This window comes from Python bivittatus, unplaced genomic scaffold (genome assembly GCF_059951505.1).
Source record: "Python bivittatus isolate LINGU-HERP-01145 unplaced genomic scaffold, Pbiv_v1 ctg000020_np1212, whole genome shotgun sequence".
Taxonomy (NCBI): domain Eukaryota; kingdom Metazoa; phylum Chordata; class Lepidosauria; order Squamata; family Pythonidae; genus Python; species Python bivittatus.
The window spans coordinates 24,658,021-24,730,109 of NW_028277030.1; positions in this window are offsets into that span (position 1 = coordinate 24,658,021).

The window sequence follows — 72,089 nt, forward strand, 5'->3', positions numbered from 1 at the left end:
TTTTATTAATAAGCACTATTATTAAATAGACACTGGGAATCAATATTTATTTATCACATTTATATAGCTGTCCATCTCACATAGTAACCCTGGGCCTTGTACATAATAAAACAGTCCAAATACCCTTTTTTTGTGCGTATATGCCTTCAAGTCAGTGTTGACTCCTGGCAACTGCCTGGATAAGTCCCTGCAATTTTCTTAGCAAGATTTTGGATGTGGTTTGCCATTGCCTACTTCCCAGAGCCAAGAAGGAGTGACTGACCCAAGGTTGCCTAGCTGGCTTTGTGCCCAAAGTGGGACTAGAACTCACAGTCTCACGGTTTCTAGCCTGGTGCCTTAATCGCTACACCAAATTGCCTCTCCCAAGTACATAAAAAACAATTAAAATGCAACAAAATTACAGGTATCCTCGCTTAATACGGGTAATTGGAACCAGAATTTCCATTGCTAAGTGATGCGGTTGTAAAGCACAATGTCGCATCACCACACCACTTAACGACAGCAGTTCTGGCACTTCTGGTTGCCATCGTTAAGTGAATTCTGCAACATCATTAAGTGCAACATCACGTGGTCGCCATTTGCAACCTCCTGCCGGCTTCTCCATTGGCTTTGCTTGTTGGAAGCTGGCAGTAAAGGTCACAAATGGCGATCATTTGACAGTGGGGTGCTGCAACGTCATAATTGCAAGCAAGTCACCTAGTGCCTGGATCATAATCACAGGACCACGGGATGCTGCAACAGCCGCCACTACAAGGATTGCTCATAAATACCACTTGTTCAGTGCTGTGGTATTTATGTGGTATTCACATTAAATGTGAATGGTCACTGAATGAATGGTCATTAAGTGAGAACTACCTGCACATTAAAAGGATAAAAACAAAATGGCGAAAAAGCATACAAGAGAGTGCATTCCAATTAACTATTGTATAATTATCTAGCAAGCTCCATGAGATCCCCAGGCCAGTTAACAAAACCATGTTTTAGGAGCCTGCCAGAAGGCCAACAGAATTGGGGCCAGGCTCACCTTGTGGGGAATGATGTTTCACAAGGCAAGGGCCATGACACAAAAGGCTTTCCTCCTAGGTCCTATCCAACAAAATTCCCTGGCTGACAGGACTCACATCATGCCTCTCCTGCTGGACCTGGTGGGGCAAGTAGATGCAACTGGGGAGAGGCGACCCCTCAAATAACCTGGTCCCATGCCATTAAGGGCTTTAAAGGTCATAACCAGCACCTTGAATATGCCTGATCATTGGATCAATTATTATATTTTAGGGCAAAACTAAGTGGTAAGCTGTGGCCATAAATTCAACTGCAAGTCAGAATCTCTGTCTAACTCTACTTCCCCTTGCCTGAGCATCATTCTAGTACCCTCTTCCTCTCTTGTGTCAACAGAAGCAGCCAGCAATGTTAAGCATTTAGAGGCAAATATGCTACAGATTCAGGAAATAGCAAGCATCATCTCACATCCAGAGAACCTACTGTATAAGGGGGGACTGTGCCTGCTAGCTATCCCCCCGATGAATCCATAAACCATGCAGCCACATGATTAATGACAGGATGAAAAGAAAGGAACCCCATACAACTGCAGACACATATGGCTTCTCCAAGACTAGCAGATCAGCATAGCCCTTTTCAGGCTGAGGACAACACTTGGCCTCTGGGTGACGGTACTCTAAAATGCAGGCAGGGCTAGGACAAAGAAGTAGGTAGAACCAGGGCAAAAACCAAATGCAACTCCATTTAAATGGAATTAGCAATACTTTCCGTTAATGAAACACAACTAATCGGGTTGCTCCCACTATATTTCATACTCCCCCTCCACATGCACTTTTGTCAGATTCAAAATACTCATTTGGGGACAACTTAGGGAGTGGCTCTAGCTGGAGGGCAGTGTCCAAGGCCCTTGGGGGCCAAGTGCAGTCCCCATGCCCTTCCAACATACCCTGGGGTATAGGTTCCCTTTCATACTACATACAAATAAATGGCTGCTGAGGAGTATGACTAATGGGGACATCCACATTTAAGGTTGTGAGTCCCACATTATTCTCTTATGTGAAAGGATCCTTTTGGTCGCTGAAAGATGGGGTAGCATTTATGGAAAGCAGATTCAGCAATTGAGATTGGGTTGCCAGTGTGGCTCAGGGGCTGGCAGCTTTGCCATCTTCCGTTCTCCACACAGTCTTTTCCTTGTAGCTCCTTGTTGGCAAAGTGACAGATTGATGTTTAGACCACAAACGGCCACAAAGGCTTATTTTGTTCTTTGGCAGCTGCGGCTTCTGCAACTATCATTCTTCATATAAGATTTTAAGGGGGTAAAACAAACACACCTGTTTTGCACCTGGATTACCAGGTTAGCTAGATGCTAAGGAGGCAGGATTCTAGTTCTCTAGAAGGGGGACTTTCCACCTGGGTATTGTGGAGTGAAAAAAACTGTCCCTGAGCAAACACCCCTAGGTACAAAGAAATTCAGCAGATAAGGATGCTGTATTTTTATCCAATTCTCTCACCAATTAAACCATGTTTAATTTCTCAAAGGTCATATTTTTAAAAGCAAATAAAAGCAACCCTACATGTGCAATATAAATCTTCATCATTCTTAAGTATATTACTTCATATAAGAAAGGCACCATAATACAATTTCCATCCTGGGTGGTTATTAGACAGGTTACTATTTCATTTTCAGACCTGGAGCTTGAGTTGTTTTTTAACCCTCTTCTCCCCCCCCCCCCCCCATACACATTTATATCCTAAGTGTAAGTCTAGGTAGGAACTTTTCCTATTTTTAATGTAAGGCTCTGTGGGCTTTCTTCTTCTTTTTTTGCAAAAGGCAAGAGTAAAAATTCTTAATAGAAGTAAATATCCTTTAAGATGCTGGTCAAAACTTAATTCAAAATCAGTTCTAGAAGTGTTACAAAGTTTAACACAACCTGGCCTCGAAAATAAATATAAATATTATTATTAATACATATTTATTTATACATAAATAAATATAAATTCATTAAAAAGACTCTTTTTAAAACTTTTTAACTTTTCTAAAAGTTGTTACCTGAGGTCCTAAAGATGAGAAATCTGGGCACCCGATGGGTCATTCCATCATAGCAAATAACATGATTTAGGAAAGCCTGAGTGTGCTCTCCTCAGCCATGGAGAGCAAGTCACGTGAGAACCTGACCCACCTGGGTCAGAGGCAGAAGAGGAAAGCCCTGGGATATCAATCTAACCAATAACGTGAGCTATGCAAAGTAAGTCTTCCAGACAAGGAAAGGGGATTGAAGAGCAAAATCACCCTCCTAACTTCGACTGCTCCTAGTGATTGATGGGTTTGCAGGCGCAGAAAGCCTGGGCCAGCAAAGCTGAATTCCGAAGATCGGGAGGGGCCCAGAATCACTCAGTGGCTAAGGATGCATTTGAATCTATCTGGGCCTCTCTAGCCAGTACCTTTACCAGTATTCTACATTGGCTTGGTAGCTAAATATATATCTCAAGGGCACCCTGTTGAAGAAACCGTGCTAGCTTTTTTCAGAGCCCTGCTCTGCAGTTCTGAGTAGCACACAGATACCACAGCTGGTTGTTGTACGAGCATGGAAACATTATGAGTAAGTGTTTCAGTCTGCCTATTTTCTTCTCCTTTTCCCAGCTCTTTTCTGCCATCACTCTTGCACGGTATAAGCCTCGGGAGCAGGAACTATCTTGCTTTTTATCATTCTAGGAGCCTCAAACGGCCTTTCTGACTAAGGCAGTAATGCAGATTTCCTGATGGATAGTGGAGCACATCGAGCGCAGGCGGAGGCTGTGCATATGCACCTTGTTAAATGAGCCAAGAGGGAAAACGGATGCAGTCAAAGCAGAAAGTGGATATTTTGAACCCCATCCAATATTTTTCATATGTTGATCCTCCATCAACTCTCTCCTATTTTATCCAGTCTTAAAACTACTAAGTTTAATTACTCCCTGAAAATTGGCAGCAGCTGGAGACAGGTCAGAAGGCCTTAGGAGACTCAGATGGTGCAGCCAGAAGATGATTGATAGATAGATGATGTGTGTGTGAGAAAGAGGGGGGCGGGAGGGGAGGGAGATCCAGCTGATTGCCAGCTTACTACCTTGTCTTAGCTTGGAAGTTAAGCAAAGTCTTAACTGTTTGGTGCTTGGATGAGCAACCAAGAGGAAATACCAAGGCTGTTGTAAGTTAGATTAGGAAGTAAAAAAACTAAACCTAGAAGAAGGCAAAAACAAATTGCTTCTGTATTATTGCCAAGAAAATAAATTACACACTCAACTTCAACTTAAATTAAATTCAACTTAAAGGACATTTTACAAAGCAATTGCTATCCAAATCTGTAATAAAATATCTCGCCCTTTTCCCCAATTCAACTCTGTCTCTACACTTAAATATTTATTTCCATGCTTACATTATCATTTACACCAGGGAAATCAGAATTCTTCTCTAACTGTGAAGCTGTTTCTACCACGTTTACAAGGACAACTGATGCTCTCTGGTTACTTCAACCAATTGTAATAAAAATTTTATTTCCCTTTCTGCAGCTTCTCTCCCACTGATATGTAAGGAGTTGTATGTTTTTGTTACCATATAAACTAGGTTGCTGCCAGATTTTGAAACCTGTTATTTTCCTTCAAACAACAGCACAGAATTTTAGTTGGGTTTTAGGTCAGGATTTAGTATAGGGACAACCTTGGTCGCGCTTCTAGATGACCTGTAGTGGAGCTGTGATGGAGATAGGTGCATCCATCCATGTCCTCCTTGATCTATCAGTGGCTTTGGATACCGTCAACCACAGTATACTTCTGGACTGGCTCCAGAATAGGGGGAATAGGGGCCGCCATTTTATGGTGGTTCCCTTCCTTCAGAGCCAGTTCCAGTTGACTGGGGGGCAGAGGTCACTCTATAGGCCCTTCCTCTGTGGGGTGCTACAGGGTTCAACTTTCTCTCCCCTTCTATTCAATTTCTGCATGAAACTCCTGGGTAAGATCATCTGCCAGCTTGGGATATGATATCACTGGTATGCTAATGATACCCCATTATATCTTTAGACTCCCAACCAGCCAAGCGAGCCTTTCATGGTCCTGTCCCAATGCTTGGAGTCTGTGTGGGTCTAGATGAGGAGGAATTGTCTTCCTCTCAATCCTACCAAGTGGCTGTGGGTATTAGGGCTACCTGGTTCTGGGAATGTTCCATCTTTGACCTCACACTTCCCCATTCAAGTGTAGTACACAATCATGGGATCTTCCTGGACTCACAGCTGCTTGTTGAAGAGCAGATGGCAGCTGTAGCCAGGAGAGCCTTGCACAGCTTCATCTGGTGCACCAGTTGTGCCCTTTCCTGGATCGGGAAACCCTTCAGGCAGTCACTCATGCCCTAGTTACCTCTCAGCTCAAATATGAGCTATGCTTTATGTGGGGCTGACCTTGAAGAGCATCCAGAAGCTGCAGCAGGTACAGAATACAACGGCATGGGCAGTTACGTGTTCTCCTCAACCTCTGCAAGCTGAACTGGTTGCCAGTTTGCTTCTGGGTGCAGTTCTAGGTGCTATTTATCACCTATAAACCCCTACATGGTATAGGGCCAAGTTATTTCAGGGGCTGCCTATCTCCTGTGACATCTACCCAATTGATTTTTGCTGACAAGGTTGGCATGCTCCTGGTTCCTTTGATTAAACAATGTCATCTATGAGGACCCAGGAAGTGTACCTTCTTTGTCATGGCGCCAGCCCTCTGGAATGAGACATGCACCTGAAATCCATGTGGCTCCCACCATGGTGGTGTTCCAGAGGACCATAAAGATCTGGCTGTTTTCCCAGGCCTTGGGCTACGGTGGCTGAAGCCCCTTCCACTGGATGTTACATATTGGTGGGATGTAGCATGAAATCAGTTTGCCATTGCCTTCTCTACAGTTCTAAGATTACCTGCTTGTCTCCTATCCAAATAATAACTAGGTCCAAGCCAAGAGTTTCTAGTTGCTATTTTAGAAGAAACAAAGTAGTGTCAGCCCTTCAAAGTAGGCAAGATCAAGAAACAGAAGCAGTGGAGATTCCAGGAATGTTCTTTATTGTTGTAGGGTAGAATAACAGAATCTCGAAACCCTGTGGAAGTATCTCTCTGCCCCATTTTATACCAAACAAAATCAAGAGTTATTTTGAGTTTCTTTCTCATGCTTTCTGCTTCCTCAGGACTGAGTTGCTGTTTCTCCTCCTTAACCATTCACTTCCCAAGGCCACATCTGCACTCTTTCACAAGTATCCATTGTAGGCATCGCATAATCAGAATGGGGAGAATGACACTGTTCAGATGATGGTACTCCCTGCCATCCGTTTTCCATATTATTCGATGGATCAAGTGTTAAAAGAAAAATGCACACAAGATTTCTTTTTGGATATGTGTTTAAATATACTTTTAAATTTGACATTTCTTTCAAATATTTAAAACTATAGTTCTACATTCATTTTCTCTCTAACTGCATTTTTATTTTAATCCATGGTCTGCATTAGTCCATTTAAGCAGAATGAAAGTTACTGGATAATTAAGTTCTACCCACACATTAGTCCAGGAGCTATGGCTCAGGTCAGTTTGCATTTGAATTCACAAATATAAAATCTACAATCATTGTACCCAGTAGTATCTCAAATTTCCTTTTTTTTTTTTGAACTCACAGAAAAAGAATCTGAGAGATCAAGTCTAGAAGAAAGAATGTGGGGTGGCAGGAATTTTGAAGAGGGATGAGTGAATTTCAGCCTGAAGGCTGCCATTGCCAGAGTGATACTGCAAAAAGAAAGTAGGATTCGGGCAAAGAACTAGGCAGAGATGTATTTTAAAAATCTGACTTAATTTAATTTAAATAAGTAAAATAATCCAGTACAGTTCATATGATTACTCAAATGTATTTAACCATTTTTCTGTCTGCCACATTAAAAATGACAACAGAGTAGCAATTGTGGGTGGGATTCAGAGGGCCATACCCCTGGTTTTGAGGGGCCAAAATAATTCTGCCTCCCTGTTCTGAGTTGTTGGAAGATCCCAAGATACTTTGTCCACCAACTGAATCCTCATCTCGAACAATCAGTTTTGTCAGCTAGAGAGCCTAGCTGGAAATTATACTGGATGGGATTATGTATGATGTGAAGCTTCAAAGGGGCTCTTCTTTCTTTGAAGCTTTGATCAAGCCTCCCCTGAGGGATGGAACATTCTGGAAAACTTTGGCATGATCTGTTTTTCCTCTGGACCCCACAACCTCTGGCTGTTTAAGGGGTGGTCTGGCAAAGTAAATCTTCCGAGTGGTCCATTATGCTAGAGGAAACATACTTTGGCTTATTGATGACTTGACTTCTTCTGAACAGGAGGACAAGGAGAGGAAGAAAGAAGCCTCTTTGCCCTGCTCTTCAAAATGACAGATACTACATTCCTTCATAGTAGAACAACAAAGAAGAAAGCATGCTGGAGGAGATTGGAATGCCTTCATATTGAAGTAAGAACTAAATTTAATTACAGCAGTCAAATTTAAGCACACCCATGCTTTCCCTATGCTATCTTTTAATTGTCTGGTTATCTTTTAATTATCTTGGCTCCCTAGCTCTTAACACAGCTTATATTATGCACCATTTTATTTAGTGCTTCTACTTCTACCACTTGAAAGTTGGCATTCTTTCTTCCAAGTGCTGAGCTTGAAGATTTGCAATCTGGAGAGTTGGCTTGTGTCATGCCATTACATCTGCGGATAGAAGAAGTCAATAGGGAACCTATTTTCTTTGTCCCACTGCTGCTTCATTTCTGTGCCCACCTCCCGCTGCTTGCTGGGTATCCTTTCTCTGCTTGTGCTGTCCTTCCCAGGACAGAAAAGACATGGACAAAGCTAGTCACCACAACAAAGAGAGGAATAATTAGGAAAAGCGGGAGTTTCTTCTTTCAGTGCATAGGAAGACAGAATGATGCACAGCAGATTACTAAAGTGTGATTGGATGATCTGACTCCATGCAACATCATTTTTGGGGGGGGGGAATCAATTTGCAGAAATTTAAAAAAGAAAGCACCAGGATAGCTAGGCAGGTAGAGAGATATGCATGTCAGAGTTTAGTAGGAGCTAATGCCATAGGAAGATACTTACAGGAAGCCTTATTTTTACTGGTGGTTGAGCCAATAGCTATCCTAGATGAATAGAATCACTCAATATTTTGAATCTTTTATTTCTTGGGATAAGAATATTGCCTCTAATCTGGAAGAACCACCCTAAGGGAAAAGGTTATAGTATCGGCATGTTTTTTTCTTAGGAAAAAGATAAATATGGTAAAGGAGGCCATAATAAATACAATTACACATATTAAATATGGACAGATTTTTTTCCTAAAAGATTAATAAGACACTTGTGGGACATCAGAATTCTCAAAATAATGTGGAATATAACATCCTATTTTGTCCTAAACTTAGAACATGCACAACCTTATTCTGCAGTAACTTTCATAACTGAACATAGTAATGGTTTACCCAGGATCCACAATTTAAAATGTAGCAGAATACAGTTGAAAGAAGATTCTTTTGTATGTAACTGTTGTATATAATTATTATCAGTTCTAACTATTTGGAGAGTACCTGGAATAGAAAGGCTGGATATAAATCAAGTTACTACTGTATTGGTAACAACAACATAGCAGCAACTGTTGGTATCCTTTTCTTACATGAATTTAAAACCATCTACGCTAGTGGCCATCACCACCCATTTTTGATACTACAAATTACATTTCAAGTTTATTAAGTGTCATATTTAACCTCAATCTACTGCACATCAACTATCTTAGTGGGTGATTCTGAGTTCAGGCACTCACATTTCTGTTTGCTTTGTCTGAGTACTCCATTTTCTATTTCTCTAATGCCAAGTGATAGACATAGACATGGGGGTAGCAGAGAACTGAGGGAAACTTCATATACCAAAGCTGTCAGATAAGAAGAGAATCTCAAGGGATGCTATAAAATGCTTTTTTAAAAAAAGCAATCCAAAGAGTTGGATAGGCCTGATGCCTTCTCAGAATTATACCTTCATATATTTTTTTTTCCATTCACGTCTGATTCTTGGAGACTGCCTGGACAAGTCCCTGCAGTTTTCTTGGCAAGGGTTTTCAGACATGGTTTGCCCTTGCCTCCTCCTTCCTATGGCTGAGAGGAAGTGACTGGCCCAAGGTCACCAGCTGGCTTTGTGCCTAGGCAGGACTAGAACTCACGGTCTCCCGGTTTCTAGCCTGGTGCCTTAACCGCTACACCAAACTGGCTCTCATACCTTCATTAGAGAAGAGTTTTTCACATATCTTACATTGCATGTGTTTTCCTGTCAAAAGCTTTTCTCTAACACTGCTCTAGTAGCATTTTAGAGCTGAATGTATTGTAACACTAAAGTAATTGTTTCTGACACTTACAGTGATAATTACACATGAAATTATTTGTTGTTGCAGCACTGCCTTTGAAAAACAGTCAATAGCAAAATGACTGTTCTTCCAGAATCTTAATCTGCATGAAGCCACGTAGATTTCATAGGATGGATCTAGACTGGTCCACTGAAAATTATGGGGAAGATGGGGAGAAAGATGTTGTTAACATGGAAGTGTTTGATATTGATGTGTTCTGTTGCCAAATGGGACTATTAAAAAAAGCCATCGGCCCAGTGGACTTCATTTCCCATTAGAGACAGTTCTACAAATTCAAACTGCAATTCAGCCTATTAAGTAAGAATTTTAGACTGGGAGGGAAGGAGAGGGTGATTTCAAGTTCTGTGCATCATTCCTTATCTCAGAATTGATTTTTCTTCCCTGTATATGTATTCATCAGTTTCTCAGAAGCTCTTGCTGATTGCTTCTGCTACCGTTCACATTTAAACAAGAGCTTCCTCCTCTCACACCCCATCTTTCCTTTTAATTGGTGTCAAGATGATATTGAATCTATGACACATAATTTTCTGGGGAATAAACCATTGTGATGAAGATAGAGAGACAGCAGGTTGGTTAGATAGACAGACAGACAGACAGCATTAACTGTTCCCATTTTAGGGAATTGTAGATTAAAATGTAAAGACCTAGGTAAGTTTCAAATCCAAGGTTTTGAGTAAGTATTTTGCCGAGTTGCATCTAATTAGTGAAATATACCAATGGAAATGTATATCAGAATGGGACGGTGGGATAAAGGCTGGATGCAAATGGTTCCCTTCCCTCTGTAGCTATCAGCCATAGTGCTAATGAGAGCTCCTGGAGTTAGAGTAGGGCAATTTTGCATTAGGAGTAAGTAAACAGTAAGTTAAAAAATGTATTGCAACCATAGGTCATAACAATGTGACATAGCATAAAATATAATAAAACAAAATCACAATGAAATAAAATAGAATAATAAAAAGAATGCTAGATACAAAAAATAGAGAGCCAATCTGGGGTAGTGGTTAAGTCACTGTTTCTCAGCCCTAGGAAGGACTGACTCAAAGGCACACACACTTCTCTGATAGAGAGAAGTCGAAACAAGAGCAGAGCAATGGAATTAATACTTCTCTGTGCATTCTTGTACCAATCCTTATTTCTCTCTGCTTCACTCCACTGCTGATATTTAAAGTACAAACTCCAAGCAAAATCATGGCTTTCATGCTTTGAACGTCATATCTAAAATGTGGTCTTGGTTGCTGCTTCCTTCTGAAAGTGTGCAGAATATGTATGCTTCCTAAACCATGTGAGGATCTTCTCATGAGAATTATCCTTACATCCTTGATATCAAACAATAGATTTTATGAATAAAATATGACAAACCACTTACATGGAACTACCTGCCCCTAAGCAGAATGTAATATAAAATGAGTTTATGATGAAATATGTATTGACTTTATTTAATTTGGGGAGACACCATGGTTCAAATGAAGTGGAACTGCAGATGAATATCCCTAAAGTCAAAGAATGATTTTTTAAAGGGGACTTTATGGTATCAGTGAGAAATGTCTAATTTTTTGATAAAATGGGGTAAAGGGGGAACACTCAACTGAAGAAGTAAACAGGGGGAAATACTTTTTTTGAAGGGCAAAAAAATCTTCATTACTTGTCATGCATTTTTTTCAGATTTTTTTTTAGAAATGTATATAAAACATTTAGAGTAATATATTTGTAAAATGGTTTTATAAATTTGCATATATTTGTATATATTTGGAAATTATTCCTGTTAAAGGAATTAGGCTAAGTACATTGAGTAACAAGTGGTTAAGATGCTGGCCTAGAAACCAGGAGTCTGTGAATTCTAATTGTCCCTTAGGGATGAAAGCCAGCTGGATGACTTTGGGCCAGTCACTCTCTCTCATCCCAATCTGCCTCACAGGGTTGTTGTGGGGAAAATAGGAAGATGGAGCATTAAGTATGTTTGCGGCCTTGAGTTGGCCAAAATGAAGGTGGGATATAAATCTAATACTAATAATGCTTTTTTTTTTCAGAAATTCTAGGAAAATTAATCTTTTCATACATCAAAATTTTGCAAATCCCACCGTAAAAATAACTTTGTAACAAAAGTAATGCAGCTACTGCTTACTCTACTAAATGTCAGTTTTCTAAAAGTTGATTTTTATATCTATCTATCTGTATTACGTCTTGTACAATTCTATTAAATACGAGATTTAATAGAATAAAAAAATGGAAGCTTTGAAGACCAAACCATCTGTGTCACAAGCGCACAGAAGTCTTAACATAGCAAAAACTTAATGTTTAAACTGTGTATTTCTCTCCTTCTGTCTTTTTTCCCCAGGGAAGCTTAGATTATCCAGTTCATGGGTTCAGTAGATCCCAATTACCCTTCCATGGATTGTTTCTTTTCTAATAGAGCAGTAAACATTATGGTTACAAGACTAATTGCAGTATGTTGCCATACTCATTGAGTAACACTCTATATATTTTACTGAAAGCACAGTGAAAGAAATGCGTACATATTTCAGAAAAGGAATATGCACATAAAGAGGCACATAGGAGCCAAGCAAGACATGATCCGCAGTTTCATACATGTTTTCTCTGATGGCTATTGTTTAGGGCTGGCTAGTTTTGAATTTAAAGCCATTTGGGAAAGTTGTTATTGGAAGCAAAAGAGTGGAAGAGAGAGGATGAGCAAGCTACTTAATTTCCTTCCTATTATTAGTCTGAAATTGACATCCAATTTGCTTTCTTACTAATCGTGGGGAGAAGAGAGATTATGTGCCTATATCTTAAACCTTCCTGAAAGGGAAAACAGTTAGTGCAATAATTTGAAGCAGATGGATAATAAGATAAAAAACAAAACAGCTCAAGGGAGGTTTTTTTTTATATATTTTTTATTTTTGTTAACCCTCTGATTATTGGCGCAAAGTCACAAGTGTGTGTCACATTTCAACTCCAAGCACTTCTGATGCAGTGTTATGTTTGTTCTTTAGACAATCATTTTAAAAAGGCACATCCAAGTAATTATATGAAGAGCTTTGTTCTTGGGTTGACAACAAAAAAATCTCTGTTGTCTCCATTTATTCATCTACAGGCACACTGCTGTTAGAAACAAATGTGCCATCAACTTGCTTTAATCATTTATACATTACATATTATTAACCCATTACTCAAAGTACGCCAATCATTACTCCATATGTAGTTTGCACAGGGCATTATTGAGTTTTCTACTGAGATGGACTAATTTTATTTACAAGATCAGATTCACGTACCTGTGCTCAAAAGAATAATGCTAAACAGCTAAAAACATGTTGCAGCATGCTAAAATATGGGAGTCAAACAGTGTTAAATCCATCAGCTCAAGCAGAGGTCATGAATAAATCATAAAATGAGCTTCTTAGAATGTAAAGGTTTACATCAGATTTTTCATAATTGAACTATAGTGTGTGTTTCACTTGACATTTGACATTCCCTTATGGATCACCCTCTTTTTGAAATATGCAGGATAGCTTTTCTGTTTTCTGGGATGGAAGGGATTTCTAAAGCAGATGCCCCTGTCTGCATCTCTCAGGCCAACATGCTGAAGGTCATGGAGGCCACTATGAATCCATGAGATCATCAAGCTTATTTGAGAGATAATCCAAAGACACATTAACTCATGTTCTTATTGGGTGCCAGAAACAGTTGAATATGCTTCCTACTGTGTACCTTGCAGCTGAGACCACATCTCACCTCCTGTGATGATGGGCTACCCCATGGAACCAAACCAAACCACGACTTCCCCCATGGACCTATGTTAGCAGGCATGGCGTTCCCCATATAAAGATCTCAAAATGATGGTATGTCATCATGTGCTTTCACTTCCAGGATTATTGCAATCTCAGTTGCAGTTGCGGGTTAGAGGTTTACCTTCTTCCAGGCAGGTAACAGCTCCACAAGGAAAAGAAAAGGAACTAGGTCTTTGGATCCTCTGGTTTTTTTAAATGTTTATCTTTCTGCAGCCTTTGTTTATTTGTTTGCTTGTTTCTCCCTTTGTTCATGTGTGGATTTTCCAAGGAAAAAAACCTATACAGAAACAGGATAGACTTACTGACTAAATGCAAAAGCAAGGTACATTTGATTTGGATTAACACTGCTCTGGCCAACTCTGTTTTTAATCTTGCCCCTTCTGGTTTTCCCTGTTCTTGTCAAGTTTAAATAAAAGCCTGTTTATTTGAGATATTGTTAAATTATTGAATTCTTCTTGATTAATAATACTTCTCCTCTGAAAATATATCTAAAGCAAATTCTAAAGCAAATTCTCTTTCATCAAATTGACCAACAAATAGTAGGAAAAAACAATTAGGAAGATTTTTCTGCCCAGCCCTGGTTAATAACTAATGTTTCTTTGTGACTTGTGACTTGCCAATCCTTTGTAATCCAAATATTCAGTTAGTAGGACATCTTTTTATTAACTCTCACAGAGGAAACATCCCTAGTTTAGTTCTGTATAGATGTGCAATGTACCTCTTTCTGCCCCAGGTTACCCTTCCCTCTTTTCACTCCCATATCCACTCCTCAAGCTCTTTCCTCACTGCCCACCCACCTTCCTTTAGGCTGTAAAATGATGTTGAAGAGATAAAGATATGACCTTTCCTCTCTTTCTCCCAGTACTGTCCAGTAACTGGTTTAAACTTTAATTATGAAAAAAAGATGGAGCCAAATATATGTTTCATAAATGAACAGTATATATAACACATGAGAAAGAAGTCTTGAACAAGAGACATTCATAAGCGTTTCTACAAATGTGAATAGCTGTTTTGTAGTTTCTGATGCAAACTTTAAAATCACTGTTTTTCCAGCAAGAAATAACAAAATCTTAAAAGTCAAATAATTTTGCACACATTATCTCTTGAAAAGTGGTTGTTCACATTTCCTTCAGTAATAGAACATGAAAAAAAAATGATGCAGCTGTGAAGATAGATTAATTATGTATAATCATATTGATGTGAATATACTGTCATTAGTATGCAGTGCTAATAATACCATGTTATAGGGATCAGATTTAGCTCTGCACCATGTATTTGACCAAACATGAATGACAGATTTAGTATATCAGACCCGTTGAAAACAGGCCATAATGGAAAAAAAGTTTGATCTGGAACACTTTAGCCTGTGCTGCACCTGGAGAATGACAACCACAAAGAAGATGCAAGATACGGTTCTATCAAGACATACGTTTCCAAAACTGACAAACTGGAGAAGGCAATATCACTCTAATTAAGAAGTATTAAGAAGTGTGAAAAAAGGACCAATGTGGGACTGGCCAATCTTGGTCAAGCCCTTTTGAAGTTAGAAAAGTGGGTGGAAACTTTGTAGTGAAGAGTCCTTTGGAGACATCCCATAGAACCACATAGAACTAGCATTGTATATGGGCGTCTTGCTTCAGTTCTTCTGGAAATCCACCCTAGCCTAGCCATCTAGTCTTTACATGGGGTGGGTGGGTATGCATGAGTCTGTGAGTGAGCAGAGCTATTACTTCAGAAACTGAACAATGCTAGTTGTAAACCTGTGTTTGTTTCTATGAGTCCTGAATCTCTGGAATAATAATTAAAAACAAAAGTGGTAGTGCAGATGTAATAAAGCTTCTCTTTATGACCCTCAGGGAGACCAAGCTGGAAATGTGGTTGTTTATTCAGGTAGACTCTGCAGGCACACAAGACATATTATTGAATTCATAATCAATTTCTATTTCAGCCTAATGGATGAACCTGTGAACCAACTAATTTTGAGTTTCATCCACATCCATACTTATGAATAGCAATGTGCAAAACTAATTTTTCCAGAGAACATTCATCTTTTCTTTTAGAATATACAATTCTATTCTATCTGTTCTGTAGCTTTTCCCAGGTATATAACACGAAATTATTCATGGTGATGGTGTTTTGGACATGGAAATCTGTCCTGAAAGATTTATTCTAGAAAACTACAGAATCATGTACAGAATAGCCAGAAGTTTTCAGTGCTTCTTGAACACATTCTGTCTCTGGAACTGTGAGATTTGCACATAGGGGAAAGGAGAGCTCTGAACTAGGGTTGCTATTGTTTATTAGCAACCTGTGTCAAATATCACATGCATTTCTATCTGATTTGGCTAAAAGTTAAAATTTAGTTTAATTTAATTTAATTTGAGCCTAGGTTCTTATGGGTTCTCTAAGATGGGATTCCATTTGAGATGACAGAACAGAATCTGGCCCTTTTCATACTTTCAGCTGCATTTGATGATTTGGAAGAATGCAGAAAGCCAGTCATTTTTACAAAAAAATTTATTGTTCCATATATGAAGGATTGTGATGGAGGGAAGGAGAGAAGAGTCGAGTAACTTAAGATCCATGGTAGTTTCTGTGTAATGGCCAAAGGTTCATTCTGTCTGTCACGTTTCTCCAAAACCACCACAAGAAATTTACTTATACAACATTTTGTTTGAACTCTCTCTCTCTGCCTTCAGGTGATAATACTACATATCTCTATTATGTAGGTTTATTGTTCCATCCATGTTTCAGTGGGTAGAAGAATCACTTCAAGGAAGGACAAAGATGGAAGGACTCTCTCTCTTTCTTATTGTATTGGGATCATATATGCTTCCAAAAAAATTTCTTCCCCCTGCTAGCAGGAGGATGTAGATTTTGGCTTATTAAAAGATCACCGTTACTTATGAGTAATCTAATTCTACCATTAATATTCTCAAGCAAGTTGGATAGATGTCATCCATTGCCCACATAAGTGGGGGCATGAAGAGAGCCACAAATATATTTTTGGTGATATCTATCACAAAAAGTCTGGGGCTCCCCATTTGTAAATTAGCAGGGAATGCTTGCCAGAGGATTTACATTTGTTATTTAATTAATTGATTCATTTTTTTAAAACGATCACAGTCTTGTGACTCTCAGGGGTTTAAAGAAATAAAAACATTTGCAATTCAACAATATACACTAAAATACTGAAACTATTAAAATAATTAATTTAAAGGTAAGCAAAGTCCCAACAATGATTAAGACTTCAGCGATGCTATGTTAATTAATGAAAAGCCCTCCACAAGAGCTCCATTTTGCTGGCAGGGTCAGGGCAAGTCAAACTTCTATGGAAGGCTATTTCACAAAAATGTAGGCTGCAGTGGAAACCCCACTCCTCCTACCTTTGGTCCCCTGATTTTGTAGTAGTGCAATCCTATCAGCAGTTTTTCCTGTATAGTTCACATTGAACAGATCAATTTCTATTAAAGGAGGCAGTCCTGAAGGTACCTTGGCACCAACACATATTTGTTGTAGCATTTGCACAGCTATGGCCTACCAAATAATGCATATATTTTATCCTCAAACTCCAAAGGCTCCCTTTGTACGATAACAGCTACCTCTATTTGCCTGAAATATGGGAGGCTTTATACTCACAAAAGGAATGATCTACCACCTACAAGTTTCAGCCTGTTCTGTCCCAAAATAAAAAAAGTTATAGGTACTTCCTTTAAAAACAAACAAACAAAGTAGAATTTATATCTACTTGCTTGGATTTGATCAAGATCCATCTCCTTAGAAATACAACTCCAGCTGCAAATCTTATCCAATATTACTTTTAAAAAAACCATAATTATGTATTGATTTCTAGTGATAATTAATGACCAATAGAAGAGAATATGTGTAGCTTAGGGTTGAACTGTGGAGTCCTTGGTGTTCTCTGAGCTTGGATGTTTCCTTGCAAACATTTCATAACCCAGGTAGGTAACATCTTCAGTGCTAGAACGGGATGGGGTTTGCTCTCTGTTTATATACTGTGGCATGCCCTGCCAGTGTTGGTGGGGGTGTGGGTTTTGTTTTATTTATCAGTTCCTTGATTAGGATATTGTTTACTGCTGATTGTATGTCTGGTGATAATCTTGGTGTTAATTCTGCTTATCTGGGTGATGATTGCTGGTGAGGAGATGTTCTGGTCTTTTGTTTTCCTTTTTATTGTCTCTTTTGAATAGTGTGTAGATGTTGTTTATCTCTATGTGCCTGTTGATGGCTGCCTTGTCTGAATACCAAGCTTCCAGGAATTCCCTCGCATTTTTGGATTTCACTTGGTCTAAGATGCTGACAGTTTCCCACTTGAAACTATGGTTAAGTCTGTCTATGTGTTGTGAGATTAAGGAGTTTTCATCGTGTTTTCTGACTGCTAGTTGGTGTTCATGGTCCTATACAACATCTTCCAACAAAATGGATATCCATACAACTTTATCAAAAAGTGTCTGACCACTCAACCTACTACAACACAACCAACACAAGCTATGAAAAGGATAACACTGCCCTACATCAGAAACATCTCAGAAACTACCAACAGACTATTACAACCACATGGCATCTCTGTAGCACACAAACCAGCTAAAGCCCTCCAAAACATCTTAAGCAAACCAAAAGACCCAGTAGCCCAAGAAGAAAAAACAGGAGTTATCTACAACATACACTGTAAGGCCTGTAACATCCACTATGTAGGACAGACAGGCAGAAGACTAGCAGAGCGCATCCAAGAACAGATAAGCAGAGATTAATCCCAAGATTACCACCAGACATACAATCAAGTAAACAATATCCTAATCAAGGAACTACCAGAGGGAAAAAAATAAAACAAAACCCCCACCCCCACCAACACTGGCAGGGCATGCCACAATATATAAACAGAGAGCAAACCCCATTCCATTCTAGCACTGAAGATGTTACCTAGCTGGGTAACGAAATGTTTGCAAGAAAAGAATCAAGCTCAGAGAATACCAAGGACTCCACAGATAATTAATGAGTGGCACAAAGTTTTAGCTTCATGAATTTTGTTTCAGACTCATCCCCACTGAAATATTTCATTCCCCAAAAGAGAACTGAGACAAACTGGGCAGTTTTCTGAAACATTTCATCAGGTTTCAATCAATGTATATCCTTAATTTGTTATGCTTACAATACTTCTCTTACAGCCTCCAAAAAGAAAAGATGGAACCCGTGAAGCCCCATCTACTGCATTTGCATTCATTATAACTCTTAACTCTTGTAACTTACATCTTTGTTTTGCACATATTCTCAAGCTACATGGTCTATTGGCTAATCTCATTAATCACTCCAATTCCTTCAAATATCCTATGGCTCAAAACATTAACTAAAAATCGCCTCAGGACAGAAATAATGTAATGACATCTGTATTGGGGGGAAGAACTAATACAAAATGTCAATAGCCAAAAAGCCATTACTCAAAATTCTCTGGTCACAACTTAAGTAGCTACATCGGATCAGTGACTTCAATTTTCAAAGTAAATCATAAGTAGTGAAATGACACATCGTCCTGTGCAACAATTCCTCCCTGTCCATTCCTGAGAGGTTGTTACCAGTCAGGTACAATAGAAAGGAAGCAAATATCAAATCAGATAACCCAATAATGTGCTTATATATTTCCTCCATGTGTTCACATAACCTGCAGTGGGGGAGTGCAGTCATATGTGCTAGTCCCATCCTAAAAATCCTCCCATCTACTATGCTAGCTTCATGCTTGATTTTTATGCACTGAGAAGGCCCAGTGCAATTTTAGGCTTTAAATGATTACTTGGCAAAAATGCAGATAAACTGAGTGAAGTGAAAAGTGCAGCATTCTGTACGTGCATGGTCTTCTACATAAAATTTGAAGAGGAAGGATCTAAATCCCTGAGGTTAATTTCAGAAGCATCTCTTTCTAAAGGCATGTAGTGTCCAGAGAGAAGTTCTTTTGCATATAGGATTGCAGCCATGCAACTGTAGAAAATATATATGGCTCGGGCTTGAACAGTTCTTGGTGTTCTTGGAGCTTGGTTGTTTTTCTGAACACATTACATTACTAGGTTACCAGCAAACTCCACACTCCTATGTACTGACAAGGTTACCTACCCTGATAATAAAATGTCTGCAGGAAACCAACCAAGCTCAGAGAACCCCCGAGAACCCCCAAATTGCTGCCTTGGTCCAGCTGGATCATGCTGGTTTTTGTTTGTTTGTTTTTAGCAAAGTATTGCAAGATTGGGAAAGGGGATCAGAGAAAGTGAATTAGTGAATTCTGGGGTTCTGCTGGAAATTGCCTATTCATTCCTGGTGAAATATTTCCTTGGTTAATAACATTATAAACACACACTGCACAATGGCTAGGAAATAGCTGTATGCTCCTTTGGAAGATGAATAATTTCAGCAAAGTGGCCTGCTTTTCCCCTCTCCAATTCCCATACCTGAGGATCATGTAATCTAGATCTTATGGGGCTGGGGGGAGCTTTGATTCTGAGACAGAGATGAAGAGAGGCAGAGTAATGAGTTTGGGCTGTGTAAAAACTTTTGGGTGTTGTCTTTCTCCACAGGTATCTGATCTGGAAAGGGTGGATTTAAATTGTCTGTTGGGAGGCTTAAGTGTGATATCTCCACCTATGCTTAGTTGGTATAGTCGTAAATAAATGTGTCTATTACAAAATCCTTTAAGCCTCCAGTGATTTCCTTCCCAAAGAAACCAATAGCTTTGTAACTCTGTAAATTTTCCCTGCTTGGTGAAAGGGGCATGTGCATAACATTATACAGGAGAGTTCAGCTAAAGCAAAGAGCAAAGGGGGGAAAGGCAAAGGAAAATTTCACTAACAGTGAGGCATTTTCAAAAATAACTTCTCAAACTGTTTTAAATTCCAATTTTATTACTAGGAGATGTCGGTTTGTGTGCATGTATCTATGTGTATATGTATATGCGTAAATATATCTCTTTCTCTGCTGTGAGCAGCCCACATGTGAAGCCATGATGCTGAATTGAAGGTAAGTAATGGACTTATCTTTAGGATGAAGTGGGCATTATCAGTGATCAGAAACCACACATATAAGCTATTGCAATGGATGTCTCCTGACAGACAACTAACTATATTTGCAAGTGCGCTGAAGTAGTTAGGGATTTTCTGAGGCATGGATTCACCACTGTAAGGCTTAGTATATTGCCATATAAAATAACACCCGTATTTGCTATACAGATTAAATTCTTGATGAATCCCCCTGTAGCACATGTGGGTAAATTCCACTTCAAGAGGACCAGACACTGAAAGGTTTAGAGCCAAGTTAGCTGACCTGTCATCCAGGTGGAAGCAACTGAAGCCGGGAAAATCAAATGCCTAGGAGCCAACCAGAAGGTAGTTTCTTCCTTTTAAAAAAGGGGAAGGCAGCTTCCATTTTGCCTTTGTCCTGTACAGGTTGTGTTTTTTTTCCTCAGAGGCTGACAGAAAACAAGATATGGTCTAAGCCCCAGCCAGCAGCAAAAGGGGTGGGTCTAGTAATTGCAAGGTAGGATTGATATGCGTTGCAGAATCGATTCTGATTATCTTATGGAAGGAGCTCTGGGCTCTCTAAAGTTATTCTAGTGCATGGGTGTTTGTATGAGATCCTGGGCTGAGGGAGCAGTTCCAATCCCTAAGCTGAAGTGACTGAAGATGTTTCCATAAGGCAGCACTAAAGTATTACTATTGAATGTAGGAGCTAACATAAAACTATGCTGGTTTAAAAAATTGCTAACTACAGAACCCAGCTGGGTCTCACCCCAGTTCTGTCTCTACCACAATTTGGAAGAAGAGAGAGGCCATGAGGGAAGTGCCTCCTTTGGTGTTAGGAACTGGAAGCAAAATACAGTATCTCTGGGTCTTTACCTCTAGTTTTCTGAAATTATGCATTAATATTCTGTGGGACTGGAGAACTGACACCAAACTGTCTTCCCTCCCCTCTCCCCCCTCTCTCTTTTCTCCCACCCATGGCCAGAGAGTTGAGGGAGAGAAGAAACACATTCCATCTCTTTTCTTCCTACTGCTTCTCCTACCTTAGGCACCCATGGCAAGAAAAGTGTGTTGTTAATTCTCTGATCCCCAGAATGATCAGTCCATGGAATTGTGGATGGACAGCAAAGGTGTTCCAGCAAGAACAGATAGGCAGAAGCTGCTTCTGTAGTGGACCAGGGGAAGGTTGAAGAATACTGCACTTGTATGTCTTGTTCTGCCTCCATTGCATGTAAGCAACCCTGCCTAGTAAGATTTCAGATTTCTGGTTTATATTCTGATGAGTTCAAAATACATCTACCAATGGTTAGGTGGGGCTTCTTCACACCAAGGCAAGAAGGCTGTGCAGTTGAGCCCTGAGAACCACTATTCATTCCTTATCCCCTATCTTTTTCTTTTCAACTTCCTTTTAGTTCTTTGACTTTATTATACAAAATAAAGATTTAGAATTCTTAATGAACCACTGGTATGTACTCTGGGAAAAGGATCTAGCCTGAGCACATGCCTTTCTGCCAGATCAGGTTGCTGAGTGAAGAAGATTGTCATTTGCCTCCTTCCTGGTAAATCAGTGGCAGATGGGATTTCTCTGGAGTAAAGTGACTGGTGGCCAAATATCAAGTTGGCTTTCCCTAACAGTTGCAGGAAGAGTCTAAGGGGGTTGTGGGAGCAGGGTTTGGAGACCCTTTGTGGGAATCAGTGGAGGTCCAAACCACCACATCATATGTATTCATGTGCATGCCCCTTTCATACTCCCTCACCTATCTCTAAAAGGGATTCTAACCATTTATTTTCTTTGGGTGGGACATCTAGGTCTGTCTTTGCTCTGGCAACTCAAAACACAAACTAAAAATAATTATTTTAATTGGGCAGAAGCCAAGGGCTTTAATAAGACCAATAGTTAACATTCCAGATTTTACACATCTGGTCTTACATGTTTTGTTATTCTATGTTTTTAAAAATGTCTTTTGTTAAATCACTCCAATTCATTATTCATCAGGAAGTTAGAGAAGTTATCTTTCTGCATAAAATGTCAGTTTGAAGAACAGACTAAGATCTCTTCAATGTAGCTTTGAATACCTCAGCACAGTCCATCAGTCACATATCTTCAGGAATTGTGTTCTTTTAGTGTTTTACAAAGGAGCTATTTTTTAAAGGCATCTCCATGATTTCCTTTTCTCTAACACCGCACCCCCAAACCATGGATTCTACATGTTTATGTCACAGCTGTTTCAGGCAGGAATGATGGCTATTCCTCAGGCATATAGTATTTGTAAATTTAGCTTTGCATTCCCTCCCCAAATCCAATTATTACAACAGCCCTTCTAGGCAATGGTATAGTTAAATGCCTGTCAGTATTTCTATTATAAACTTCTTCCTGCAGGACTTATAACTCTGCCATAGAAATTCATTCTAGGCTAGAATTTGTCTTAGATGGTTTCAGCCCAGAAACATCTTTTTTCATGCAGCAACATTCCCAAACATCTGCTGAACTATTTTTTAATTCTCAGGAGTAAAGGTACACCAGACAAGATGATATAATCTTTTCCACTGCTCAAGAGAGTCAAAAGTCCTCTTGAGTTTATTGTCAGCTACTATAAATCACCTAATACATACCCTGCCTTTTCTGCTGTATCTTAGTCTCTGTACTGATGTGTCTGTAACTTCAGAATGTTTCCAGAACATTACATATTTGCTTATCACATGCCTATCACATGGATCTATTTACATCAAGCTTATTCAGCTAAGTGGCTTAAAATGTAAGGGAAAGAAAACCCTACTGTAACTGAATAAGATCAGTTATTCTATAGTGTTCTTTTGAATATGTATGGGTGATTAGAAATACAGTCCTTTATTGAAATTTCTGTGCAATGTATATATGCACACTCATTCTTTTTCTTTTTCCTCTTTTTCCTCTTTTAAAGAAGAGTTTTAAAAAATAATGTTGATTGGCATAGCTAGTTTGCTATGGTAACAGATCAAAGGAGAACAGGGTATCAGTTGTTATTGGATATGGACCTTCCACAAAAGTTCTTCGAATTATTGGGAAACCAAACCAGATTTTAAACTAAGGAGCTGTATTAGAAACTGGAAACATTTCCAAGAAACGTCAGAAGACAACTGTCTGCTTAACTCTCTGGCAATTTACAACAGGTCAATAATGACGTCATTGCGCAACTGATCAAAGGACATCGTCTGCATCAGTTGCATCATCTTCACAATCACCATGTAAACGATGTAAAAGGCCATAAACAATATTTGCAAAATGACATCATGTAAATGATGTAAAGCACTGTGACAACATAATCTCCAAATTTAACAGACAGCCAGGAATAACGAACCCACCTTCCCCCACATAGGCTGTGGTTTCACTCTATTATAACTCTGTGGTGTGTGTGTGTGCATGCATGTGTGCTTATGTGATGTTTCATTTTATATTCAAATGGGTCTGACCCAATGGAGACAAAACATGGCACACAGCTGAAAGTCTCACAGTAGCCCTGTTTTAGCCTCTTTTGCAATGGGTGCGGCTGCAGCAGAGGTCACATCTGACATTGCCCTGAGCATTTCTCCAAAGCTAGAAAAGCAGCAGAGCTTCCAGCAGAGCCTGGGATGTTCCTGCTAGTTATAGAAACTAAGAGACAGCAGACAGTTGCTTGACAAAGACAGCACCAGCTTGGTAGTTTTGTAAAATGCTCGGGGCAGTATCAGATATTTGGGGTATTCAAGGCAAAATGTTGCCATTTTATCTTTAAATATAACGAAAGCAGCACTAACTTCAAAGGGGGAGGCAGAGAAGCTCTGGGCAAATCAGGGATTCCTCAACATAACAGGCTTCCTTTATCTGGGTTGCAAAAATCCATATGACCACCAGATGGCACTTTGGTGTTTGCCTGATTTTTGCAGACCAGATGCTTGTTATATTGAGAAATTCCCCTGAAGCAAACCAAATAATCTACAGGGAAAAAACTCTCTTAGCCTCTGGGATGAATACTGATGTACACATGAAGGAAATAAGATATCTCAGCAGGGAACAGGTTAGAGCTTCACATGCTAACATTTTTTTGTTGTTGTTGTTCTTACTCCTTTCCTTACAATAACTTCTCCCAAATATAACACTGGGACATATCTAAAAATTATTTTGGTTATTCCCACCCCACCCTCGACCCCACCTCCTATTTCCACTAATAAAATCATGAGCCAGATAAAAACAAGCCCATCAGAAGACTTAACTTAATTAACTTCCAAGGAACGTTTGCAGTACGCTAGGGCTAGAGATGGCATGGTGAAACAGAAGTGATAACAGAGTTCTCTCCCAAGCATGCCAAATAAAAAATTGCAGTCTGCAGCCAAGGTCAGAATCCTACAGCTGATGGGCCTCATGCAGCCCCACCCTCCACATTTGTATCACTAAAATTAGTTGACAAATTTTTAATAGCATAATTTTTTGCAGGTGGAGTAATAAAAACTAAAGTAAATGTGCTAAACATCTGACAGTCTGAATACAGATATTTTTTAATGCCTCCGATTCCCCCCCTCCACACACACACACACACACCCCTTTTAGCCCCATGGCATCTGCCTTGATGATATCACTGTGTCACCAAAACATCATCTAAAGCTCTCGGTAGCTGAGTTAAAGGAAGTGCAAAAAGGTTACCTACCACTAGTTTGCATTATTGACATAATTAAAATAAAAATATGTCTGTTTTCTCCTGATATGCCAACCTATCTCCATAGGAATCTCCACAATTCCTATATTGTAAGTCCAACAAAATGTTAATTATTTCTTTATCCCAGTAGTGGTCAATATACAACTCCACAACTCATTCGGCTCCTGAACAATTTTTAGGAGGGCTGTAAGAGCCTCTTCAGATTTCTGTTGCTGAGAACTGACATTGCTGTTTTCTGCAATTTGCAGTCATGAAACATAAAAACTATGGAGCTAAATCTAAAGCAGGTTTAATATGCTTAAAAGCAAACAAACTTCCAGTCTCTCAAACCAGAGAAAATGCCATTGGTGTCAGCCCTTAAACTTTGCATCATTATCCCATCCATTGTGGCCCTTAGCTCCTCAGACAAGTTAAGTGCAAACCCTGGCCTCTGAAATATTAGTCACTACTGCTTTCCTCCCTGTTTTTTTCCACCATTTGCTACCCTCTTAACTCTACAAAATATAATGTATGATTTGGACCTAGGCTTGTCTCATGTTCCTTTGCAAAGTGAGTCTTCAGCCTGGCACCCAGAGTCTCTAGCAGCTTCCAAGACCACAGCTACTCACAGGGTCCACTGATTTTGATACCTTTTCTAGAAGCCCAGCTAAGGACCAACCTGGAAACAGAAGCAGCAATCGGCAGCATTTAATTTTCCCAGGATCCTGGCCCAATGCTACCTCAGAGTCATTCTAGCTAATCAAAATGACCATCTGCCAATGCCACCTCCAGACAGGTCCACCAGTGGTGGCTCACTGACAAAGAAAGGAGGCCAACCCAGGCACTCTTCAAAGGGTCATCCAAAATGAACTCTACCAGAAGGATCACACTGCGTAGGAACAGGGCTTTCTGTTGAATACTTAGGTGAGGGGGGAAAAGGAAGCAAGATACAGTGGGAACCCATGGAATTGTTATTGTCAGTTTACAGACCTAAGTTCTATGGAACTTCCTTGCATTGTCAAGTTTAACTTTTGGAAAGACTCCCACTGAAAGGCAAGGTCAGGATGCAATTTCAGAACAGAATAGCTTTTTTTCTGAGCTCTTGTCATCACTTCAGTTTTGCTTCTATGCAAAGAAAATTGTATCTTATGTTGTGAGTCACACTACATTTATTCTCAGATAGCTTTCCACTGTCAGCTGCTACCAAGACCTTTTCCTGTCAAAATGTTTACGTCGGTCATGAATTTGCTACAGAAACTAACTATAGTTCCAAGATGGGAAGAAGCCATCTTTTCCTTTTTTTAATCAGATCTTCCTGCAGCTTCTTGGCTTTAGCTACAATAAAATTCAAACATATACTGCATTTTAAATGAACTTCAATGCATGTTCAATACTGTATGAATAAAACCAAAGAATATTTGTTGCCTGAAAGCAGGGGTGGGGGGAGGGTCATCTCTCATGCTTTGACCTTTGGTAATGTTGATTTGGAGCTTTTGAAAATGTTCACCTTTTCCACTAGACTTCAGAGCTGAAATAGCCAATAGCCCCTGAGTAGTACTTATTATCTCACTTTTCTCAAGGGGGAAAAAAAAAGTGGAAAGGTTTCTTAATCTGCCAGCATTGCCTTTTGGTTATCTTGATTTTGAATTAAAGCTCATAGCAGAAATGATAGGCTCAGCAGTAAGTGTTCACTGGGGCAGCTAGTTCTGTATCCTCAAAGAGTAGGGCATGCCTTTCCAAAACCAATGTACTATAGACATCCTCAAAAAAGAAGAAATGCCTTATTAAAAGAAAAACAAAGAAAAGAAATACATTTGCACGATATAGTCACACAGAGAGAAAGATCCAAATTTAAGAGAAATGCATGAAAGACAGATGACTAAGATCTGGGTTGCCTGCTCTAGTTGCTGCCCAGAAGCCTTTAATGAGCAATATCCAGGCTCCTGGTCCCTTTTCCTTGGGTTCTTTATCTTGAAATCAGATGAGATAGCCTGAATAATGCCTTCAAAGAGCATCCAGATGTAGGATCTCACATAGCTTAACCTCCTATGTGCTCGTATGGCAGTATTCTAATATTTTGACTATTTTTTAAAAAGTTAAAAGGGATTGGACAAGTTCATGGAAGATGAATATTACCTCCTGGTGGGAAGGAAGTATGTTTCTATAATCTTGCTGGCCGTCATGAAAAAGAAAATACTGGCCTAATATGGGTCTTGACCTGATTCAGCAAAGTTATTTTAATGTTCCTACATTATCTTCTTATAAGGTATAATCCTCAATTCCATGCATAGGCAACTTGATGGCCTCTTAATGTTTTGGATGACAGTTCCTACAATATTTGTTGGCCCATTAGCCATGTATGGTGTCCAAAACATCTGTAAAGCACCAAGTTGCCACTGATGCTCAATTCACTGTTGAATTTGGTTTAACTCTGAGGACACATATCTAAGCTGCAAATATTCTTCCAACCAGATGTGATACTGTTGAGTTCTCTAATAACGTTAAACCTTGAGCATCTTAACAGACCTAGACGTCAGTCCTTACCCAGAAACACACACATAGAAAAGGTTATTACTGAATGCTTGGAGTAACAAAGTGCCTTTTGCCTAAATGCTTCTCTTTTTGAATAAGAAGTGATTTTGGTGAGATTTTGAGTTTATTTCTATTAAGTTCTTAAAGGCTTTCACCTAAGACTGACTGTTATTGATTTTTCTAGCTTTCATCCACACATTTGGAGATAAGAAATTAGCAAAAGAAACCATTCATTTTTCAGCAGTTCACCATAAAGCTAATCTAAATGTTCATGAGGCTTGAAAGACAACCTCTATTATTTTCTTTATGGATGAATGTGAAAAGAGGCTGCCAAGTTAAAGAAACAGAAGAAAGCAAATTGGATATCAGAACAATCTGTGGAAATTGCCAAGAGAAGACAAGCCAAAGCCAAGAAAGACAAAAATTGCAGGAAGCGACTTAACAAAGAGTTTTAGAGAGCTGTTAGAACAGACAAGAAGCAGAATTACAACAACATCTGTAAAGACATTGAAGATGGAAACAGACATAGAAAAACAAGAAAAATCTATCAAAAGATCTCTGAACTCAGAGGGAGATTCCAAACTCAAATTGGTATGCTAAAGAACAGATAGCAACCAACTCAAAGATACAAAGATACAAAAGATACAAAATACTTTAATGACCAAGTATAAAATATATACAAGGAATTTGTCTTCGGTGACGAACAGCAAGATCAACGGTGCGTTTGGATAGCAACAGAAAAATAATAAACAGTAACAATAACACTGCCCAGTAAAATAACTTATTCAAAGGGAGAAGCCACTGTCCAGTACATATCAAGTCATATATTATTTAACAGAGCAATGGCACAGGGGAAAAAACTATTCCGATGTCTAGATGTTTTAACATATGGTGCTCTGTAGCGCCATCCTGAAGGAAGAAGTTGGAACAGATTATATCCAGGATGGGAAGAGTCTGCAGATATCCTCTCTGCCCTCCTTTTAACCCTCACAGTATATAGTTCTTCTATAGAAGGCAGGCGGGTCGCAATTATCCTTTCTGCAGACTTAACTATCCGTTGGAGTCTGAGTCTGTCCTGTTTGGTTGCGGAATCAAACCAGACAGTTATAGAGGAACAGATAACAGACTCAATGATTCCCCTGTAGAACTGTACCAAGAGCTCCTGGGATAATTTAAACTTCCTAAGTTGCCGCAGGAGGAACATCCTTTGCTGTGCCTTTTTAATGATGGCTGTAATGTTAAGTGTCCATTTCAGGTCTTGGGAAAGTATAGAACCCAGGGACTTGAAGGACTCTACCACTGATACTGGGCTATCGAGTATGGTAAGGGGAGGAGTATTAGAAGGATTCTTCCTAAAGTCCACAATCATCTCCACAGTTTTAAGTGTATTCAATTCCAAGTTATTACAACCACACCACAAGACCAGTTGTTGAACCTCCCGTCTGTATGCTGACTCTTCTCCATTTCGAATTAGACCAATGACAGTTGTATCATCCTCATATTTCAAGATTTTAACAGAAGAGTCTTTTGAAATGCAGTCATTGGTATAAAGGGAGAAAAGCAGAGGGGAAAGCACACATCCCTGAGGGGCACCTATGCTGATTAACCGGGTACTGGATATAGTTTTGCCTCACCTCACGTGCTGTTTCCTATCTGTTAGAAAACTGATTATCCACCCACAGGTATGGTCAGGCACAGTAAGCTGGATCAGTTTGTTGTAAAGAATTTCTGGTATAATAGTATTAAATGCTGAGCTGAAGTCCACAAAAAGAACTCGTGCAAAAGAAAAGTCCACAAAAAGAAGATCAAACAAAGATGGAAGGAGCATATTGAAATACTGTACAGTAGAGATGCCAACATCCAAGATACCTTAGAAGATATTCCCTATTTGCAAGAACCTCTAGTACTGAAGATGAAGTTAAATCAGTACTCTGGTCATTACAAAGTTGGAAGGCTACAAGAATTGTTGGAATGCCCACAGAAATATGGCAAGCAACGGAAGAAGAATCAGTCAAGGTTCTAACAAAACTACGGCATGCCAGTAAATCTGGAGAACAACACAGCAGCCAACAAATTGGAAGAGGTCAATCAGTATTCCAATACCAAAAAAAGGAGCCTTAAAAGAATGTGTAAACTATTTTTTAATAACCTGATTTTCACATTCTAGCAAAATAATGCTTAGGATCATGCAACACAGAGCAGAGCTCTACATTGAAAAAGAAATGTCAGATGTTCAAGATGGCTTTAGAAAGGGCCATGGAGCAAGAGACATTATTGCTGATGCAGGCTGGATAATTGAGAAAGCCAAAGAATACCAAAAATAAGTCAACATGTGCTTAATTGATTATAGAAAGGGCTTTGATTGCATTGATCGTGTCAAGCTGTGGAATATGCTTAGAAAAATGGGAATCCAGAGCATCTCATTGCCCTCATGTGAAACCTATATATAGATCAGGAAGCCACAATGCAGACAGAACATGATGAAATGGACTAGCTCCAGGTTTGCAAAGGAGTGAGACAAGGCTGTAAACTCTACCCTTATTTATTCAATCTATATGCTGAATATATATTAAAGAAAACTGGACTGGAAAAAGATCAACATGGTTTTAAAATTAGAGGAAGAAACATCAATAACCTGCAGTATGATGAATATACTACAACATTGTGATAGCTAAACATGAAAAGGATCTGCAAGCTCTAGTAATAAAAGTCAAGGAGCACAAGTGGAAAAAAAAATGTGACTAAGATTAAATATAAAGGCCAAACTAATGACAAGTACTAGCCTTAAAATTGACAATGAAGATATTGAAGTGGTAGATAGTTGATCCTAAAAGGCAGAAGCTATCAACAGTAAGGGAATAAGCAGTCAAGAAATACTATTGAGTGGGAGTTGAGTGAACAGTTTATCTTTGGGCGCCAGGTGTTATGTTTGTAATCTTGTAAGCCACTCAGAGTCATTGGTGTGAGATGGGTGGCTAAATAAATCATATTAAATAAATAAATAACACTGCAGACTAACATTTGATAGATAGCCATGAAGTCCTTGGAAAAGATATTCAGATGTCATGATGTGTCCATACCTACGAAGATCAGAATAATGCAAGCTATGGTATTCCCTGTGACGCTCTATGGAAGCGAAGGTTGGACTTTGAAGAAGCAGTTCAGGAGGGGTATTGATGCTTTTGACCTTTGGTGTTGCAGAAGACTCCTGAGAATACCGTGGACAGCCAAGAAAACAAACAAATGGATCTTTGAACAAATCTACCCAGAGTTCTCACTCGAGGTATAAATGAGATGGCTCAAATTACCATGCTTTGAATGCATTATGCAAACACTTAGCTCTCTGGAAAAGGCTGTGATGCTGGGAAAGGTAGAAGGAAAGAAAAGAGGAAGACCAGCAGCAAGGTGCATGGACTCACTCACAGTGGCAATGGGTGCACTGCTAGAAGATCTGAAGGACCAGGTTAGGGATAGATCACTAGGTGACCACTAGGTGACCACTAGGGATGTGGTCACTAGGAATTGACGCTGGCTTGATGGCACATGATGAATCTCTTCCTTAAAACTTTCTCTTAGTTATGCCATATTTTGGTTATTCTGATGATATGGATGATGTAGTTCCTTCTGTTAAACAGGAGTTAGTCCAGTGCTTAAGGAACTGCTTCCTAGGGCTCTAAACAGGATTCTTCCAGTTCATATGCAGTTAGCTTTAAATAAGCATGCTGCCAACTCTCAAACTAGTAGGGGGCTTTTAAAATAAGAGAGATTTCCCTCTTCCCTCCATGCAAATCCAGTAAGGAAAATATAAACTTCTAATAATGATCTCACACAAAAAACTTTATTACTTGCATTATATAAATAATAATCAAACAGATATTCAGACAGTGTTGCATGGTGCACTAAAGCAACACTAAACTATTGAATCAATGGGATGAATCTCCCTGTATCTTACAAGAAGACTTGCTTAGACCTAACTGTGCTTTCTCATACACAAAAGACATAGCCCTCTCCTTAAGGGTTCAGTGTGTTTGAAAAGCACAGTACATACTTAAATAAACCAATTCTTCCCCCCTTGCAGAATATAATCAAAGCAACAATTGTCTCTGGTGTTTCACATAGTAGTTCTTACTCAATTTTCTGTGGTCATTTAATCCCGCCTTCTGGCTTGGATCTCCTCCTATCTGGCCCATTTAGCTTCTTGTCATCTCAGCCTGTTAAGTGTGGATTCTTCCCTTGGGCAGTTCAGTTACCAGCCTTTCCTCTTCTCTGTTGGCTAAGTTGACAACTGATCTCCTGCATCTTTTACACATCACAAGACTTTTCTCTCCCCCAGCTGGCTACAGGGAGTAGAATTCCAGCTGGAAAAAGTGCTGCAGGGAGAAAAGCCTCATACATTCCCCTTTTACCTCTTGATTACTCACAATCATCTTTCTTCCTTGCTTAAACGTTTTGTCTTTCATATTTCCTTCCACTGCCCCTTTCTGGGCCAAGCTTTTCTTTTTCTCCTTTTTCCTAGTGATTGCTCTCCAGGCTAAACTTCTACTCTTCTCCTTTCTTCTTCCACATTTGTGTATGCCTGCATGCCTCTCTCTGTGCAACCACAGCTCCACAACTTTTATATATTTCCTGGCTCTAAGTTTAGTTCTTTCTTTCTCTACTATATTGGACAGTCCCCTTCCCTTCTAGAGGTCCCAATTCTGATATCCTTACCAGCTCTATGCTATTTTTAAAAAGCCCCTTGTCTCTACCTCTGTTTTTCTTAGCATCTCAGAGGATCCTATTTCCTCTGCTTCTGACTACTTCCAGTTGTGGATCTGTACAACGATGGTGAAAATATTTAAAACATAGCCTTTATATTTTTGAATACTAGCACAGTATTCAAATGGCATGATCAATATACTCCAAATACTCCCAAGTAAAATACAAATTCAAAATGAAATACAATAAACTAGAACTATAATTAAAATATAGTGTTCCTGACCAGCATCAGCAGGCCCTGCTGGAATGAAGGTTGCTGTCCAAAGATGCTGGGTACTCATGTTAATTCTGGCAATAGAGAGGAATAAACTAAAATTATCTTTGCGTGTATGAACTTTCTTCATGAGCTTTAGGAAAATTCTTGGCTGTTTTTCAAGACCCTCTTGTCTGTCACAGGAAGAGACATGGCGAAGTCATTACGGAATTCAACAACCACTTTCCTAAAGTTCACATGCTCAGGAACACAAGAGAACTTGAGGATGTAGGTGTCAGGTTCAGCCCAAGAACCACAACAAGGTCCTCCAGTTCAGTACAGTTCCTTTATTGACTATTACCTATTAGACAGAATCTCGCCAGACTAAACATATCTACAGCTACTAGAGAATATACTCCGTGAAGCTCTAGGGAGGAGCCAGCCTCATCCTCTTTGCCCCGTCTTGTTGTGGGCTGAGGAGGTGATTGCCCGGGAATGTCTCTCCCCCCTCCTGACAACCTTGAAGCTCCATTCCAGAATCTTCCCCATTCAGGCTATCCATCACAGTAGGTCAGTAAATATTTCCCATCAAAATAATTGATTCAGTTACAAAAGTTGCTCCCCAAATCAAAGGCTCAAGGTAATCTAGCCATGTAGTTAATTTTAATTAATGAGAATTTCATTGCAATTAAAAAGTTAACGTTGAAGGACTTTGGAGACTTTTGTACAAGCTTCTGGAAGTTGGCTTTGGACTCCTAATGTGCTGAACATTGATGGATCATATTCAGAATCTCAGTTGATGTTGTATATTTGAGAAGAATGTAAGGACCATGTATGCTGGATTTGTAATATAGCCAAGCATTTTAAACTGGACAATTTATTATTAATTTGCTTGTATCAAAGTCAGACTGTGTTATGTCAGGTGAAATTGTTGGATGTTTGAGCTTGAAGAGGGATGGAAATATTGGTAGAAAGTTGTGGGAGAAAGCCTTTAGAGGAGAGTAATTTAAGGAAGGAGTTTCACTCTTGTTTTGAAAGCCATATTGCAATAAAGCCTATGGATGTCTTTCTCACACTACTTGTGCACTTTAAATATGATGTAGAAAAATTAACTATAATAATTTTGTACACAAGGAAGGGCTGGAGGACCCATAAAGTTGGTCTGCTCAAGATGTCTTATTGATCTGAATGGTTTCCAAAGGACTCTTGGGGTTTTCCCCAGCAATCTGGAAGGCAGTTCTGCCAAGTGTCTGGTTCAACTCTACAACATTGAGGTGCTGGATGAAATTGCTCCTGAATGGTTCTCCCCGCCTGCCAATCTTGGGCCATAGTTGAGAGAAGCAATGAAGTAATAGAAGGATGCTTAAACCATCAGTGGGAAAAGATGAGAAACAAAGTTTTCCAAGCATGGATGACTCATGGATGAGCTCATGTGTGAGCCCACACTATGATGATAAGGGTGGCGAAATATTTATACATCTCCACTCTTAAACAGTCTTGTTTAGGGTGACTTCCTCCTTTCTAGGGATTGACAATAGGCAAGGTCTGCCAACAAGCTGCTGTGAGAGATTTGGGCATTTTGTCCAAATCCACTCAAATATTAACTCCACATGGACAGAATCTATGGAGATACAGAGGCAGAGTCTTGCAATATTAGTAGGGATTAATTTCATTCTGTGGATTGCAAGAAAGTGGACAGGGTGCTTGGCAGTATGAGGGCCATCATTTATGAACTGGATAGCTGCCCTCCTTGGCACCTTCAGGAGACCAGGGGCAGGATTATTGACTGGATAAGAGAGATTGTTAATGCCTTGTTAGGGGAGATGTTAGTCCCCTCTACTTTGAAAGAAGAAGTGGTGTACCTTCTCTTGTAGAGACCTTCCCTAGATCCCAATGTATTAGACAACTATTGTCCAGTATCCAGCTTTTCCTTTCTGGGGAAGGATGTGGAAAAGTTGGTGTCTCTTAAACTGCAAAATTTCCTAGAGGAAACAGCTTATCTGGATAGGGAGCAGATGTCTCTCCCAGTCCTCTTAGATATCTCAGCAACATTCAGTGACATCAACCATAGTATTGTTCTAAGTTGTCTGCAGGACTGAGAGCACTATTTTCAGCAGTTCCACACCTATCTGAATGGGCAATTCCAGTTGGTAGTAGTGGGAGAGGAGATCTACCCATGCAGCAGCACACTTATTGGCAAGTGAAAACTGTGACTCTACATAATGCCACTGCTACAGGCTTTACATTGGCTACCAATAGGCTTCTGGGTACAATTCAGAGTGCTGATTTTGATCTTTAAAGCCACACATGGCTTGGCACCCAGATACCTACAGGACTATCCAGTGCATACATCACAGGTTGGGATGTTGAAGCTTCCTCCCCATGCAAGATTGAAGGAAAACTATGAACAACTTCAGCAATGGCATCGACCATGTGGAACAGCCTCCCAGCAACTTCATTTTAGAAAAATCTTAAATCCTCTTTTGAACAATTCCATTTTTATTTAATTTCTATCATCAGTACATCTATTATTTCTGGCTATAATAATTTATGAACGTTATTGACAGTTTTAAGGATTGTTATTTGAGTATTACTCTATTTTTTCTGTTATGATCATTTTGGTTTAGTTTTTAATGGTATCACCATGAGTCCACATGGAGAATAGCAGTATATAAATAAATATTCTATTTCTTTCAGTAGAATGAAGAGATTTCTGCATCTGTTCTGTGCATAAACATCTCTTCCTTCCAGTGAGCTGACTGGGGACACTATCTCCATTTTTAAAGGTAGCCGAAATTGTAATATCAGGGCAAGAGCTGATTTCAGACTGAGTATTCTCCTTTTTCAGAATGTGTTTTTCATAACAGATAAACACTTTGCAAGATTTGTAATGTATTAAGGCAGTAATCTTATTTACCAAACAGGGTGCTGCCAGATAGCTGCTTTGAATTATGTCTCCCACATTTCCTTAATATTAACTATACCAAATGTTAAGTAGATAGAGCTGAAGGTCAAAACCTCTGGAGGACAGTAGGTTTTCCCTTCCCCCATCATATCTATTATTCTATTTTACAAGGATCATAATTATCTTTTCTTTTCTGACAGTGGTTTCCTTTCCCTCCCTCTTATACCCCATGGAGTTATGGTGGACCCAGTTTGAATTTCTTTTTAATGCTTTCCTCATTTTCCAGGTTTAAAGTGTGTTTTTGTAACTGTCATTGAATAATTTCTCCAAGGCCATCTCTGTGGCTCTCTACAGTCAGGTAATGCTTGGAATGTCATAACAGAATAAAAGGTTGGCATTTATTTAAGATAAAATGATAACATGCTGGTGAACCAGCCTTGGAGTCTAATCATTAATGGGTGCATAAAATATTTTTGTTCCTTATTACTTGCTTGGATTTTGTGTTGTAGTTTTATTCTGATGCCTTATAATTTATTTTGGGACTATATTTTCTTGTGAATATGCACTTGTACTGGGTCAAAATAATTTGCTTCTTATGTTGTTGGAGAAACACTATTGGATTTATAAGAGCTTTCACTGTTTTTTTCTTTTAATGTTTTTAAATAGCAAAAAAGAAAAAAGAAAACCAAAAAACCCCCCTGAAAAACAAAAAAAAACATGTTCCAAATCTTTAATTATCACATCATTTCACTATTGTACTGCCCATTTTCTTATAAATAAGGAGCATAAGAAAATTCCAGGGAGAATATTATCCTGCTGCCTTTAGCCTCTACCTCTGCCACTGAAAATCACTTCAATTTTCTCCTTCAAATGTGAAAATATTTAAGGTCAGCGCCCCTTTTCCCACCACACTTATGGTGACATGTATGAAAAGACCATTAAATGTACAGATGAGAAATGAACCATTTTAGCTATTGTTACTTTAAAGTTGCTACCAATGCTGAAAGGATCTGTAAACTCTTACAGTTCAATCCATAGAACAGAAGCAAAGACTTCTAACAAGATTTAGAGGAGCCTTCATCTTAATCTTTCAACTTGTGTTGAAAGGAATAGCACTTAGGGCGGTTCACAACTTTGAATGAATCCTTTGAGCAAAGCATCCTCTTGAAATTGTTTTGCAGCCTTGCTTGTAAGAGTGAAGGCAAATGACCATGTTGCTCTGCTTGGCAGCTGCTCTCAGTCCTCTCCTACAAGGGAAGACCAAGAGTGGAGCCTTCTTCAGTGAATGCTATGGGAAAGACCTAAGAGTACTGGGTAAAGTGCATCAAGCGGGGCAGTCCCAGCAAATGTCATGTATTCTCCCCCTTTGCAAATCTCTTAATCAAAGCCAATCTAAGGTGCTGGCTGAATAGCATCAACCTGAAAAACATGCTCATAATCGGGGTCCTTCTGGACTCAGCCTTGATCTTTGATTCTTAATTATCAGTGGTAGAGTCAGGAGCACCTTTGCCAAGCCACAAATTATTTCAGCTCCTGAAGAATGCTGATCTGACCAAGGTGACCTATGTGTTAGTTATATCATGTCTCAGTTACTGAAACAAACTCTACCTACAGTAGCCAGTGCAGATGATTCAGAAAATAAGATCTATTCAGAATACACTACCATATTTCTTAGCAGGGATGAGATATACAAAGTCTGTGTTGCCCTTACTGAAATAGCTGCACTGGCTTCCAATTTATTTTGGAGTACAATTCAAAGTGTTGGTGATAATCTTAGAGCACCGAATGGTTTAATACAAGCCAACTTCTCTCATAACCTATCCATCTACTGAAAGCATCTTTGGAGATCATCCTGAACATCCTGATAGTCTCTGAGATCTAGTTGTTGTTTAGTCATTAAGTCGTGTCCGACTCTTCGTGACCCCATGAACCATATTGCGCCAGGCCTTCCTGTCCTTCACTGCCTCCCTGAGTTTGCTCAGTTTCATGCTCATTGCTTCAGTGATGCTATCTAACCATCTCATCCTCTGCCGTCCTTTTCTCCTTTTGCCTTCAATCTTTCCCAGCATCAGGGTCTTCTCCAAAGAGATCTCTCTTCGCATTAGGTGACCAAAATATCTGAGCTTGAGCTTCATTATCGATCCTTCCAATGAGCAGTCAGGGTTGATTTCCTTTAAGATTGACTGGTTTGACCTCCTAGCAGTCCAGGGGACTCTCAAGAGTCTTCTCCAGCACCACAATTCAAAGGCATCAATTCTTCGGCGCTCGGCCTTTTTTATGGTCCAGCTCTCACAGCCATACATTACTACTGGAAAAACCATAGCTTTGACTATGCGGATCTTTGTCGGCAAGGTGACGTCTCTGCTTTTTAATATGCTATCTAGCTGAGATCTAGTAGGTTAGATCTAAAGAGAAGGCATGTTTGGTCCTGTAACAAGGCCTTGGGAGAGAGATCATTCTTAGCTCCTCCTTAAAAATCTTTGTTAGGAAGGATGTTGTCTCTATTTGCTATTGTCATGAATTACTATTTGTAATAGTTCCAAATATATTTTGAGTGGGTTATATTCCTTTTTTAGAGAAATGTTGGTGGCCCTCAGTCCCCTAAGATTACATCAGATTTGGTGGGAAGCTACTTGCCAATTAACATCTATTCTTGGATTATATTTATTTTCTGTTTATTCAGGACCATTTTACATTGTATTTTTAATTGATTTTAACTTCTCTGTAAACTGCCCAAAGTCAGTTTTTAATGAGATGGGCGGCAATATATTTGATAAATAAATAAATAAATAAATAAAATCTTCAATTTTCAAAAATAATATGTTACTTGATTTTTAGCAAAGTAACATTCAAAACAGGTCGGCATGATGGTCCCATTTTCAGTGAACCCTGAAACCCTATGTAATTGCCATGCTCCCTGTGGCCCTTGGAGGTTGAGTTTTAATAAAGAAAAAAAAATGGCCTTTGGACAAAAGAAGCTACCCACTCCTGATTTAATGGAGAGCCCCCTAGAACTAGGAGAAGCAAGATAGCAACATGTTTCTTCAGTGCTATTTTTTCTGGTTTTGAGCCCTTCCCAGAGATGGCAATTATCCTTTTGGAGGAACAAAGAGCCAGACCTCCTGGCATGTATGGAGGAAGTATAAGGACCTTTTCTCAGGACCAATTCACCAACACAAATTAGCAGACCCCATGCAGCAACTTTAATTAAAAAAGAAAAAGACACAGGTACAGAATACACAGATTTCCCATGCATATTAGTTTTGGATTAAATAATATACATTTTAATGCATTTTAAGTGTTCAAAATATTTCACTGGGTAAATTTCATTGGTTGAATTTCATTGACATTTATAATGATTGTGAAAAGTTTAAAACCTAAACTATAATTAGGATCAATGCTATCTTCTTAAAAAAACAATGAAGTTTAACATAAATGTGTTTATATATTCCTATATTTTCCCTGAAGATTACAAAGAAAACCTTAGGTGGCACATGAAATAAATTCTCTTCTGGCTCATAGTTATATAAAATGCATTCCTCCTGGGAGATTTTTGGCCTTCTTTTTTTTTTAAGTCTTTATTTTTAGATTTACACATCCAAAGAATTAAAACCATCTCCAACATAATTAAAGGCCTTGAGCAATTGTTTCTTGAATTAAGGCTATTGAAATAGATTTCTGAATATTTTATGTATTGAGCTAGATGCTTTAATTATTTAGAAATCCATACAAAAAAGAGTATTTTCTGTTAATGAAAATGGAATTGCCTAAAAGAATTAACCTTCTTGTCTTGTTTTTATAAACTGATTTTCATTTGCTAATTCCTTTCAGACTAAAAACTAGCATACTCATACAAATCTATTAAAATTAAATTTTGCAAAGGCACTGATGCTTATCTCCAACAATTCTGATTCATTATCACAGAATATACACCCTGCCCTTGCTATGTACACACCATGCTCATGTCTTCAACCTTAAGAAGCAATTCTGCAGCATTAGGTTGACCAAACATCATTGTTGTTTACTCATATCTTCCTATAAATGGATATCTGCCATTAAACAAATCCCATAAGCATCTTGTCAACAATACTTCACTGGTGTGCATGTCAGAATAGGCACGGCTTGTTTTTCATTATCATCATATTTCTCACTGTCCTGAGATGCCAGTGATAACCCTGAGTTGTTTATGTTGCTCAAACAAAGTGCCTGTTTTAATAACAGAGGTGGCAACTTCTGGCAATCCTATTTAGTTCTGCTTTGACAAAACAGTTTGTGCCAAGGAGGTAATATGATTCACTAGGCCAGAGGAAAGAGGTGACCTGATTCACCTTGATAAAGCATTTCAGGTGGCCTAAGAACACCCTGGGCCAGTGCTGCAGAAGAGGACTCTTCTCAGCCTTCTCCCCCAGCAATGGACAAACTGGTTTGGCAAGCAATATGGAGGGAGGGGCTGGCAACTTGAGGCAAGGGATGTTTCCTCAGGGCTTGCCAAAAGCTTCTGGCAAGCCCTTCAGAGAAAGTTCCAGGGCAGCCAGGAAGCTTCAGTGCGCATGGCAGGATTCCTTGCAGTTTGCAGCAAAGCCACCCAGCTTGGAAGATTTTCAGCCCATGGCAAAAATACTCCAGGCTGGCTACCTTCACACACACGTTGGACAATCCTGTATCATTTGCTGAAGCCACCCAGCTTGGAAGCACTCCAGCCAGTGCTGCAGTGCTCTACAGGAGAAAATTGAGAGGGCTCCATCAGAGTGAGATAAAGACACACAACCTATTGCTGGGGCTTGAGTGATTTCTTTAACTCACTGTGGAATTGCCTGGCATAGGAGATTTCTCAGCCAGTGCTGCAGAAGAAGGCTCGTCTAAGCCATCTCCCAGCACAAGCTCCAAGGGAGAAATCTGGGTGGGCTTCCAAAGCAGACCAAGGAAAGCAGCATGGATGCTTCAGTTCAGTCTTGGAAGCAAGGGCCCAACTCTTGCTTCATTAAGTTGCTTCAAGGGGGCACATCATTCAAACCTTCCTTTGAAACCCTCCTTCGAAGCTTTGCTAAGTCCTACTATTCAAGTTATGTATTAAATTTGCATTCATGTAACATTTATGTGTGGCCTAGGTCACCATCTATTTTGACCTATCCTGGTTTTCTTCAAGCAGCTCTACAGCTGATATGGAGACAGGCACATAGATGCTCTGATGCAGAGGGATGAAAAGTCTGCATTCACGTTTCCCTTCAAGGATCCATGCATAGATGAGGTCATTTAGGGATAAAGATATCAGAACTACTTTTTTCTGGAACATTTTACTTGAAGAGAAAAAGTATATTTTTAGAGATATTTGAAAGGTTTATTTTTCAGTTACTTAATCTAATCAACATTCAACAACACATACTAATACTCATGGAGCCAGATTTTTGTGTATATTTACTTGGAAATAAACTGTGCATAGAAGTGTGGCCTTGCAGTCCAAATTAATGCATGCTTATTTTACTCAAAAGTAAATCCACTAAGGGCTGCTCCCTCATGTATATGCACAAGCTTGTACTCTTGAGGCCAAATTAGACACATGAGAATGAAATTAAGCTTTCTTTTTAATGTAAATAGTAATTGCAGGAGAGAGGGGGATTAACTGGATGAAGGATATTGGGATGGAGAGTTTAATTCTTTTCTATTTACCACATTTTTTAAATGTTTAAACATCCTTCCTCAGAAGCTGTTATTTTTATTGGGTCTGTTGATGCCAGCTGTGTTCCTTGGTCCATAAACTGCAGCCCTAAGTGTCTAGTAATAATTATATTATTATAATTAAGGCAAGGCATGTGTCATTAAAATAATTTCAAATTCTTCACCTGTTTATCATCTTTTGTTTCACCTTGACTCAAGGGATTGGGATCAGTCAAACTTGAACTTTGTAAAGATCTATGTATATATGAAATAATATAATAATAATTAAAAAAAATTAAATTAGCTGTAGCAATACAGTGTAATTTCCTTCCAAACTAGAATGCATAGGCTCCTATATTGTCCTTGACCCATATATGTAAATCTGGGGGGAAATTGCATTGTTTGGAGAAAATATTTCATAATGGAAAGGGCAACTAATATGGCCTTGGTTTCGAGATATTGCAGATTTTGCTATCTTTTTTTTTCTTTCTCATTCTCACTTTTGTTATATTTTTCTATTAAAACTTGCCTCAATCTACATTTTTAATGTGCAAGCAACTCCAGAAGCCATCATTATCATCAGGCAGGATGATCCAGTGTGCTCATGTGATGGGTGCATTAGATAAAAAATGCCTGAATGAATCTATAGGCTATAGACCCAAATTAATCAAGGTGTATTACAAGTTACCTAAACTTGGCTGCTTTCCTCTCTCATTTCTCAGCAGATTTCAGAGCATAAATTTATACTTCCTTTTGAGGTACTACTTACCCTATTTCATTAGCTGCCTGGATTTCTCCAATAAAGGGGCGGGGGCACGCCGTTATGATCAGACCATCTGCAGAAAGGGTTGTCATGGAAACCCCACCTGGCTTGATTACAGCTGCAATGGACCTATCTGATGCAGAACAGAGCAAGGAAAAGTAAGAAGGATAGAAGGTTAACATTTGATTTGGTGGTGAAAGTACCAGTAAAACAGTAGTGATTTCCTATGGCCAAAGTCCAGCCCCTTGTTGCTGTATTGTTCATGGGGTGTTTAACCATAGTCTGCTAAAAGTTTAAAATAGTTTGAAGACAGAGTTTGGCCATGAAGTATGCCCAGGACTGCTAACTGGCCAAAAAAGCAACATGTAATAGAACAGTTTGGCCTGCATTTATGGCTCTAATAATAAGACTAAAGAAAATCTATCTATGTGGTTGCTAAGAGTTGACACCAACTTGATGGCACATAATCAATCAATCAACGTTCATAAATTAAGAGATGAACCTTTCCTCAGTATAGACATAAACATTTGCACTAAACATCAAATTGATGAATTGTATTTGCCCAGTAACAGGGCATATAATAAACATATAAAAATAATGGAAACAGTAAAAAATAAATAAAATAAATGCTTGATCTATCTTTTGTATTTGTTTAGCTGATTTAAAAAATGGGCAACCCAGTGTTTGGCAAATTTGATAAAGAACATTACTGTTGTTTTTAGGATCATTTTTTAATTTTATTTATTTAAAACATTTTTATAACTGTCCATCTTAAAATCAAACTCTGGGTGGTTTATAATCCAAGAATAAAACAACGTATACAGCAATAAAAGCATAAAACAATAAAACCAAAACCAGAAAACCTGGCACCACAACCACACTTCCTTGATGCAGCCCACAACACTTTCCTCCCATGCTGACCTCACCCTATCCCAACACTTGGGGGAAAAGCCAGTTCTTAAGTGCTATCCGGAAGGTCAACAGAGTGAGGCCTACTAGATCTCAAGGGGGAGAGTGTCCCATACGGCAGGGGCTGCAATGGAAAAGGCCCACTTCCAAGGACCTCCAAAGTGGCAAGGTTTAAGGGAAGGGACCTGGAGTGTGCCTACTCTATGCTCTAGTGGGATGGGCAGATACCCTCAGGGAGAGTGGTCCCACAGATAACCTGGTCCCATGCCATGTAGGCTTTAAAGGTAATAATCAGCACCTTGAATTGTACCCAGAAGAAAACTGGGAGCCAGTGCAGCTCATGCAACAACGGTGCAATATGGGCCAACCCCAAGGGGTACCCAACACTGCATGCACTGCTATATTCTGGACCAGTGTTAACTTCCAGGTGATCTTCAAGGGCTTTCTGTGTAGAGTGATTTGCAGTAATCCAAACAGGAAGTGAGTGACTGTGAGCAAGGCCTCCCTGTCCAAGAAAGGGCACACTTGGTGTACAAGATGAATCTGTGCAAAGGCCTCCCTAGCTATGGCTGCTAATCGAGCAGGGCTCGTGAGTTTAGGAGGACTCCCAAATCGTGTACCAGGTCAGTTCAGGGGAGCACCACCCCATCCAGAATCAACAGCCACTGAGATCCAGGAGGGCCAGGATGGTTGCACCATCCTTGTCCCAAGCCCTCCAGAGGCCATCTACAAGCATGTCCAATACCATCTTGGTTTTGTACCCCTGCTTGAACCCAGACCAAAAAGCATCCAGATAATCTGCTTCATCCAGGGTCCTCAAGCTGAGTGCCAACCTCTGTCTCAACAATGTTCCCCAGAAAAGGAAGTTCTTTTGGATGAAAGTTGTCTAACACAGTTAGCTCTAAGGACGGCCTCTTGAGAAAGGGGTGCACCAGTGTCTCCTTCAAGGCAGGTGGTACCTCCTCCTCCTGCAAAGAGGCATTAACCACCAATTGGACCCAACCACATGCCACTTCCTGGGAGGCCAACCAAGAGGGGCATGAGTCCAGAACACAGGTGGCTGAACTCACAGCCACAAGGATCCTGTCCTCTTCCTCAGGATCTACTGGCTTGAACTCCTCCCAGATAACAGGACTTATATGGGTCTTGGCTATATCCAAAGGATGCTGCCCTTATCGCCACAAGGTAAGTGTGGCAAAAGGCTCTTATCTGGGCTCAGTTCTCTTCACTTTTTGTCTTCCTCCAGGAGCGCCCTAGGCATCTCTTGTGTGGCTTCATCTCTTGGAGCTCCTTGGTAAACCATGGTGTTCTACAAGATCTGCATACACTGAGAGTCCAAACAGGCATGATTCAGTCCAGATCTCCTGTCACATGCTCATTCCAAACTGTGACAAGGGTGTCTGCTGAACCATGTGCCAGAGCTTTGGGAAAAAATCCAAGCTCCCTCTGAAACCTTAGACACATGGGGTAGGCCAATCAACTAGGGCCCCACCTCCCTGCAATGAGGGGCAGCTGCAGAGAACTCTATGGCCAAGAGGGAGTGACCCGTCCATGGCAAGGGAGTAATGATAACATCTCCCAGATCCAGATCCCAATACAACTGTCCCTCTTAATATCTAAGCAAATTAGGGACCTACCATGGAAGACCTCTTGTGGATAGCTTCCCCACTGTAACCTTTGGCTGTATTGAGAATGTAAGTGTTGCAGTCTCAATAAATTGGGAGGACATCATGTTGGGTAAGGCTACCCTAACATAAATACAATCTAACACACAAAAGCGTGGTTACTACTATTGTTACATTTCATTGCTTTTGTATGGTATGCAACTGGATGGAAGGGTTCAACTGGTGAGGTGCTTCATGAGTTTAAACAGATTTGAAGAAAACTGAATATATAAACATCTTCAGAACTAGCTGATATTCACACTCCTATGGGACTGGAAAATTACGTTGTATGGGTAGAATAGTTCAGTTTTCCTAAGAGTTTAGATGCAGAGCAATTGCCAAGGGACAAGCTCATCAGCTTTGGGAGTCAACTTTGGTCATGCATCTTCATGGGATTAAGCTATCTGTCAGGAAACAGACCTTAAAACGATATTGCAGCTCTTCCCGTCATACCATAGGACAGGAAAGCATTATTTGCATTTTCTATTTCACTCCTGAAGAATTTACCTAGTTTGTTTTATGGGCTAGGCACCTCTTCAAAGGCTGTTCTGTATGTAGCATTTCAGAAGATTCCTGTTCTATATCAAAACTTGTATTCAATATGGTCTTGATGTATGAGGTTGATTTTTTTTACTGCAAGCTGCCAAATTTTTACAGGAAGAACAACAGAACTGCTGAAGATGAGAAACATGTCAAGGTCAGTGAAGGATTATCAACCCACTTGAATATTACAGTGCTGCTGGCAACAACAGCACAGCCAGAACAGTGTCAGCATTTCCATTATAATCTTTTCTCAGATATTATAATAGTACACTGACATAAATTTCAAAATAGAAAATTTATAGCACAAAGTATCTTCTTTACCAGGTGGAATTACTGTGCCTTTCCTGTCATTCCTCACAACCTAAACATCACATTTGTTTGGTTTTTTTAAAAAAAAATATTCATAGCAGGGTCTTTTTTAAAATAGTGTACTTTTTTTTTTAAAAAAAACCACACATTTAAAGGAAAAATTGAGTATTAAATAATCTATTTGGACTATTTGATTTTGGACAAAAAAAATTTTTTTTTAGATCATGCTGAGCTAAAAAGATTTATCTCTGATAAAGCATGCTAGTTTTCCAGTATGTAGAATATTTTTTTCTGATTTCTTGGGGTGATGCTTTTGGGTGTAGGACATGGTGGGGAGTGCAGGGCGGGGGGCGGGGGGCACTGCTGCTATTGCTTTTGCTACATATCTTTCTATTACCCTGAAGCCTCCCTGGTTGCTCTCATTTGCCAATCTGAAAAATCTCCCAAAGTGAGGAATTCCATTCAGCTTATATCCCACATTTCTTCCCACTGAAGTCTGAGAGCAGCTCCTCTTTGTATGTACAAGTATTATATATGCCAGAGTAATGCTGAAAGCTCAGCTTTGGGAAGCAGGATAGGGCAGCTATTTAAATACCTGTAACATCTGAGGCATAATTCTTAGTTCAGTGCATGGTATACTTGGCATTATATGTGATGCAGCTGATACTTTCTGTTATCTGTAGAAAGTTGGCACATGATGCAGTCTTGGAAACAGAGCTGATCCATTGTATATGCAGAGCTCTGGAAAAGCTGAAAATTAAAGTATGTGCCTAGGATTCAGCTTGCCTTTGACATAAATAAAATGATACTTCAGCTTAAAGGGGCTGCAATTGGGAAATGTATTTATCTGTTGGGAAAGAATGCCTCTCACAGTCTACAAGTATAGAGGGGTATTAAAAGCAGCCATTAAAAGCCATGGCCACTAGCTGTCAAATGCTGATCTATGAATGAAATCAAGTAGCTGAGGTTTGCAGATTGGAAGTATATTTATATAAACAGGCAACATTTTGTTTGCATTTTAGGCATATCAATCCTTATTAGAGGGAGCCCGTTTGGTGGTGTGGTTAAGTACCAGGCTAGAAACCAGGAGACTGTGAGTTCTAGTCCTGCCTTAGGCACAAAGTCAGCTGGATGACTTTGGGCCAGTCACTCTAGGAAGAAGGCAATGGCAAAATCTTGCCAAGATAACTACAGTTGCCAGGAGTCAGGACTGATCCAAGGGCACTCCTCCTCCCCCAGAAAAGAATCGTTATTGATCCTGGTGATAGGCCACAGCATTATATTCTGGGCGAGGGAGTTTTTGTCAAGATTCAAACTTAATATTCATACTTCTACTCAACAAAGTAGAACCTTCATTGAGTAGAAGTATCTGAAAGAAATATGTTGGCAGCAGTTCCTGCTGTTTTGCTGGAGCAGCAAGAGGGTTTGAATATCAAAATGAAAACATTTGAAATCCTTCAATATTTCAGCATCCTTATACTTTATTTGTGAGAAAATAACATTTCTTCTGCTATGGGCAGAGAGTTGCTATTCCAGATACTGAAGGATTCCCTTGTAGCTATGAGCATGCTTCCTAATGCTTTGATTGTCTGGTCAGAAATGTTGCAACAATTGGTGTGGAGAGTGAAGTTCACCCAGCCAAGGAAAGAATGTGAACAAGACAGTCCACAAGGGTTGACTACAGAGGGAGGGGTCACAGTTAAGAACAGACGTTATTATAGATAAATTCCCTAAAGCTTTTCAGCTGGAATGAGTAAGATCCTTCAGAAGTGAAGTGTTGGTGTTTCATGGTGGAACTGCAGGAAGACATTGACCAGATTTTGGATATCCAGTCTGGATACTGGGGAAAGGTTGCCCACAGTTCGTCTAGCTTTTCCTGGGATGAATGAATGGGTTATTAGAGATTAGTTCTAAACTAGATTAGACTCCATTATATTAGTCTTCTTTAAGGCTGGCTGGCTGTAACAATTGCTGGCTGTATACCAGTTTGAAAGAGTGTAAATCTGATCTTGGGAAAGGGGAAGAGAGCAATGACCCATTGAGGGAGGAGAAATGGCCACTTAGTCCTGAGATAGTGGGAAGCATGAGAAACTCCAAACAACCCTTCCTTGATTTTGTTTGGCATACAAAGGGGCAGAGAGAGACCCTCTCAGGCTTTCAAGATTCTGATCTTCTACTTTATACTTTTTTCAAAAAGCATTCCTGTAATCCCTGCTGCTTCTGTTTCTTGACCTGGCCTCCCTTGAAGGACTGACAACCAGTCCAATGTGCTATCTTTTTTGCAATAGTCTTCCCTTAAATATCTCCTTGGCCATGGGAGGTGCTTCCTTACCTGCCTAGCACACAGGCCCCAGGCCCAGGGGCTGAGAAATAATTGTTTACTGCATGGCACATGGCATATGCAAGGAAAGAAAAGGGTTGGTTTCACCCAGCCAGACAGTCTCCATTGGTCTCCATTGGGACAGACAGACATTGTAGTACTCTTATGTCCCAATAGAAACCAATGGAGACTGTCCGTTAAATTATGCAAAGATAATCATTATCATTTGATTTAAGAAGAACAGGAGTATGTTTTAAAAGCAATTGGGGGCAGGGGTGTGGATTTTACAAATAAGCTCCTTCCCTTTTTCTTTTAATAATTTGGGCACTGTCAGCAGATTGCGAAAAAGACTTGTGTTCTTTCAATTACTGTGGAGACATTTTTCAAGAGTTGCTGCTTTTTTCCCTTTGTCAGGCACCAGGCTTGACACAGATGACAAGGAGCAGAAGTAGATGTTATTAGCATACTGTTCACTCAGGCTTGCATGCAACTTTTACCCTATTTTCTGCCTTATTACACCTCGTGGTCGTTCAAAACCTGGATGATAATGCATCTGTTTGAAGATGAGACTTCCAGTGCCATAACGTTTAGGTTCTGCTTAAAAGAAAAAAGACTTGGATTTCATTCCTAGGACTTTATATCTGAAAATATCTTTAGGTTTAGGACAATATTGTGCAAATAATACAGGGTGATGAGAATACACAGTTTCAGGCTGTTTTTAATTTCATGTTCTAGGAGAGGAGGAATCTCACCTGGGAAAACCCACAGATTGTAACACAAGAGATAGATTTGATCTAAAGCAATTGTTGAGCTCTTGGAGTAAAATATCAGATTATGAAGGTAAACAAAGACTCCTTTTTTGCATATATATTTGTGATTATTTTTAAACCACCAGTCTGGATTAATTAGAATAATTTATAACTTAACATTTATTATAAAAAAAGAGTTATGCCAGAACAAAGAGTTACGCCAGCCCTAAATTACTCCTCAGTATCTCCATAGGCTGAAAGATTCTCATAGGCCTAACTAAAAACTTGAATTTATCAACTTGTTGCACTTTCCCTTTCTTGTAAAATAGATACAGCATGTTACAGCAACAGACTCCTTTTATTATACAGTCTGAGCTATATATACAGAGAAAGATCAGCCTTCACTTATAGAGATCCACCTGACGTGGGCCAATCTGCTCTTTCATTTTCTAATTGCTTTTATTTTAACAGGATTATACTCCAAAGAATATTGTGTTACACACTTTGAATGTACAAGGATTATATTTAAATCATTAGTAAGAACAGGTGCCATAAGGGCAGGGGCAGGTGAGATAAGAATTTAATGACCTCCACAGAAAGTGATGTGGGGCAAGAAAGAAACAGTGAATTCATGACATATACAATGCAAATACTGAATCTGGGGCTGCAGGTAAGAACTGTGGTTATCCTTTACAGTCTGTTTCAATTGGTAGCACAGCACACAGGCCATCCAAAACGAGCAATTTGCCTCAAGGCCATATATTCAGGCCAAGAATTAGGATACTGATATAAAGGTTACCCAGGGGTGGGAATGGGAGATCATGCATTGTTTAGAAAAAAATCATCATTAATAATCCTGGAAAATGAGTTCAGAATACAGCCACTTTTCACTTTGTGGTTACCTCATTTAGCCACCACTCACAAATACAGTGGTAATTAAAAAAATCATTTTCTGACCAATGTGCACATTTACGACCAAATTTTATGTGCCTGACAACAATGCACAACAGAATGAGAGTAACGGTGGCTTAGCTATATGAGAAAACTTTATCTAAATGAGATGGCAGCAACCAGTGATCTTCTCAGCATCTCTCTCTCTCTCTCTCTCTCTCTCTCTCTCTCTCTCATGTGTTTGCTTAGCAACCATTTCGCTTCCAACTTAAGAAACAGACTGCGGTCACTAAATGAGGAGAGGGTGTACTCTCAATTGTGGGTATTTTATAATAAAACACATTCAACACATACCTAATGTGAATGAAGGAGGTAATAAATAAAGGATTGAGAGCAAGCAGATGACCGAAATATCATTTAAGTTAGGCACACATTTGCTGTTCACATGTGTAATTCTAGGTATATACACACACAACTAAAGGCTCTGTTACCTCCTTTAGTTGGCCATAAAGAATCAAAAGTGCATACATCTGTGGCTCAGGGAAAATTTCTTCAGAGGATTGGCAAGCATTCCTGAACAGCATCACAATGAAATGGTAACTGTAAAATTCATGGTAACTGTAAAATGCATCTATTGAAGCTGATTGCTGGATCTTTTTCTTGTCTGAAGTGGTTTATGGCCCATCCCAGTGAATGCCTGCAACAAGTCAAAATTAGGATGTCTTCACCATCCTAGAAGCTCAGAAGCTCTGAGATGGAGACCCAAAGGAATTAGAAGCTCATAAGAAATTAGAGGCTTACTCAATAATTGACCAATGATGCACAGCTGGTCCAGATTCATATAGAATCCCAAATGAATAGATGAATTAGTCTTATATGCTAAACTAAAAAAGATTAAGGAATGGGAAACAAATACATAACCCTGAATAGTGAATTAAAAAAAGAAAACGTGGGATCATATTTTACATTTGCCGTCAATTTTTCACAAATAGTTGAAAACTGAGCTTTTTCAAAGAGTCTTCGCCTGATTTGGTGTTGCTGTCATTATTTTTTATTTCCTATTTTTGTGGTATTATTGTGGTTTTGCTTATGTTGTTTAATGTTATTGTCTCTTATTTATAACTGATGAGTTTTTAGACTGTACCTTAGATGTTTTAACTTTAGTATTTATTCTATGTAAACCATGAAGAGTCTTTCTCTAACTGCAGCAGGGTAGAAATATGTTTAATAAATAAATAAAATTTGAGCACTGATCTATTATTAGATCCAATTCTAGAAGCATCTCCTCCACATGAATGCCATACTACTGAACGCTGGGGATATTAAGAATAGATACTAACAAACAAACAACTCCCTCTTAGTTTTTCTCCTACGTTCTCCTGATTGAAAGAGGGATATTCTAAGGCTCTCCCCTTCAACCTGCTCCACACATGAAGATAGTACAGATAGTCCTTGTTTAGCAACCACAACTGGGACCAGCAACTCATTGTTAAGTGAATCAGTCACTAAGTGAAACTGTGTGCTTATGATCTTACTTCAGCTTTCCTTTGCTTTACAGACCTGCAAAGGTTGTAAATGCAAGGATTGGTTGTGAAGTTACTTTTTCATCACTGTCGTAACTGCAAACAGTTGCTAAATGAGGCAGTCGCTAAACAAGGAGTACCTGTATTTCTTTTCTTCTGTCCTACTGTGAGGGCAGAAAGCTCAGAGCTGCAGGCTTGATAAGAGAACATGGAACTTCCTTTACTACTTGATGTTTTGGACCATAAACATTTATCTCTAGATATTCTTAATGTGCTTGGTTCCACTCACATCCATATGCTCTTGTAAATATGGACTTAGGGAATGAAATGGAGGGTTCTAGTGAGGATTACTTCAAAATGTCCTGTCTTTTGAAATTTTGAAATCCAATCTTATATGGATGTGTCTGCTCTTTCATATTCTTAAAACTCATTTACTTTTCTGATTTTGGTTTAATACAGAAGATAGGAATAGGGTCGGTTTTGTTTTTGTTTTTTAATGATTTCTATGTTAAGTGTAGCCTTAATGGGACAACTAGATCAGAAGTAGAGATCCTGCAGTCACTAGATTTTATTGGATGCCCTCCACCTTCGATCATTATTGTCAAGATAGAGACTATATAACCTAGCTGACCTTGGTTGATTTGAAAAACCAAAGGACAGCCAGATCCGGTTATGTTTTAGGTAGGAGAGCACCAGGGCTGTAGACTAAAGTGGAAAGTTGAAAAGGTTCCTGAAAGGTAGTAGCAAACCACTTCTGTACTGCAGCCAAGAAAACTACACATATGTGCCCAAGAAGGTACCAGGAACTTGAGTCAAAGGAGGCTTTACATTTATATTTAGAAAGTGACAATTTTCTTAATCCTGACTAATGCATTGTTGTCTAGGTGAAGCATGATGCCTCTCCAAAACCTCTTAGGCAGAAGTCTTTCCTGGTCTTGCTGCCTGAGGTCCTTTAAGTCAGGGATGTCTTTCCGGATCCCCCATATCCTCCTCCAGCTGCACTGCTAAATAGTGGTTCCTCCTATTTTGATAGGAAGGAAATAAACAAATCAAAACACTCCTAAACTAACACACACACGGTGATGGAATGGAATTATGAAGGCCAAGCTCAGGGAGACAAACATTTTCTTAGCTCGCCAGAACCGCGTGGGAGGAACAAGAGGATGAGACTGGCACTTCCCTGAGGAATTCACACTGCTGTGGCTGGAGGACTTTGGGAACTGGGGTTTTAGTCTGGGAAGATTCTTGCTAGAGGTTGTAACTAATAAATATAGCTGGACTGAATTGGCATTGTCTCTTGGAGTTCCTTGGGCTAGGCCTGACATCAATCTTCCCAAACTCAAAACCCCAGTTCCCAAAGTCCCACAGTGTGAATTCTTCAGGGAGGTGCCAGTCTCATCCTCTTGTTCCTCCCACGTGGTTCTGGCGAGCTAAGAAAATGTTTGTCTCCCTGAGTTTGGCCTTCATAATTCCATTCCATCACACACACATACAGGAAAAGAAAACAGTGAAACTGGCTCCACATCCATATACAGAGTATAGCCTATCATTTTTGTCCACTGCAATATCAAATTATGTGCTACTCCCACCAGTGCTGGATTTAGGCATAAGCTAAACAAGTTGCAGCTTAGGGCCGCACAATCCACAGTTTTCTGGTTTTGCAAACAAGTTCATTGTAACTTATATTAATAAAAGTGATCCTGATTTACTTATTTTGTCAGCATTTTGTATATTTATCAATGTATCTTAAAATTATTTTAAAAATGACATTTAAGTATTGCTCCCAGGGTATACTAATCTGTAAGAGAGATCAAGCCAGCCAAATGATAAATATGTAATCAGTAAATGCATTCATTTGAAAATAATGTGTATTTTTCACTTTAAATATCTTGCTATTAAATAATTGAAAGGCATATATAAGTCTTCAACTTTTTTGTGGCAACCCAAGGTACGGTTTTGGTATGTACCTTGGTGAGACCTTCTGGTGTAACTTTTTAACAAGGGGCCTCCAAGCTTTAGAGTCACTTTTTGATGAGATGGGCGGCCATATAAATTTGATGAATAAATAAATAAATAAATGTAGCTTAGAACCTCGCCAAGTCTAAATCAAGCACTGCAAAGTTTGCTCAACCTTGGTTTTTGTCAGGGAGTAAAAAATGCAGGCTGGGTCTTACATGTGGTCATTTTATGACCCCAAGAGCAATCCCAGTGTGGATGGGGCTCACATTTGGGGCTTGTTTGTTTGTTTATTTATTATTAAATTAGTTTATATATGTTTGGGAGGCTTAAGGGGTAAAATAAGTGCCTTAAACGTTGCAATTTTTAAATAATTCCTTGTTTGCATTCCCCCCCTAAAAAATCCTGAATGCCCTCCCTAAATGATCTGCGGTTCCACCCTCTTTTGGAGTACAATTCTTGACATGCTACTGTAAACTTGGTGTAGCCTTTGAGTTGACAAAAGATGAATATTCCTGTTTAGAATGAAACTTTGGGGAGATCAATTAAGATCCACTCTATGCTTTTAAGCACTAAGTTATTCTGACCAGATAGGACTACAGCATTTCCAGGGATCTTAGTGAAATACAATATGTGTTCCAAAAAGGATACCTGGATTCCTGGTGCTGTCATGGAGGGATCCAGGGTACAATTATTGCTAGAAACAGTCCTTTCCACACATGCATAAATTCCACTCCCTTATCCCTGAAAAGGCCTAGAATCATAATGACCAGTTTGGAAGGGATCTTGGAGACCATCTAGTCCAACCCCTTGCCCCTCTCCCACAGCCTCTCCAGGGAATCACATAAACTTTCCCATGGTCATCTTTATTGCCACCAGCCAGAAAAATGCTAAAAAGAATAAGCTAATCAGGTTTTCCTTCCTGTGGCCCAAGAGAAGAGCACAAAGCACAGCCCTCTCATTCAGTGGCCCATCCCCCCCCCTTGCCCAGTGATTTCTTGAAAAGAAAACAAAAGAAGAATAATTGCTAGGAGGGAGGCCAAAACAAAGGTATCTGCATAGTGGTGGTAGTGGTGAGAGCGGTGTCAATGCAGTTGAAGCCCTGCCCCTTCAATTACATGTAAGTGCATACATGTAAAAAAGGTCAGGGAATGATGGTTGTGCCCACCATCTTGACTTTTTTGATCCCCCAGGAACCCTTGGGGCAAAGTATGTCTCTGTTACCTTAATATCATCTCTTGCAATGTCTTGGAACATGACTTTATTGCCAATGTTAGAGTAGGCTGCTATTGTTCCATTGCCCTGCAGTCTCTCTCCCTGCCCATGCTGCCCGATCCGTTCCCTCATTTGCCAGTGAGACGTCTCTCCAATGGAAATGGGGCCCTTCCTTTCCCCGCCAGGAAACTACAGGGGGAGAAGCATTGGAAGGCAAGGAGGGTGGCAGGTTCATCCATTCATACCTGCCCCTTTAAGCCCTCCGAGAAAAAGCTTTTCCAACAAATGAACTCTCCTCTGAAACTCTGGCCTGTCAGATTATTAAATCAAACCATGGCAGGAGGATTTTCTGCTCTTTGGTCTTCCTTCCCTGCTTGGCAAGCCTGGAATGGTAGCCTCTGCTGAGCAAGGATAGGCAGCCCCTCTCCTTGATGGTGGCTACCTCCTTTGCTGGTATTCCTTGTGGAGGGAACCATCTTTTCTCCCTCATAGAAGGGAACTATTTCAAGGCTGCACCTCTTTGAAAAGAGGGAGGGGACATTTTTCAGGTCTGAACCTCTGTTTCTTCCTGTGTTTTGCTTTCTCTCTGGTGTCAACTGTGATTTTGCTTGCCTGTGTGTTTTTAAGCTTGTCAGGCAGAGTCAGAAAATAATCCCAAGGAGTCTGGGGGTTTCCCTTCACCACACTGGGCGACTGTCAGAACCCTGCACACATCCACTGAGGGAAACCAAATTTTTCCTTTTAAAAGTTATTCAAAACTTTTAAAAAAGTTATTCCTACCGCCCCCCGCCCCAGCAAACTGGTTAAAAATAAATGGTGAAAACAGTGAGCATCAAACTACTTGGAATGTCACTAGCAATGGGCTCATATTTTGCCCTGAATATGATTTCACAGGGTTTTTTCCATGCACTTGAGTCAGAAGACATGACTATGTATGCCTGTACATACACACACACACACACTCCCAATAAATAATCTGGTAGACACTTTTTTTTCGCAGACAAACTGGCTGTATACTCTGGTAATGAATTTAATTTTGCAGTGAGTAATTTAACCTATTTAAACAACATATTTAAATGTAAGTAATCTCAATTAATTTTCCACTTGAAATATTTAGTCTTAACATGTGACAGTTATATTACTAGATAAAAACCCTAAAGTCCTTTTCCTCATTCCATATATCTAAAGTTAAATAAAAGGTTGACAGAAAATATAATTAGAGTTTATTACGCCATTTAAATCTTGAAACATATGTTTAGGACATATGTGAACTGTATTAGAATTGTTCCTTTACCTCTCTCTCCTCCACTAGGACCAGAACAGACAACTGTGATTCAGTCAGGAGAGAGGAGAACAGGGACAGAGATGCCTCCTTTTTGGCGGTTGGGACTTTCTTTGCAGGGAAATATTCCCAATCAGTTGAAGCCACCAAAGAAACCATTCTAAAAGCCGGGGTCTCCCCAGGTTTGTTCAGCGTCCAGCAGGCCGATGGTGTTGAACTGCCTGATGGATACGGGTGGCTTTCCATGATGCAGCAGCCCTTTGCGCATGCACCTGAGGGTGAGTCCAATTCAGTTCAACCCACAGGATTGTGCTGCACCTGCTTCCCAGTTTACATCTATGTTCCCCTGGGCCAAAGGCTTGTTTCAGGACACTTTACATTATTGTCATGTGCATTCTGTTCAGTGATGACTTAATTTAAATGAGATCAAGCATTATTTGAGAGCCAGTTTGGTGTAGTGGCAAAGATGCTGGCCTAAAAACCAGGAGACTGTGGGTTCTAGGCCTGCCTTAGGCCTGAAGGCCGGCTGGGTGACTTTGGGCCAGTCCCTCTCTCTCAGCCCAACCTGCCTCACAGGGTTGCTGTTGTGGGGAAAAGGGGAGGCAGGAGGATTAGGTATGTTCACTGCCTTGAGTTGACCAAAATATATAAAAACAGGTGGGATAAAAATCTCCTCCCTCTCCTTCTCCTTCCTTTGAGTTTCTCTTGGCCAGCTTTCCCCAACCTGCAATACATATTGCACATTAACTTCCATAATCTGTAATCAATAAGGTACGGAATTCTAGGTGATTAGATTCAGTTAAGGTTAGAAGAAATATGTAGAAGAAATTAGAACAAACAACAATGATATGCATAGAATTTGTGTGTGTGTGTGTGTGTGTGTGTGTGTGTGTAAGTACATTTACCAGAAACCTGCTTTTAAAAGCTAGGCTATTTAATACATGCCACTTTTCTGTGTTCTAGTCCCACCTTAGGCATGAAGCCAGCTGGGTGACATTGGGCCAGTCACTCTCAGCCCATGATGTCAGGCTTGGGTGACAAGCTGGTCAGTCAATTCCTATTGTAACCAATGGATCAACACTTGGCTGATCTGAAAAAAGTGGACCTTGCACCTGTGGGAAAAATGGTAGGAAAAAACCCAAAACTTTCTGTTTTTTTCTAATGCCCTTTTTCTAATCACTGATGAAACACTGAGTCAAATAATTACTCTGACCCAATATTGATTTTGTAGTTTTCATTATTCATGGACTTGCATTCATTTTATTATGAGATTAAATTTCAATTATTTATAATCAACATTCTCTTATAAAAAAGTCTCCTATATCCACTTCCCTCCCCAATGTTCTGTTTACAGAATATACAAATAGGTAAATAGGATCACGTAGACATAACTAAAAAAATGAGGTAAAAGAGAGTTTAGTTGCTTCAACCCTAACTCATAAACCCATGTCTCCCCAACTTGAATATAACTGTCATAAAAGGATGTTGCGTTTTTCATCAGCCCTAACAGAAAAAAGGTATACCATCCCAACTGTCCCCCTCTCTGTTGCTGAGCCGCCCAGAGTTGTTTAGGATGAGCAGCCATATAAATCTTTTAAATAAATAAATAAAACATATGAATATTTACAGGTAGTCCTCGTTTAGCAACTGCTTTGTTTAGCAACTGTTCACAGTTACAACAGTGATGAAGAAGTAACTATATGACCAAACCTCGCATTTACGATCTTCACAGCTCTGTTAAGCAAAGGAAAGCTAAAGTAAGTTTGCAAGCGCAGTCACGGTTTCACTTAGTGACCACTTCACTTAACAACCAAGTTGCCAGTCCCAACTGTGATTGCTAAACAAGGATTACCTGTACTGACTCACATCAGAGGCAGAATGTAGCCAGATTAAGCTCCATTTCAGTCTCTGTCTGTGATGGTTACAGGGAGGAGGAAAGACATTCCAAGCATCTCCTCAGCCCCCAGCCGGAGCATGTGAAAGTGAAGAGAAGGAGACTGGCCCCTCCCTAAGAGTTATAGCTGCTGTAGCTGAGGGTTAGAGTGAGTCTGGCGAGATTGATGTCAGGTTCAGCCCAAGAACCACCATGAGAGTTCAGGAACAGCTCAGTTACTTTATTAGCTTACACCTACTAGACAGAATCTCGAGTAACCCTTTACTTCTGAGGAAGCCTATTCCTCAGTTAAATACGTACTGCTTCCTAAGCCTGCATGATACTCCAGCCTTGTACGTCATCTTATTCAGGGAAACTCGTGAGAATTCCTTATAGAGATGAAGGACACTTCCCCATTTATACGTATAGCAAGAGGATCAGGGCAGTCTTCAGGTTTAAGTCCCAGTTATGCTTCCCCTTATGAAATACCATTAACAAGATGGCCCAGTTTTCACTGTTAAAAATCTCTTGCTGTACTGTAATTAATAATGTTATGGCACTTAGTTTACTTGGCCTCTGTGTATCAAATTATTATTTCTGGATGTGGTCCAACAGATGCCTTAATTTCCGGTACAGTATACAGAATGTCAGAATCTATAACTAATTGATTAACAATTTGTTAGATTTGCAGGGGGAAATCCTTTTATATGCATATACTGCAGCAAATCATTTTCAAAAGTTTGATTCAAGTAGTTTGTCTAGTTCAGCTAGATATCCTTATTGCTGCTGGCAAATAGAAATTCAGTTTTGCTGTTGATTTTTGGATTAAAAACAACCGAAAAAGCAAGAAACAGTTTCCTATATTTGTGTCTTCTCACAAAGCTGCTCAACAAATAGTAGGCTAAATCCACTGTTATATCTACCCGACAAACACAAAAGGTTAACAGAGTTCCTTTAAAAAATAACCATTTTAAGATGGTACAGGAGGTATGTTGCAAACATAAAAGACTTTAGAGCTCTTACAGTAGAACACTTTAGGTCTGTGAAGTGCCTCTCACTGTTAGGATTACCTTAAATTATGCAATACCAAAAGGTACTTTGAGTTTTGAGAGCGCAGCTTCATTTATATCAGCACTTAACTAGGTTTTTGTTTTTTGGCATGGAATGTGAAATTGTTGTCAGATGAGGGTAATTGTTTGTAATATTCTGTACAGCTGCGCACTCTTTGGAAATTATTTGGAAGAAGTGCTTTGGACCTCATGCAGTTATGAATTATGAGTATACAGTAGCACTTTTTGCTGTTCGTTAATTCAACCTGACTGTTTTGGGGAGGTGGTGTCACTACATTTAGGTGTTGACTCATTAATATGCCTCTTAAAGCAGCTGCATATTTTTTTTCAGGTGCTGTGCTTACAAAAGTTCCAAGGCACAGCCCTGCTAGTTAGTTCAGATGTTGTTTGGATAGCTGAGTTAATAGGCCATGAGGGACACCCCTGAGCCTAATGCTGTGCCACTGTGGCCTTCAGGTTTTAAATCCCAACATGGCTTCCAAGGTCCATCTCACCCCAACTGGAGGGAGCTTTGGCTGAAAGAAAAGCAAAGAGAATGAGAGCTAAAATGGAATTAACTGATTCAGTAGCCGCAGCGATGGGTTTGCAGAATGGCCCCTTTCAATATCAATATCGTTATTCTGAGAGTTTATTTCATATACATTTTTAGGGTACTAAAAAAAAATTAGGGCAGGATTAATGGTGACCAAGATCAGTTCCTACTCGGAGAGACAAAAAGTAAGCATATTAGTACCACTATTCTCCTAATAACAAAGAAGGAACTACCACTTTTCTCCTAATACCAAAGCAGGAACTTAGAAGAAATGTTGATTTTTACTCCTTGTACTCATTTTCTGACTCATTCCCCAGATACCTGAGACTTGTAGGCTTCCTAAAATATGGTGCAATAAAGTCTGTATAGAAATGTGAACAGTTCATAATTGAGATATTACACGTACTTATATTTTAATGTGTGTTCAAAGGCCCAGCAAGCTGATTTATTCAGCTAAATGAAAATGGCCCAAGTTTTGTAAATGACAAATATAAAGGTAGACTTCCATATTTTTAACATTTCAAGATTATCTCCAACTCATCTCCCTTTCTGTTATAAAGTGCATTAATTGTTTTTTTATCTAAAAATGCATCTAATTCTGCTTTATTATAAATCTCAAAAGATATATATGTGTGTGTGTGTATATTAGTAAAGCATTAATATAGTAAAATTGGAAGACAACAGACAGCATCAAAAGCAGGCTTATACATTTATAGGAATTAATTTAAGCAGTTTTTCCTACTAACTGCTGAGTTTTCGATGGATTGGTTGATTATTACCATCAGGTCAGTGACAACTGTGAGTGATCTCATAGACAGAACTTCTGCAAGATAATCTGTCCCCAATGTGGCCATTCAGGTCTTCCAGTGGTGCACCCATTGCCTTGCAACTGGATGTCCTCTTCTTCTGTTTCCTTCCACTTTTCCCAGAATTATAGACTTCTCAAGAGAGCTGGTGTCAGCCCTTCAAGGTAGGCCAGGTCATGAAACAGATACCATAAGAACCACTGGAACTCTATTGTTCTCAGGTAAAACACTTGAAAGCCCACCAGGGTTTCTGCCTCCTCTTATACTAGTCTGTCAATTAACTGGTCCCCAAAACCCAGTTTAGGAAATATGTGTGAATACTATATACATTTGCTGAATGTTGAAGCAACCAACAAAGCATACCCCTAGACACAAATAAAATAGGTCATATTATTAAAATCATACTGATGTAACAATATAAGAAAAATCTCTTATGCTCTGAGAAGGATGATAATTACACTCCCTTATTATAAACAATTATAACAAGAAGATGTACAAGTTGCTTAGCTCTGTTTAGAGCTGGACTCTGGCTTTGCAAGTCCTTTGGAATTGACTGAAGCATAGTCTGGCTTGGTTATCTGGGAGGAGTTTGAGCCAGTTCCAAGGAAATGGACAGGGTCCTCAGGGCTCTGAACACAGCCACTTGTATATTAGATCTGTGCCCCTCCTGTTGGACAAGGTCTCCCAGGAGTTGACACATAGTTGGATTGAAGCAGAGGCAAACGCATCCTTGAAGAGGTGGTTCCACCAGCTTTTTAAGAGGAGTAGTCATCCCCCCTCTTCAAGAAACCATCACTGGATTGAATTGTCCTGGGTAATTTTCAATCAGACTCCCACCTTCTCTTTTTAGAGAAGGTCGTTGAGCGGGTGGTTGGTTTGCAGCTGAGTTTGTGATAAATTTAAAAGTAATAATGGACATGATTAACTCTGAACACAGACAGGACAATGATTAAGCTTTCTGATGTATAGAACATACTGACCCAAAGAAGACACTTAGAGAGTTTCATTTCGCACCAATATGCTATAAAAAGAGGAATCACAGAAGTACAAATTCTAAAGGTATTAGTAAATAAAAAATATATGAAGTAAATATATTTATTTAAAATAATTTATTTAAACAATGTATATATTCTTACTTTAGCTGAATAGCCTAGAATCCAAATTTAATACAATCCAAATAGAGCTAGAAGCCCAAGTTTACCTGACAATTTAAGACTGGAATCAGATTTAGAAAGACAGATGTGTCCAAGTTGCCTCCAAAGCACAAGAATATGCTTAGGATATGAACCTTTATCACAAGTAACAGAAGAGGTAAAGAAGAACGAAATCAAAATCGTCTAAAAGAAACAGATAAAATGGACATAGGACAAACCATGGGGAACAAAAGGTCATACCCTTGTGTAGGGGTAAAGGTAGACATACAGTAAAGTGGAACCTCGGTTTACGAACTTAATTCGTTCCATGACTCTGGTCGCAACCCGAATGGGTCGCAACCCGAAGGAAATTTCCCCATAAGGTTCAATGTAATTACCGTTAATCCGTTCTGGCGTGGAGGACAGGGAGGCGGCTATTGCTTGGAGGGAGAGTCCCCCTCCCTATGACCACGTGTCAGGGGCGGAAAAATGGCCGCGGACCACGTGTCAGGGGCGGAAAAATGGCTGCGGACCACGTGTCAGGGGCGGAAAAATGGCCGCGGACCATGTCACAGGAGGGAAAATGGCCGCGTATCCTGTTTGTACCCCGAGGCGGAGTTCGCAAACCGAGGTAAATTTTTGCGGCCGGAGCTGGTCGCAACCCGAAACGTTCGTTAACAGAGGCGTTCGTAACCCGAGGTACCACTGTAGTTTTGGGGGGGGGAAAAGAGAGAAATGAAGGCATTTAGCAAAGACTGGCCAAACAACCCAACAGAACAGTAACAAACTGACCAGCAACAGGATCACCTGGAGATGGAGAATATATTATTGCATAAGGAGAAGACAATGTCAAGGAAAGTGCACAAATGTAGTCATGCTAATCAGAAAGTAGATCGTAATTCAGATCTCTAAAGCCAGAAGTTTCCAAAACTTTCATACTCACATCTTTTTAGGTGTTTTAACATCTTTTGGCAACTATGCTCTTTTGGTGAGATCAATATAATGCTGAATTTAAGTTGCCCCCCCCCCATATTAAAGCTTCTCTGATTTTCAGGTTGCATACAAAAACAATCATGCTTTCAGGGTACCCTGTATATTTTCCCCCTCAAATGTTTCCATAATGATATTGGGCATTTGAAATTTAATATGAAGATGACTGGACTAATGAAAGTGAAATTGTATAACCCCTACAGTGCAAACGGAGGTGAAATAAAATGAAACATACACACACAGAGTTGTCCCCCCCACCCCCACCCCCCGTATAGTAAAATTCTTCCCAGAGGTAGGTGATGTAAGCAGTGACTCATGACTGGTGGTGTGAATTTCCTCCTGATACCCAGGATAGTTCTGTAGGAGCTGGCTGTTGTCATTTTTTACTGTAGAGAGGAAAGAAAATCAAGAGAGGTAAGATGTAATTTTTCTCCTGGATCAAAATCAGTAAAAAGGCTCATGACACCTTATTAATATTATAAACAACATGTTTATTGTTTATAATATTAAATGGAGAGCCAGTTTGGTGTAGTGGTGAAGCACCAGGCTAGAAACCGGGAGGCTGAGAGTTCTAGTCCCATCTTAGGCACAAAGCCAGCTGGGTGACCTTGGGCCAGTCCCTCTCTCTCACCCCCAGGGAGAAGGGAAGGGCAAACTACTTCTGAAAAACCTTGCCAAGAAAACTGCAGGGGCTTGTCCAGGCATTTGCCAAGGGTCAACAATGACTCGAAGGCACAAATAAATAAAAATCTATATGATTTTCCTCACTGTCATATATTTCATATATTGATGAAAAAGGATCATAGTATTATGTAAGGTCCAGGAAGGCTTTCTTCCCAGTTGTTATTTATGTTAATTTTAAAAAGAGAAAAAAGCTAAGGCTCAAGAACTATTTTAGCCCATTTGCCAAGAGGGCTGAGACAATGGCTGGTGTTGCATATCATGCTAAGCTAGGAGCGCATAACCTGTGGTTCCTCAGACATTGCCAAATTATTTCTCCAAGCATACTTTAAGTCCCCTCAGGGCATGAGAGGAATGTGGGGCCAGAAGCACAGAAAAAGTGGTGACCCGTCACTTTGGATCAGTCTATCCCCTGCCAAAGCTCAGACGGACCCCACACTTTTAGGGGTTAGGAAGACAATGACCCTCTCTCCCCTTTTATTCAAAATCTAATGAAACCACCAGATTAGGTCATCTGTTGGTCTGCTGTTCAGTATCATCAATATACAACTGCAGTATATCTTTCAACCCCAGGCTAGCCAAGTGAGACTGCTGAGGTTCTGTCCCAGTGCCTGGAGGCTATGGGGGCCTGGCTGGGGAAGGGCTGTCTCTGACTCAACCCTACCAAGACAGAGTGGCTGTGAATGTTAGAGCCACCTAGATCTGGGGATATTCCATTTTTAACCTTGTATGGGGTAGCCCTTCCCCATGCAAAGGTGGTGTGCAATCTCGGGATCTTCCTGGACTCACAGCTCCTGCTCAATGAGCAGGTGGCAGCTGTGGCCAGGAAGGCCTTTGTACAGGCTCATCTGGAGTACCAGTTGCACCCTTCCCTAGATTGGGAGGCCCTCTGGACAGTCATTCATGCCCTAGTCACCTCATGGTTGGACTGGCCTTGAAGACCACCTGGAAGCTGAAAAATCATCATCATCATCATCTATTTTGTTATACTTTGGGGAGCTGAGGAACCTATCATGGGCTATTGTTTTTATGTTTATTGTTTTAAGTGATTGTTATTTTTTTATGATAGGCATGATATTTTTATATGGAATTGGGCAGGATGTAAATTATGTAACTAAATAATAGGCTAGGAACTGTGGTTCAGTGGCATCTAGAGAATTGCTTACTGTACATCAGTGTGGTGTGCAAGCTGTATAATTCATCTGGCCATGATTGTGAACTCAGCCACGGTTGTACGTAAATCAAAATATATAGCTTAGTGTTACATATGCATGAGAACCCCATCAGTTGTCAACCAATTATAGTTAAAAGGAACCATAGTTTAATCCAATGTGTGAACTCAATCTTGTGTTTCTTCCTACTTTCTGGACATTTTGGTTAGTTACATCATCCTGGTTATATTTAAATGATCTAAAATGGTACTAGGTGCCATAAATCCTCAATGAAGCAAACATCTGGACTCTGTAATGGAAATTGGTGTTCAGCTATAATAGAAAGAAGAATAGAGTGTACATGCTCATTGGTAATTTAATTTGATGTCAGCTGTTTTTCTTCACTAAGGTCTGTTTGCATTAGGGATATTTCTGCATTTATTCTGGAATGCCTTGCAGAGAGAAGTTGTTAAGTTAAAGGGACAGGCATGGGCTAAAGCTTATTTAATTTATACCCCTTTAAACAAAAAAGAATTTATGCATATCAGTTGCAAGAAGAGGAAAAACTGACACCGTCTCCATGATTCATCAAAGCAAACTTTGGCTATAATGAAAACATCTCATTTGTTTAAAACTACTGAAAGGCTTCTGTGTACAGCAGGCTTTTCTTCTCCTCCAAGAATGCAAGCAATTCTCTTGCCAGCATGGCTGGCTGGGGAATTCTGGGAATTGAAGTCCACACATCTTAAAGTTCCCAAGGCTGAGAAACACTGAGCTAGATGGAAGCAAGCAACAAGAATATTTGCTTCCATTGGTCTGAATTGTGAAATGATGAAAGTAGTTGAAAACCTCCAGGATATATCACATTGCTTTAACATTTATAAGACCTAATCAACAGGACATCTTTGACAGGTGGCAATGCATGAAGTATGTTTCTGTTTTACCCTATCAAAGGTCTGAGCAAAAAACAGGAAATAAAATATAAGCCATCAGAATACTAGAAAAGTATCCCCATATATTTTTTCTTTTGCAGAACTTGGGTTATTAGGCTCTGTATAGTCTCTCATTTATGGACAGGTCAGTACAGTGTTGGATGCCATAAATCTTACATAGAACAGAAAAGGGGTAAACAAGTAAAGAATTTGTCATCTAGATCAGTGTGTTGGGGGGAGATTTGAAAAAGCTAGGAATTCATTTGCAATTGCTGCATTCAAAAAAAAAAAGAACAAAGAAATTAGGTGTACTTTGCTCTCTTTCAAAAATCAATGGCACTTAAATTTGCAATTAAACACCTCAATCTCATTGATTTCAGTTGGAATTAAGCATGCCTATCTCTCTGTGTTGGACTGTAGAAATCAAAATAAAGCATTTGGTTTCTAGCAACAAACTCAGCCAAAGTTATAGAGAGAAGTTTTAGTAGCCACACAGCTTTGTAAATGAACCCACCAATGAAATAAGCAGTTTATGAGCTGAGGCCATTTATTTATTAATGTATTTTATTTATTAATCAATGTATTTTATTTATCACATTTCTGAACCTCCACAACCAAATGATTCCAGGCAGTGTACAAAGGTAATAACATATATAAACGTAATGTACCCACAATATAATAATGCAGTTACAAAAATGAAAAACAAGAGTTTAGAGCAATATAAACATATACATGGTGTCCCCTCAATAAATTAAATCTAAAAAGCCCTCCAGAAGTGCTCCATTTCAACCTGTTTCTGGAAGGACAGTAATGCTGGGACTAATCAAGCTTCTCAGGTGAAGCTATTCCACAATACGAGGGCTGAAAATTTCCTCTTGGTCTCACCAACACTAACCAGCAGGTCCTGGGACAAGACTTCAGCTGCATCCTGGAACAACCCCAGGTTGCAATGTTTGGGTGGATGTTTTGGATGTTTTGTTCAAATGGGAGCTTCCAAAATCACTTTGAAAAGTTAGGCAAAATTTCGTGACAATCCTAGACAAAAGGATGGCTAAAATTGAATGGGATGTGTGATTAGCAATCTTAATTAGGAAAATAACAATTAAGAGATGTCACAATAGCTTAGCTTAGTGGCTGAGCAATGCTTTGCACACTGATAGTATTAAAGGACCAGATAACAAATGGTTGGAAAATCTTCTTCCTGAAGCTTTATGGCCGAAAGTGGCAACTAATTGGGAAAGCAAGAAGGTTGGTAGCAAGAAAACAAGCAGAGGTCACAGGGAGCAGATCTGGTTACACAAGGACATTCCCACATAGAGGTTGCATGAGTGCAGTTGCAAACAAACCTCACGTTGAACTGAGCTCAATTCAAGGAAAACTTTAAAAATTGCTGAAATGGAATTACATAAGAAATGTTTTGCTATATTTATCCTAAGATAAACTGACCTTTTGAATGACTGGTAGTTGATTGATTGATTAAATTTATATGCTGCCCATCTCCCCAAGAGGGTGACTCTGGGCAGCTCACAATTAAATTCAAACTTTGTCTCTCTCCCTTTTACTTCTTGGACAGGAATGCACCTCTTTACATGGGATCACACAGATCTTTTTCTCCTTCATGTTTACGCATGCTCATGTGAGGATATTGTCATTGTACCACATTCATAGCACACTTCATGAAGTTACAGATATTCACTGGTTCCTCTATGTTCTTATGTTTCATGTGTAGTAGGAGGAGTGGGAGTGGGTTAGGATACTGACAATGAGGAACAAAGCAGCTAATCTTAATATGCTCCTGATACTGGTGGTCCTTGCTTAACAGCCACTCATTCAGCAACTGTTTGAACTTATGATGGCTATGAATGATTGGTACTTACTTATACTTACAGCTGTCGCAGCATCCCCATGGTCATGTGATCACCATTGGCAACCTTCTTTGCCAGCTTCCTAGAAGCAAAGTCAATAGGGAAGCTGTCAGGAGGTTACAAATGACAACCATGTGATGTCTTCGCTTAACGACCCATGGTGATTTGCTTAATGATGGGAACCAGAAGTGCTGGAATTTCTGTTGCTAAGCAAAGCAATCATGTGATGTCATGCTTTATGACTGTGTCACTTAGTGACAAAAATTCCAGCCCCAGTTACTGTTGTTAAGAGAAGACTACCGGTTGCTTAACGGAGGGAGCTATTGCTTAGCTGGCATAGCAGCAGCATATGTAGAAAAGAAAGGAGAAGGGAAAGGCTTTCAGAAAACTCTCTAAGAATTCTTTCCCACTCATGCATAGTGGCACACGCATCTTCTACTATAGGGGTGTCAATTGTACTGCTTTCCAGCATTTCAGATTCTTTTTGAATTCTTTCTCAGGCAAGATTCAGAAATAAGCAGGATGACCATCCAAAAGGAAAGCAGACAGGTCTATTTCACACCTAACTCTCTGATCAAAAATAAAATAAAATAAAATAAAAGTGTATTGTAATGCCTGCTTGGAGTAAATATAATAGAGAAAAAAATCCAGTCTTTCAACATTTACATATTAAATTTCCCTGGGTTCCACTCAGAAGATTTTGCTGGTATGTAATAAATATATTGTTGTTTTTGATAACATTCAATAGAAGTGAGAGGCAGAAAGGTCAGGTTTTATATTGCAATAATAATGTAATTCTTTTAAAAGTTGTGGAAAATCAGTACCCTGTCCACAGAAATGTTTTGATAAAGAAACTGAAGGTTAGAAGAAATATTTCATTTTTAATAGTAATTTTATTAAAAATTAAAATTAAAAAGATATAAACTAACAGAAACAAAAAATAAAAGAATAAAAAGAAAAAATAGAAAATGCAGAAAAGAAAAAATAGAAAGAAAAATAGAAAAGAAAGAAAAAATAAGAATATAGTAAAGAAAAGAAATATATAAAGAAATGACTTCCCCCTTCATCACAAGTATAAACAATTTTAGTAACTTATCACCTTATCTTAAAGTACAACAAATGATCTCTTCTTCATCATCTCTTATCTATAAACAAATCCTTAAAACCTTATCATTTCAGTCCTAATGTAAGCAAAAATCCATTAAGGGTTACCAGAGATAACAACATATCTATTTTAATCTTGATCAAATGAACCAACTGTATATTCTTTTCTTTTACTTTTAACAATCTTTATCTCTAATCCATTCAAATACTGTCCTAGAACTTGATTTCTTTTCATTTTTTCTTTGTCCCTTCTCACAAAATTCTTCAAAGCTTTAACAAGCCTCTTTTGTATATCCAATGTAGGAAAATTATCTAGGTCACTCTTTTGGTTTGTTATTTGTATATCCCTTCTAATTATTAAGACATCAGCTGGTTTCTTTTGTATGTCTAGTGTAGCATCTTTTTCCATATCATTCTTGCAATCTGTCATTTTTTAAATCCACTTTCAGATCACTCTCAGTCTTGTCTGGTATAACTTGTTCCTCTTCCATAACAACTTTTAAACACAGTCTATCTATAGAGGCACTCTTAAAATTAATTTCTGAGTCCATTTTTCAAAATATCCTTCAATATGTCCAATGTTAAAGTATTTTGCTCCATTCTGTATTAGTAAGTCATATTTAAGTGTTCTTCTCCTTTAATTTTAATTTTTAGTTCCTTCTGGTTCCCTCTAGTGTCCAACCTTCAATGTCTCATCCTATCATTTTTTTTTTTTAAGAATTCAAAACAAAAGCATTTTCCCACAGGAAGGATTCTTATAATTAATTCCGAAATCTTATTTTAAATCCATCTGGACCCTTAGTCTGTCTGTAACTTTCCAAAATCAAAGTTCTAATCACCCTTTTGCTGCTTATTCCAAAATATTTTTTTAATTCCTTAAACTTGTATTTAAAAATTTTTCTTTAAGAATTGAAAGAAACTCACCCGCTGCTGTAAAATTGTCGATCTTAAGGTTCCTAATAGCTGAAAAGCAGTTAACAAGCAATTTCCGCAAGTGATTAGAAAAGAAAATATGCAAACCCAGTGTCCTTTTGAAGGTGCCATCCTCAGTTTGAGCAAAAAGATGGCTATTCCCTTGTCTTCCAGAGTTCTAAACCCACCAGAGACCACTGTCTTGCAAAACAGATATTTACAAAGAACAGGAAATCAGTAACAAATACCATGTCAGTTCTAATAAATCAAGAAACTCTATATTAGAATAATTCCTTCCTTCCTTCTTTTGTTCTATAGCCAAAGTTATGGAAAACACTTCTAAAGACAAAATATACTAAAAATAGGATTTGATGACCCTGGATCCCATAGTGGAGCTTGAAAACCCTCCCACATTTTCTTTTATTTCTTTTATATACCAGTTGTATCCTGTAAATTTAGAGTTTCAAGAAGCAGCAAAAGTTAATCCATTTCTGAAGACCACTTTGAAGCCACTGCTGAATTAGAACTGAAAGATAGAATTGTACTGAGTTTATTCACCTTCTATTCAGACCAAAGCTCTGAAAGGATGTCCCCCATTCATTCCTTTATTGATCCATGATGGATTAATTCTTTTTTATATTGTACTTCTCTTGAATTCCTGTGAGAATACTTTCTAAAATTGATTCTGGAGCAGATACAATTTGTAGGAACATTTAGTTTTGTCAGTTGTACCAGGAGCTCCTGCAATGTTGACATTTTCATACATATAGTTGTATCATCAATATGGATTTTGTGCAGGTTTTGGTCTGCCTTGATTGTTTGTGTGTACGTGCATGCGTGTGTGTGTGTTTATTCATCATGGCAAACAAATTGACATGTCCATAATCATAGCCTGCATTAAAAAAACTTCCCAGTACAATTATGCATAAAGTCTGAGACAGATTTTTTTCAGCAAATTCACACAAGGCTGTAAATAATTCACATACAACAACAAATAGAGGTTGTCTTAAACTTGATTGTAGTATATGGAAAAATCAATCTGTTTCCAATCCATATAATTTTTCATTTGCTTCAGTTATCAATCTCTATCCAATTTTCATAGCGATCAACAAATTAAAAAAAAGACACAAAATTAAAATGTATTTTCATATGTTAATTTTCCACACATTTTAATATGTGCTTTTTATATGCAGTTTCCCCATATACGTATATGGATTTATGTTTGAGCAAAAAGCCACATTACAATGAGCAAACAAATATATTCTACAAAGTGCACACACTGAAGGATAACTTCTGCGAATTGGTCTAAAAAGTACAGGAGGCATAACTTCAAATGTGAACAAACAAAACTGCCATCATCTCTACTTTGTAATAACAGAGAAAAGGGAATTTAATAGAAATAAATGTATTTTGTCAGCATTCCTAGAATTGTTTGATAGTTATTGGAGATCTATGATGTAATATAAAAGCTGTTCCCTTTCTTCCCCTTTGACTTGCTCTGCATGTGTTTGTAAGTGTGCGCGCACATGTATGAGAGGGTGATGAGGGAAGGACATTCTCTTCCTTCATCGAAAACAAAACTAATAAAACTAATGAATTTTTTAATTGGGAATCAGGGGTGGGAAAACAGTACAATTGAACTGAAGAAACCAAACACTTTGGGCCAAGTGCAATATTGAAAAATAAAGGTTTAGATCCAGATTTTTACATGTGGGAAAGACTGATATTAAGGGAGTTAGGTTTAGGGCCAGGTGAGCATTGAGTCATCTCACCGATTTCACACTTTCTGAACATTATGAAGTGTAGATTCAGTTCAAAAGACAGAACGATGGAAAATTGTTTCTTAAGGCAATCTTCCTCGTTCAGATGCTCTCCCATCTGAACCAGCTTGCATTGCCAATACTCTGGTTAGAAAAGCCAACCATGACATATAGCCTTCTTTAGGAAGATAACACAAATTAATTATTCTATATTCATATAAATGCTTTACTCTTTTATTCACTTTTCAATGCCCCTTTGACTATTTGGTTATCAAGAAATAAAGTATCTTAGACAATAAAGTATCTTAGCAGCTAGTTTACTAATTTACCAGCTGTATTTTTGTGAAATTTGGGGAAAAGAAAGGACTTTTTTTTTTTAGTAACCATTATTTTCATTCTTTTTTAAATGAAAATAAAAGGAAATTTGTGTAACCTACCAGTAACTAGAATGTTACGTTGTTTCTATTGTATATATTTAAATTTGGCCTTTTTGTACTAGAAAGCTTTTTAAAGGTATTTTCATGACAGCAACTGAATTTCTCCCTTTTTAATAGCATTATCATCTACTCTAAGTAAATAAATTTTCCTGTCTTTTTTGCCACCCCCTCAAGAACAGTAAAATGTTATAATTAGCTTTACCGGTCAGTTTGACAGTTTGACAGAAGGTTTATGTTGTGTATTTTAGTGGCTGGTCTTGAACACTATCGCTCACCTTTTTTCAAGAAATGACAGACATTATTACCAGATTGTAAAAACCTTATAAACGTGAATAGTTTATAAAGTATCTTGAAAACACTTGATTTCTGTTAGAAAATGTGTACTATTCTGTACACGCCAGTATCTGTCATGTGTGAACATGAATCCAAACTTTTCATTTTTTTCCCCCTGTTATATGCTATATATCATCAGCCTAGCCATTCCTAGGGTGGTTATGATTGGCAGTGCAATCTGTAGCTTATTGGTACCAGGAAATAACCCGTCTCATAGGAAAGGATTAGTCTGAAAGTGTAAGCTTTCCTGCTTCAATCTTTTATTGGCAGAGTAGCCTTCCTAACTGAGGACACTACTAATTCCAATAGAAGAGAATATCTAAAGGGTTGAACTGTGGAGCTCTTGGTGCTCTCTGAGCTTGGTGGTTTGCTTGCAAGCAAACCACCAAGCTCAGAGAGCACCAAGGACTCAACACTACCAATCTAAAGAAACAATTAAAGAAAACTATTAGACCAATGCTTTGAAATCTAGCTTTTCTGGTGAAAAAGGTTTCATCCACCCTGAGTAAGACTTGCATGAGCAAAGCTGTTGACTTGTGATGGATCTAGATCAGTGTTTCTCAAACTTGGCAACTTTAAGATGTGTGGACTTCAGCTCCCAGAATTCCCCAGCCAGCATGATCTAGATGGATTAACGAATAACAAACACAATCAATCTTCTTCATAGGTGTGTGATCTATGGGTTGGGCATGTGGATTGAGGTGTGCAGGCTCCTTTTGCAGCCTGGCCATGTTTTGCTTCTGGGAGGTACCTGTTTTACCCCTTAACTCATTCCAAGCCTCCCAAACTGGGCTGGTTTTCCTTGTTTGAGTGGAGAGTCCTTAAAGAGTACTTAAACATCAAGAAAAATGGGCCAAGCACTATGGCCTTATCCACCCAGTGACATTATATCACTGGTCATACTACCTCCAGCCTTTGGATTTTAAATTAAATTAAACACACACACTCCAAAGTACAGATTGAGATTATACTACAAATGTTTACAGACTTATCATAAGACCACCAACAAGGCCAGTGGCATGTAGTTCTGCACAATGTGATTCTTTTTTCTTTAAAGGCCCATGATATTTTGAGATACTTCAATAGAAGAGAATATATGTAGCTCATGGTTGAACTGTGGAGTCTTTGGTGCTCTCTGAGCTTGGCTGTTTGATTCAGATACCTCATTTACCAATATAAATCTAGAAACACAGAGAATCTTAAACAAAAATAAGATGTAGGTCTCCAGATGTTACTGAACTATACCCAGTTCTGTTTCCCATTGAATATATATGGCAACTACTTCTCTATATTTCCCTTAATTATATCTGCAGAGAAGTTCAGTAATTGGGCATCAACTAATTTTTTGTGGGGGGAATTTGGGGGGAGGGGGCATGAAATGGATCTGCTCTGTGCCAGTGTCACTCTCTGGTTGTTTATGATAAGGAACATGCTTTTCAAAATCAGGAGCAATCACTAGGCCAAA